Genomic DNA, 72089 nt, shown 5'->3' on the forward strand with positions numbered 1-72089 from the left:
AGTAAGTATGATGATGATGATCAAAGTTATGCCAAAGTTCACATTAAGATTGAATATTGATGAAAAGTTCAGACATAAAGGCAAAGTAAAGAAATCCCTCATGAGGTTTTGTATCATATCACCAAGAAACAAAAAAATTACCCCATAACAACGTATAAAGAAGCATAAAAAACAAAGAAAGCAACAATATTGATCATTGTACATGTAAAAGATAAAGCAAGTTCAAACTTTACTCCTAAAATCTTGAAGAATCTTAAGAATATTTTAGTGATAATTCTTGTTATTCGATGTTGTTGTGTGAAGCGAGAAGTCCATCGCGTTGACCCAGTTGTCTTACCTTTATAGTCTGCGTAACAGAACTCACACAATTATGTATTCCAAGTTACGTAAGTGCAACTTTCAGAAAGTACATGAGATTGGTTCCTACTGCGCCGATGTAATTCTCTGATCGTGTTGTCTGAGGTACAATTCTTTAAAAATCACAAAACTTTATGCACCATGTAAAATGAAATTACATAACTCATTCATTCCAACTAATATTAATAATAAATGTAATCCTTTGTATGATAAAATATCAAAGTACTTAAACCATACCTCCTCACCATATGGAAAATGCAAAACAAAAAGAACACATCAAAAGGGTAACACCAACAAGATTAAGCCTTAGCTTTTTTGTACTGTTTGATTTCATTAAGGATCCCTTCCGTAAGAGCATCAACGTCATTATTCTTCCCGAAAAATTTTACAAACTCCATGTTCGGATCCATCAAGTACCTGAGTAACATATGATGAACCTAGTAAGACTGACGATTTTAACTCATTAACTAAACAATGGGTCGGTTTGAGTTAGCGTTTATCTCTGATGGGTTGTATGGGCGAAATACAATTTTCGCTAAAAAGAAATTCGGTCAAAAGTTTCCTAAAAGTGCATATTTCCATCATAAACCATCAAGCCAGATACTAGAAATTAAAGGTACACTCACATAATTATCGAGTGATCAACGAGGTAATCCGAGCCTTCCTCCTCGGTTTTCATATAGTAAACTCGATAAGCACGAGCAGCCTTTTTTATCTCATCTGGATCACCAGTTAGTCCAATCAACTTCGGGTGGAACTCTGGAACATAAAAGAAAAACACAAAAAGTAAAAAAAAAAATGTACGGAACATATGAAGCGCAGGACTAAGTTCAAACATGCAACTCTTAGTAATCAAAAGTTCAAAACTAATCTTCATACCTTTGACATAATCATGAACTTGCTCTACCGTGTCCCTCTCAGGATCCACCGAGATAAAAACCGGTACTATCTGTAAACCTGCCTTCCCCTCTGCAAACATGCAAAATGTATTAAACAATCAGATGTTGTATATGATATTTTGATCAGTAAATACTATTAACGTACTTATTTTGTCGATTGCAGCAGCAAGCTTTTGTAGCTCATCTGGGCAGATATCCGGGCAGTGAGTAAAGCCAAAATATATCAAGGTCCATTTCCCCTTGAAGTCTTTTTCAGTAACAGATCTCCCATTATGATCAACAAGGTTGAATGGACCCCCAATGGCTGCTTTACCGGCAGAAGGTCCTTGCTTTACTGCGCTTGAAGAAGCATTTATATCTGCAGCAATACCCGTGCTTAAGGTTTAAAAAAACGGAAACGAGTTTCGAGGCGTTTTCCCAGGCGTAAGCCTCGAGGTGAACCGAGGCGTAAGCCCGAGGTGGAGTTGAAAAAATAAATATAAAATTGTATATCTTATAAAAATAATAATACTAACTAAATTCATCATCAAATTCATCAAAATCATCAAAAACACACATAACAAAGACATAAATTGCTTGAAATTGACATAAAAAGTCAAAAACATCAAAAACAAATATCAGAAACCCCCCGAGGCGCAGCCTTTTTAGCGCCTCAGCTTCTCTGAGGCGCACGTACACTAGAAACCCCCTGAGGCGTGCCTCAGAGTCGTTTTTTGGGCGTTTCACCTTGAGGCGCACGCCTCAGCCATTTTTTAAAACCATGCCCGTGCTAGTCGTAATAATAATCACAACTATATGATATTATGGCAAAAGCTCAAGAGACTAGGAGTAGACATAGGCTGAACAATCTAAGAAAACAAATCAGCAATGGTATGAAAGATTAATCGATAATAATTATAATCTACTTTGAAGATTACCTAGGCTAAAACCAACAATCAGATTTTCAAGAAGTGTCAAAAGACCAAATGCAAAACATGTAGACCGGAAATGGATAACACAATAATAGACTCGGGTCAGATAAGCATGTGAAACTGTATCCTAGTATGTTTCATCTTCATATCATTAGTATCCATGAAATCAAGTGATCAGAAGAAAGCTCCTAAAACTACAGAAATATCCTCCTACTCACCATAGCTATCTATCTACCTTCAATATGCCGCTTCTTTTCCTGATCATAGTAGAAGATAACCCCTGCTCCAGTCGCAATCAACAAAAGAAAGCTCAACCAAGAAATAGGCTGCACATCATCACAATATCAGTTTCAACCATCCTAAATTATTTAAAAAATCACAGATGCAGGTAAGGGTGTTCACAAACCACCAAAACCCTTCAAAACAAAGAAAGTCCGCCAGTTTGTAATAGGTAACTTCAGGCTCACTATTTGGTTGTAAAGGTTTGACGGTTTACTGTTTGGAACATAGAACTGGACGTGTAAACCAAACTGACGTGTAAAACTTAAACTTTTAATGTAGGGGCCGTTTGTTTAGCTCTTAACGGGGCTCTTAATGGTTCAGACCCCCTTAATGGTTCAGACATTTGTCTTTGAATGGTTAAGCATTATACTGAGCCTGAATGGTTAAGACCTCTAATCTGAATTGGTCAGACATTTGGCTCTGAACGATTAAGCATTATATTAGCTCTTAATGGTTCAGACCTCTTCCTGTGCCAAACTTAACGATTCAGAAGTTGCCAAACAGCCTTATTTACTTCCGTCTGTGTGTGTGTATATATATCTATATTAAATTTATGAAAAATCCTTAATATTTTAAAAGTTTAATATAAAGTTATGTTTTTTTAATTCTTTTTATCGCCACAAAACCGGCAAACCGACCGGTTCCGTCTGTATCGTCCCAACAACATATTTTTGTCAGCCGAACCAGAGCATGAACACCCCTATTCGCAGGTTTTAACAATTGTCACGACTATCAAATAAAACTTTTAAAAAACCCTAAATGACATAATTACCCCGCCTCTAACAGGTTTTCCTTGATCTGAACTCTGATTGGAATCACCGGACTGTTTCCCCTGAGCATCCGAGACCGTTTCGTTGGATGCTTGAGCCGCATTGGTGTTAGTAGATAAAAACCTAGGGAGATTTGTAAATGATCGTAAATCCTGAAAATGTAACAAATGTTAGCAACATGATTGTAATAGGGTTTCTTGAGGTATAAGAGGACGAACCGGTTGAGGGTTGAGAGGTGGTTTGGGGATTTTATTGGAGTGTGGTGTTACTAGACGAGACGCCGTGTAGGTGGAGAAGAGGCGGTATGCGCGACGGAGATGAGTGCTTTTTGATAATACTGCGACGGCGGCCATCACTGGTGACGGTGGTGGTGGTATTTCGAAGGTGTACCTGAGCAACTAAACATTTCATTATATACGTGTTCACGACTTTATTTTTTATTGAGAAAATTACCATTTTAGCCAAGAAAATAGTCAACTTACCAATTTAGCCAAGTAATGAGTCTTTGGAAGGACCGTCCCTAATCCCAAGGCGGCTGATGCCTCTTTTTGTTCCTTTTTTGTGTCAGCCACTCTCCAATCGACACGTGTAACAATGATTATTACTTCCAGAGTGACGCATGCGAAGCCTCTAATTAGAGGCAAGCTATCCGGCTTGCGTCTGGCTTCAAGAAAAGCTCATTTTTTAATGCGTCCGTACAAGACCCGTCGGATGATTCGGCGACGCAACAAATGTCAGTTTCCGCGACGCATCACGTGAGTCGGCGACGCATCGTTTGCGTTTTTGTCAGACCCATCACATCAGTCGCTGTCACGGAAGATGTTGAAGTATTTGCGACGCTTGCCATGCGTCGCTAACGCATCCAACTTCATTATTTTATTAAAATGTGCCATGCACTCAGACCCCATCACATCAGTCGCTGTCACAAATGTCAGTTAATGAATCCAAGTTAATTTTTATTAAGATGTTGAAGATCTTGAAGTATTTGCGACGCTTACTATGCGTCGCTAACGAATCCAAGTTAATTTTTTTTTAAATGTGCTTTGCCATACTTACCGGTTTATTAAATACCGGTTTATCTTAAAGTTTTACTACTGAGTGAATTTTACTTTACTTTGAACGGTTACCTTCGTTTAGTATAGCGGTTAGATTTGTGGTATATCTTATGTAGATTTCCATTTATTATTATTTATGTACCTTGATAATAAACGTTTATGTATGTCTTATCGTTTTTTGTAACGTTGGAAAACAAAAAAACATTAAAAAAGTACTTAGATTTATAGTTAAACAAACGTTCGGCAAAACAAATTTCACATTAAACAATATTTGGACGTGGTAAGCAACGCCAAAAATACAATTTATCTGCCATAAACCTTCTATATGTCATAAACATTTCCTTCATATCACTATTGAGACTGATAGGTTTATCCGTTAGCAGATGTTCCATTATCATACATAGATAAACTGCTTCGTTACCAGACAGGGAGCTGCGAGACACGACGTAGTCGTCATTCATCTCAAATGACATTATTTTTTCCGGTTTTCCAGATTTTTTCCAGTATTGCATGTCAACCAATACTGCTCCTAAATATACCGCAATTTTTGTAAGCTTGGGAATGACAACTTGTCGGTATTTCTCGCCTTCGCAAATGTCTGCACAGGGATACATTAACAGTTGTTGGGTCGCCAGGTCGAGTCGTAGCATTAGCCATTCCTTATTTTCTAGCGGGATAGGAAAAAAAACGTAATCAACGTCAAAAAAGGATGGGTACGGCTTGAACTTACCATTGCAATAAGTTGCCACGTTTTTTGGAACGGAGTCCAATAAACACTCATAAAACTTTGGTGGTAGAATTGTCCAACGAAGATTTAACATAGGCTCTTTCAAAATTTTTCTAGTTCTCCAAGACATCAGTCTACCAACCCAGCCTTCAATATGCTGTAAAAAAAAACTTTAATTCAGTTACAGATGCATTTAATAAAAACAATTTTTTTAACATAGTAGTTTATATAATTTACTGTTTCGTTGAGGTTGCCGTTAGAACGAAATCCCAATAAAGTTCCCCAAAATTTTTTGTCGAGCTGAACGTATCTAGTAAAAACTGCTGCATAACAAAACGGAACGTCTCCGCTACGATAGAATTCTACCACATCTTTAGACCAATTCTCGTTTTCGTCGTCTGGTATCGCCCACCTACCTCGGTTGTGCTGGTGTAAGCTATGTCTATTATGTATATGTCACCTTCATCAATATCATGTCGATTTTCAATTTCCTTAGTAGATGTCCCGCTTTCGTTTGCATTTGCCGGCCTTCTCCATCGACTTAGTATCCAACTTGATGCCTTTTTAGCGGGTTGAGAGCAGTATTCGTCACTCGCTAAATCTTTTCCTCTCCGATTCGACATAAATAAATAATTCCTCTAAAAATCTTTGCAAATGTGTTGATTTTTTTAGTGTACGTTATTTTTTTTTATCATTAATATGGCGATTTATATAAAACTTTTGCCAAAATAACAAAAAAAAATTGTACTTTTACTGTAGCGACGCATAAGAAATTGTGTCAAACTCATTAGATAGGTTTCAAACTCATCAAAACATGTGCCAAACTCATTAGATAGGTGCCAAACTCATTAGATAGGTTCCAAACTCATTAGATAGGTTTCAAACTCATCAAAACATGTGCAAACTCATTAGATGCGTTTCCAAACTCATCAAAACATGTGCAAACTCATTAGATGCGTTTGCAAGACGCTTTGGAAAATAAATATTCAAAGTCAACGTTCAGTGCTCACGTGGACGCATCACAACCGGGTTACTGTTTCCCACCTCTTGACGGAGATCCGACCCTTCAAGTTCCTATCCGGCGGTGGTGTGTCGGAGATCCGACCGTTGAAACTCCGATCAGTCATTCTTTTGAAGAAGATCCCACCCTTCTTACTCTGATCTGTCATACCGTGGTTCGATGTAGTGCTCATCTACACGCTTAGGGGTTCTGACCCGAAGAGGTGTGACCCGAACCGATGTAAATTTGTTGAAGACGATCCGACCCGACCCGTCAAACCTCCATCGTCGCTCTCACGGGGACCACAATGAACTGGAATGGTTGGGATGAGGGCCCTTTACCACCCATCAACAATGCAGATGAACTCATGCATTCTGCCACTGCATTCGTGGACAATGCCGCTCCCTCCGCCAAACCGGTAAGCAAACCATGTGTTCTTATCGATTTATTATTATTTTGGTTCTAATCTTGCCTTTATATTTTTCCTGCATTTCATTATCATTGTTTAGGTTAAGAATCCTAGAATTAGAGTTAGAGTTGTTTGGACAATCATCGATAGGATCAAGAAAACAGTCACGGCAAGGATACAACTTAGGTTGAGGGATAGTGTCTTCGGGCACTATTTGGATATTCAGTCTGTGATTTGTGAAAGCCCATTGTTGCTCTGTGTTGCACGACATCAGGCTTTCACTGAAAACCCTAGTTATGGAATATGTTACATGTTCGGCAATGATTCAGTCTTGTTTACCCCCTTACAGTTTTGTGTTATCACCGGGTTAAGATTTGGCGAGTACCCAACTGTCATATTCAACGAGTCAGCCAATTCGTTCAAATCTAGGATATTTCCAGGGAAAAGGGTGGTTAAACAACGCCACTTGAACGAGATATTCACTTCAGTCTGGTCAAACTATTCGGAGGATGATTGTCTCCGTATCTGCCTTTTGATGATAGTAGGGTTAGGTTTTAAAGGCACTCAAAGTCACGAAACCATAGATATGAAGTTGATGAATCTTGTTGATGACTTAGAAGCATGGAACCAGTTCCCGTGGGGTAGTTATCTTTGGGAGAGCACCTATTCACATGTCTACGATATGACTCGACGACACGTACCCAGTAACGCAGGTTTCAATTTGCCTGGATGCGTTTGGCCATTCAAGGTAATGATTTCTGTCTTGGATAAACAATCCTATCTTTCTAATTGGTTAATGATTACCATTTATATGTGTAGATGTGGATTTTAGAAATTTTTCCAGAGTTTAAACAGATGGAAAAATTTTATAGATCACCCAGAATTCATAGATTTCTAAGTTGGGGCCCGGGGACACGGCTTACGATTCCAACTGTCGAGCGAATTTTGGAAACAGCAAAGACGGTAATTACGATATATTTGTACTATTTTTGAGGTGTATATTCTTTTGCTTAATACTATCAATGATCTGATTTAACGACTTGCAGAATGATTTATACCGTCCAATACTAGATGTAAGCGCCACTAGTGATGAAAGGCAGTGTGAATGGTACAGAGATAGTGAACAGTATTTACGTGCTGTTGGGATATTGAATCAACCGGCGATTAACAGGCAGCCCAGTTTCGAGTCAATGCACACTATTGGTAATCAAAAACCAAAAGATTGTTTTGGTGATGGGTTTCAGTGTTTTGGATCGTCTTTCAACATGAATAGTCCCAAAGAATCAAAGAAAAGAAGATCTGTGACTATTTCGGGATTCGAATATTCAATTCCTGATGAAATACAGACATTCTTGGTGGAAGAATTTAAATCAATTCTGGACAATCGGCTTCATGCGAATAACGCGAGGCTTAGTCAGCTAATAAAGACCGATGTAGGGGTTCAATTTCAACTGTTTTATGTTTTTTTGATGTTTTTATATGTCAATAATGAATTTCATCTTATACAGCTCACTAGTCAGAAGGGTGAAAACCGTACTGGTCATGACGATGAAAAGGTAATGTTGTGGTTTACTGCTAGTTAGCATACCCATTAGTTCATTAATCATTGGTAGGGGTTTAATTTCAACTGTTTTATGTTTTTTTGATGTTTTTATATGTCAATAATGAATTTCATCTTATACAGCTCACTAGTCAGAAGGGTGAAAACCGTTCTGGTCATGACGATGAAAAGGTAATGTTGTGGTTTAATGCTAATTATCATATAGTTACTTACAGTTTATGTATTCAGGTGGAAGACGACCTATTCGAAAACTACAACGATGTTATTGTTTATCATGTGCCAACAGACAAAATGCAACCGTCTAATCCTCCTGTAAGCCAACTTGTTCGTTAATTGTTGATGAAGCCAACGGAGTGTGATTTTTTTTAAAAATATATTTTGTTAGGATGATGAAGCCGAGATTGCTTTATTGCGTCGGTCGGAAAGGTTATGGAAACCGTCTACATGTACGCTATCACCTTATGTTGTTATGAAGAGGGTGTTAAAGAAAAAGAAGAAAACGAAGAAAGAGATTGTCACACCCCGATCTCCATGTGTCACCGGTGGGCCCGGTGTGGGGTATGGTGACGTAGTTGGCATCATCATAGACAAACAACACAACATAATAATGCACAGCGGAAGCAGAAATAGATTCATTTCAACTTTAAACAAAATGTAATATTTAATATCATGAGTAGTTGAAACGGATCCACAGGCGGATCAAATAAAATAAGATAATTGTTCAACAGTTTTATTGTCGTCCGAGCTTGCGAGACTATTGTGGACGCTCTAGGAAACAGCCAGCCTAGTACGTGTAGTACCTGCACTTAACCTTTTGGGAAAATACGTCAGTTTACACTGGTAAATACAAATTAACTGACTCATTTTGAAAATGATTGAAAATTGATTTAAATGCACATGGCATAAAAATATTTTTATAACTTGGGCTAATTATGCAATATAATCTTGTGAACGAATTACATGTTACTCGTGCGTTCAGTAGCCCGGGATCTTGTCCGGGTTAAAGATTAATAGACACACCACATTAAAGAGTTATACACGACGGGTGTACGCCTACACCCCGTGCTCTGGTCGTGGCCATCTCGTAAGATAATGCCAAGGATATCCGGGACATGGTCATTAACCCCCCAAAGGCTTTAAGTAAAACAAGACTGTTTAAACTAGCCGATCAAAATTATTCAATTGAACACCCAAGGGTGCAAGATTTTGTACGCTCGATCAAGCGGTATTCTATATACCGTAACCCAAGCCCGTATAGGGAAAATAAGTTAAAAGTATTTACCTTAGTAAGTATGAATCACAATTGGCAAGTGAGGGTAGCTTTTACTGGGCCTCCTATTCTGGAACAAAGGTTTATAATAACCTATTAGATTCCTAACGGGTCTTTTATTTAAGCCTAAGCTTGACCGGTTAGTTTTAAGGACGATACGGTTCAAGCGCACGATTAAGCGAAGACCGGATAGAATGTGATTTAGACCCGACAAGTTTGAATACTTGCATATTATGGGTATACTAAATACATTCTGGATTTTGAGACAAAAATGATAACGTTTGACCCGTTTCGGTCAATTTATGCAAACTAGTTACATAAACCGAACCGAGCGCTAAAAGAGCGTTACGGGTAGCCAAAAGAGTCATATGCAAGTTCCCTGAGAAAATATGCTTTAAATATGATATGATATCAGCAAGTTATGTTCCATTATGCCCCGAATGAATTTAAACTCAATTTATGCCTTATAAGGGCATTTTGGTCATTTAAAAGATTATAAAAGGGTTAAATTGGAAATCTGAGTTACAGGTCTGACTTATACAGTAAATATACTTATTTTGATATATTATAACAGTAGGGTATGACCCATATACAAAACTTATCATTTAAAAACAAACTATGCACCTTAGGGGTATTTTGGTAATTTCACAAGGGCTAAAAATGTCAAAACTGGAAATCTGAGTTCAAAAACTTATACTTACTGTTATTTTATAAAAATATGCTAAATACATCAGTAGGTATAATCCTTATATGTTTAATATGGTTATAACGCATACTATGCGTTAAAAACGCTTAGAAGGGCGATTTAGAGCCGTTTCCGGGTTTTCAAAAGAAAGCTGAGATTTTTATATTTCCAGAATGCTCAAAATAATTTATTTAACAAATAAAATCAGTAGAAAAAGGTTTGGGGTCAAAAGGATTAATAAAACTCATTTTATGGCTTAAACGGTCAAAACCGGCATTAACCGAATCAACTTAGCGACCTATGATACGATCAGCCAAAAATTAAATAAAAATCTTCAAAAATCCCAAAATATTATATAACATCAGTGGGTAAAAAGTTTTATATCAAAAAGTGGCCTTAAATAGGTTATACGCTAAATGCGCCGTTTCTTTGACATAAAGCTATAGTTTTACGATATCGGCCATAACTCAAAATCTGGACCTCCAACTGATCTCAAATTTTCGGTGCAAGTTTATAAATAAGTAATAAAGATTTCTACTCTTTCACTTTTCCAAAAATCACGTTTTATAACAAAAAGGGCAAAATAGTCAACTTTAAGCATAAATCGGAAACATGCATATGAATCGGTTAAGCATAGACTCAAGTTGTAAAAATTCCAGAGAGTTAAACATAAATAAAAATGGTCAAAAATAAACTCTAATACATATCTCAAACATGCATGCATGGATCCGAATCGAGAGTCAACGAAAAAGTCGTTTTATAAGACTTTCGGTTCCGATCCGAGTTTATACTAAAGATTGTCGAATTGATCATGATAAAACATATTCTTATATTCATTATAAAGTTATTTTTGATGATCAAACTGATTGCATGTCATCTACATTACCATTTATGCTATATTTCGCAAAAACACTTCCTGTTGACTTTTTAAGAACATCTTTGACTCGACAATTAGCATGCTTAGAGTGGGAATCAGAGAATACCCTTTTGAGGGTTTGTTTCCCACATAAATACCAACATTTAGGTACTTTCAATTTGAGAAATGACTGAGCCAAATTCGTTTAATCAAAAAGTCAAACTATAACTATGACAGATTGACTTTTGGCTAATAATCTATGATAGAACGAATTAGAGGAAGTTATGGATGCTTACAAGAGTCCTAATGAAGCTTAGATAGCACTTGGAAGTAGCTTCGTCGATCAGAATGCCCCTGGAGTTGTCTTGTGAGTTTTGAAAGTTTGTGGTGTTCTTGTTTCTCTAACTCAAGACCCAAAAAGTGAAGCATTTGATCAGATTAAATGGTGTTTCTGATGTTACAAGAAGTCTCCAGGTGTCCTCTCATGCATGCAATTCGATTGGTGTAAATGGGAGGTGATGCAAGCTGTTAAACACTCACAAAAATGGACCCAAATACAAAATTCGTGAATTTCTGCATCTGGGCATACTATATGGACCGTAAGGTCCCTGTATACGGTCCGCAAGGACCTGTTCAGCATAAGCAATCTTTCATAAATTGGCAGATTTGGCCCCTGTTCTTCGCACGCGAGGTTTTGCCGTTTATCTTGACTCGTAAACCCCCAAACTTGGTTTTTAGGAACCTTGGGACATTTACCAACATGGTAATGTCCTTGGTTAACTTTGCGCTCACCCGAAAAGTCATGAAATTCGACGTTGACGCTTTTAACCCCTCAAGTACGGTTTTGGCCATAACTTTCTCATACGATAACGAAACTTCATGAAATTTTTACCACATATTCTAGTGAGTATATTCTAGCATTACAAAGCTCCGGGGCTGCCAAAAGATCACTCAGAGGTATAAATTCAACATGTTGACACTTTTAGCCCCTGTAGTTTGTAATTCCTCACTTTCGTGCATTTTCCGCTACGTATGATTCATGATCTATCCGTTTAGGGTTATAAACACCACGTGGGGTTATTATAGAGTCTATTTATCCATTGTTGACACTTTGGACCCTTACGTTCCATAGTTTTCACTGTTTGTCAACTTTAGTCCCCCTAAAGTATGTTTTCGCATATGCAAAGCCTATGACACGTGTCAATACATTATTGGACGTAAATTTTCGAGGTGTTACATCCTCACCCCCTTAAAAGAAATCTCGACCTCGAGATTTACTGAAACAAATGAGGGTATTTTTCCTTCATCATGGATTCCACTTCCCACGTGTATTCGGGACCTCTACGGGCATCCCATTTGACCTTGACAATAGGTATATACTTCCTTCGAAGCTTCTTCACCTGCTGATCCTCGATCGACAATGGTTTTTCCACGAACTTCAAACTCTCATCTATGTGTATATCTGTATGCGGTATAACCAGTGATTCGTCAGCGAAACACTTCTTCAGATTACAGATGTGGAACACATTATGTATAGCGCTAAGTTCTTCAGGCAAGTTTAACTTATAAGCAACTGACCCGACACGTTCGACAATCTCGAAAGGTCCTATGTATCTCGGGCTTAGCTTGCCTTTCTTACCAAATCGCATCACCCCCTTCCAGGGCGACACTTTAAGCAACACCTTATCACCTACATCGAAGTGAAAATCTTTGCGCTTAGGATCCGCATAACTCTTCTGCCTATCCCTGGCAGCTTTCAAACGATCGCGAATCTGAACGATCTTGTCCGTCGTCTCAAAAACAATTTCTGGTCCTGATAGTTGGACATCTCCAACTTCTGCCCAACAGATGGGCGATCTACACTTCCTGCCGTATAAGGCCTCAAAAGGCGCAGCTTTTATGCTGGAATGGTAGCTATTGTTGTAGGAGAATTCAATTAGTGGTAGGTTCTTATCCCAACTACCACCCAAGTCAATCGCACACGCACGAAGCATGTCTTCTAAAGTTTGAATAGTACGCTCACTCTGACCATCGGTCTGAGGATGGTAAACCGTACTAAAATTCAAACGAGTGCCCAATGATTGTTGGAAACTCTTCCAAAAATGTGACGTATACCTAGTATCTCTATCGGAGATAATAGATACAGGTATACCATGCAACGCTACAATCTTATCAACGTATAATTGAGCTAACATATCGGAGCTATACGTCTCCTTGATGGGTAGAAAATGAGCTGACTTCGTCAATCTATCTACTATGACCCATATGGTATCATTTCCTTTTCTCGTCTTTGGTAACTTGGTGATGAAATCCATTGTCACCATTTCCCATTTCCACTTGGGAATTTCAGGTTGTTGAAGCAAACCTGACGGCTTCTGGTGCTCAGCTTTGACTTGCGCACAAGTCAGACATTTAGCTACATGCTCAGCTACAGACTTCTTCAAACCAATCCACCAGTAGTTTGCCTTTAGATCCTGGTACATCTTATCAGCTCCAGGGTGAATGGAATATTTAGAGCTGTGGGCTTCCTGGAGGATAACATCCCGAAGTCCTCCATAAACTGGAACCCATATTCGTCCGTTCAGTCTTAGCATTCCATCTTTGTCGTAGGATAACTGCTCCTCAGTTACTCCTAACTTCTCTTCAGGATAGTTGGCTTCCAACACAGCTTCCTTCTGTGCAGCTAACACCCTTTCGTTCAAATTGTTCCTTATTTCAATGTGCTTGGCATTGATTCTGATTGGTTTCACTCTTTCTTTCCTGCTTAAGGCGTCGGCAACCACATTTGCCTTGCCTGGATAGTATCTTATCTCACAGTCATAATCATTTAGAGTTTCCATCCATCGCCTTTGTCGCATGTTCAATTCTTTCTGATTGAACAAGTGTTGAAGACTCTTGTGATCCGAATAAATTATACACTTGGTTCCGTACAAGTAGTGTCTCCACAGTTTTAATGCAAATACAACTGCACCCAATTCCAAGTCGTGGGTGGTGTAGTTCTTCTCGTGCACCTTTAATTGTCGAGAAGCGTAGGCAATGACCTTGCCTCTCTGCATGAGTACACAACCCATACCAGTGTGCGACGCATCGCAATATACCACGAATTATTCTATACCATCAGGCAATGTTAACACTGGCGCATTGCTCAACTTCTTTTTCAAAATGTCAAAGGATTCCTGCTGCTTAGGGCCCCAATCAAACTTAATCTTCTTACGAGTCAACGAAGTTAGGGGCGCAGCAATCCTCGAAAAGTTTTCAATGAATCGCCTATAGTATCCTGCTAATCCTAGGAAACTGCGAATCTCTGTAGGAGTCTTTGGCTCCTGCCAATTCATGACTGCTTCTACTTTAGCGGGGTCTACTTGGATACCACGCTCGCTTACCACATGTCCAAGGAATTGGACTTCTCGGAGCCAAAATTCACACTTCGTAAATTTGGCATAAAGTTTCTCATGATGTAGAAGTTTGAGAATACAACGAAGGTGTTTCTCGTGGTCAGCCTGGTTCTTTGAATAGATAAGGATGTCGTCAATAAAGACGATAACAAATTTATCCAAATAAGGCTTGCAGACGCGATTCATGAGATCCATGAATGCGGCTGGTGCGTTAGTGAGCCCAAAAGGCATCACTAGGAACTCATAATGTCCATATCGAGTCCTAAACGCTGTCTTGTGCACATCTTTATCCTTGACCTTCAACTGGTGATAGCCTGACCTCAAATCGATCTTTGAAAAGTAGCTTGCTCCTTGCAACTGATCGAACAAATCGTCGATCCTAGGTAAAGGATACCTATTCTTGATAGTGACCTTGTTAAGCTCACGGTAATCGATGCACAGACGCATCGATCCATCCTTCTTTTTAACGAACAAGATTGGCGCTCCCCAAGGAGACGAGCTAGGTCTAATAAAACCCTTAGCTAACAGATCATCCAATTGCGTCCTCAACTCCTTCATCTCCGTTGGTGCCAACCTATATGGTGCTCTCGCTACAGGCGCTGCACCTGGAATGATGTCTATTCGAAACTCCACTTGCCTATCCGGTGGCAAACCGGGGAGTTCTTCAGGAAATACTTCAGGGTATTCTGAGATGACAGGGATGTCTCCGATCTTTGGCTTTGGCTCATCAATAGTAACTTGTGCCATATAGATGACACATCCCTTCTGCAGGCATCTGGATGCCTTGAGCATGGACACTTGCTCCGGCAATCCATGCTGGGTATCTCCTTGGATAGTAAGTGACTCACCAGACGGAGTCTTAACTACCACTTGCTTTCTATTGCACATAATCTGAGCTTGGTTACGCGATAACCAATCCATGCCTATTACTATATCGAATCCGGCTAGCTTAAAGGGAAGCAAGGACAATGGGAAAGAATGATTCCTAATGGATATAACGCATCCATCTAAAACAGTTGAGGCGGTTTCTATGGTTCCATCGGCTAATTCCACCTCATACTTCACACTTAAGGTTTTAACAGGTAGGTTTAACAACTTACAGAACTTATCATCTACAAATGACTTATCTGCTCCTGAATCAAATAGAACTCTAGCAAAAACATCATTCACAAGAAAAGTACCTGTAATGACGTTGTCATCCTGAACTGCTTCCTTAGCGTCCATCTTGAAGACTCTCGCATTGGTCTTCTTTCCATCATCGGCCTTCTTAGCATTCTTTGGGCAATTAGGTCAGATGTGCCCTTTCTCATTGCAACCATAACAAGTTGCATCCTTAAGTTTCTTACAATCTAATGCCTTATGATCCGGGGACTTACAAATCCCACATAATTTCTGCTGAGATTGCGATCTAGACTCCTGCCTGCATCTCCCAAAATGATGCTTCCTACAAACCTTGCACCTGGGTTTCTCACCCGACTGATGATCTCCCTTCTTGAATCCCGACCCTTTCCTGTGGTCGTTGTTCCCTCGGTGTCTTTTCTCCAATCTCCGTGAGGTATCGTCCTCACGTTTCCTCTTGTTTTCCTCCGAGCTCTTAAGGGCTCTCAATCTGACCACATCCTGAGTGAGGGAGAGAGATAGATCAGCTACTGATCTGAACGTCGCAGGCCTCGATGCCTTAACGCTCGCCTTGATCTCTGGTGCCAAACCCCCAATAAAACGGGAAATCCTTCTCGGCTCTGGGGTTACCAGGTATGGCACTAATCGAGATAGAGTGTTGAAGGTGGTGAGATATGCCTGGCAGTCGAGGTTCTTCATCACTAGGGATACGAAATCTGATTCGATCCTTTCGACTTCGTGTTGTGGGCAGAAATTTTCTTTGATCAGGGCTACAAACTGATCCCATGTCATACTGTAAAGAGTGGCCTTACCGGCAACTTGTAGGAGAGATTTCCACCACGCTAGTGCATCCCCTTTGAACGACTGGGATACGTACTTCACTATGTCCCGCTCAGCACACCCGCTGATATCAACAACCGTATCCATCTCATCTAACCACGTCATGCAGTCGACTGCTCCCTTTTCCCCAGTGAAATCTCTGGGTTTGCATGAAACGAAATATTTATACGTACAGGACTTACTGTGTGTATCATGCTTCTGCTTGTTTCTTGTTTCGGTACACTGCTGTGGTTGGAGGAGTGATTATCCTCATCATCCTTCTTCGGCTCATTTTTCTTAGAAGGCGGCTTGCTATGAGCCTCCGAATGAGTCTTGGGCTTGGCGTGCGATACGGTTCGGGTCCTACTCCGAGTCCCGCTCGATTCCCTGAATTGCCTATCCATGGCCTTGGCAACAACATTTTCTACCAGTGCTTGTAGTTCCGCACCAGTTACATGAATCTTAGTGTTATCAGGGTGTTCCTCAGAACGACTGTTTGTTTCTTCCGATTTTGCCATGTAGCTTTAAGAGCTACAATAAAGTAAAGACAAGGTCTATTTAGAAACCTAACAGTATTATCGTTCTTTGACGATTTATTAACCATGGTAATAATAGCCATAATAGTTAATTTATTTAATTTCATTCAGCACTTTTAACAGCATTTATCATAGAATGAAATATATATATTGGCACAATAGGCCTAGTCACTTGGACAAATTTCTAAATTCTAAATTTAGATTTTTATAGGATTAAAATTTGTGTAATTAAACAAATAATCCTTTGCTTGGCAGGGAGTTTATAAACCACAGCTGCCTTTTTGTTTTATATGACATTAGTCATAACCCGTAGGCATCAAGTCATAATCAGACATGTATACAAATATAATCTTTGGATAATTTATTAAAAGGGTGGCTTGTGTGATTTTACAGATCACGCTAGCCAAGAATGTTAACATGTTTACAGATGTTAACAGAGATTTGAATCTTTTTAACCAGGTTTTACCATATTGGCCAGGCCTTTTAATAAGACATTCAAGCTAGGTTTTACCTTTTTAAGATTCTTATTAAAATGGTAAATCAAAATAATAATTGATATTTTTCATTTATTGGTATATTATGTTCACGCATATAGATAAAATGAAAAACTTAAATTAACCATTTAAATAAAATAGACTAGTACCAGTTTGCCCTAAACGGGACTTTTACTCAAATAACATGCCCACGCAGGGGCTAAACCAAATAAACAAAACAGACAATCAAACCCACGCAGGGGTTAAACAGAAACAACATACCCACGTAGGGGTAGAACAAGAGAAATATGCCCTCGCAGGAGCAGAGTACAGAAGATAAATGTCCTCGCAGGGATATGAGTAAATACGCTAACCAACAAAGGATTTAATAATCCTTCTTACCTTTACCCTTGATCAAGTCAACCATCTTCTTAAACATTCCGCGGTTGTGTCGGCGATCTTCCCGCATTTCCTGTCGCAACTCACGTCGCACGTCGTTTATCCCTTGCAGGATTTCTTGGACTTGCGGTGGCGACATCATCGGCGCCGGCGGCGGTGGCTGATACTGCGGTGGCTGAGGAGGCTGCGGCTGCTGGTATCCATGCGGTGGGTATCCAAAAGTTGATTGTCCCGTAGCCCAGGGACCTCCAAAAGCACTCTCCTGATTGAGAGGGTTGTAGCCCGAAGCTATCCAGTAGGGATCTCCCGTATAATCATAACCTGGAGGAAAAGTCGGCTCGAAAGGGTTGAACTGTGCTGCGCTAGCATACGCAGGGATTGGCTCTCCAAAGTTCTGCGGTGGCAGTGGCGCAATAGGCGCAGAAGTAACCTCTGAGACGGGATGCGGAGATTCTCCCATCTCTGACTCCTCGTGAAGCGGCGAGTAGCGGCTGCTACCTGAATATCGAGGGGTGCCAATGTGTATCCTTCCTCGCGTAGACATACGGGCGTTCCTCCTTCGCCTCTGAGGCGGAGGAGGCAAAACCGGAGGTGGTGGCGGCGGCGGAGTGACTACGTCGCGCCAGAAACCCTCTGAAGGATCCTGCTGCTGCTGAGGCTGCTGCTGAAGCTGCTGCTGGGAGTGATGCTGAGAGTGCACGGGAGAGCTGTGGTAGGACTGGTGCATGGGAGAGTTGGGGTAGCTAGGGGTATAAACCCAGTCATGCTGCTTAAATCTCTCCTCGTAGCTGTCAAGACCATTGTAAGGTGATCCCCTGAACGGTGACCCATCAGATATCTCAATGGGGTGGTTCGGAGTGCCGGACGGTGGCATGGAAGGATCGGTATCCTCATCGACCTCCATCTCATTGCCACCCGAGAAGTGGTCTTCAGGTCCAAGTGGGTTATGACCCACTGGTTCTTCCAAATAGGCATCAGGGTTGTACAGGCCCTGATAGATGGGTGCTGGGTAGTCATAAGGCGACTGGTGTAGAGGAATGTAGGATTGGTGGGAGTTGTGGGGCTCATTTTCAGAATGAGGCCCAAAAGAGTGTGGTAGGGAAGGTGAGGTACTCAGTGAGTGCCGGGCGGGTTCAGCGAACGATCTCCAAAGGTTACGGGCATCCGCGTTATGGGATCCTGATGGGGTTCGCCTATGCGAAGGCCCTGCTTCATGATCATGAGAGGTGGCGAATGCTCCTCGTCCCCTTCCTCGTACACGTGGCGGCATCTTGAACCTGTCAAAAAATCAAACAAGTGGCACAACAAAATATATAAGACAAAGTTAGAAAATAAAAGAAATTTGAACATTTCCTAAGTTCTTTGTCTAGACTCGAAAATCGAGGAATGTGCAATTGTGTAACTGAGATTAAACACAGCAGGCTAGTGTTTAATTCACTCAGAGTTGGCTCTGATACCAACCTGTCACACCCCGATCTCCACGTGTCACCGGTGGGCCCGGTGTGGGGTATGGTGACGTAGTTGGCATCATCATAGACAAACAACACAACATAATAATGCACAGCGGAAGCAGAAATAGATTCATTTCAACTTTAAACAAAATGTAATATTTAATATCACGAGTAGTTGAAACGGATCCACAGGCGGATCAAATAAAATAACATAATTGTTCAACAGTTTTATTGTCGTCCGAGCTTGCGAGACTATTGTGGACGCTCTAGGAAACAGCCAGCCTAGTACGTGTAGTACCTGCACTTAACCTTTTGGGAAAATACGTCAGTTTACACTGGTAAATACAAATTAACTGACTCATTTTGAAAATGATTGAAAATTGATTTAAATGCACATGGCATAAAAGTATTTTTATAACTTGGGCTAATTATGCAATATAATCTTGTGAACGAATTACATGTTACTCGTGCGTTCAGTAGCCCGGGATCTTGTCCGGGTTAAAGATTAATAGACACACCACATTAAAGAGTTATATACGACGGGTGTACGCCTACACCCCGTGCTCTGGTCGTGGCCATCTCGTAAGATAATGCCGAGGATATCCGGGACATGGTCATTAACCCCCCAAAGGCTTTAAGTAAAACAAGACTGTTTAAACGAGCCGATCAAAATTATTCAATTGAACACCCAAGGGTGCAAGATTTTGTACGCTCGATCAAGCGGTATTCTATATACCGTAACCCAAGCCCGTATAGGGAAAATAAGTTAAAAGTATTTACCTTAGTAAGTATGAATCACAATTGGCAAGTGAGGGTAGCTTTTACTGGGCCTCCTATTCTGGAACAAAGGTTTATAATAACCTATTAGATTCCTAACGGGTCTTTTATTTAAGCCTAAGCTTGACCGGTTAGTTTTAAGGACGATACGGTTCAAGCGCACGATTAAGCGAAGACCGGATAGAATGTGATTTAGACCCGACAAGTTTGAATACTTGCATATTATGGGTATACTAAATACATTCTGGATTTTGAGACAAAAATGATAACGTTTGACCCGTTTCGGTCAATTTATGCAAACTAGTTACATAAACCGAACCGAGCGCTAAAAGAGCGTTACGGGTAGCCAAAAGAGTCATATGCAAGTTCCCTGAGAAAATATGCTTTAAATATGATATGATATCAGCAAGTTATGTTCCATTATGCCCCGAATGAATTTAAACTCAATTTATGCCTTATAAGGGCATTTTGGTCATTTAAAAGATTATAAAAGGGTTAAATTGGAAATCTGAGTTACAGGTCTGACTTATACAGTAAATATACTTATTTTGATATATTATAACAGTAGGGTATGACCCATATACAAAACTTATCATTTAAAAACAAACTATGCACCTTAGGGGTATTTTGGTAATTTCACAAGGGCTAAAAATGTCAAAACTGGAAATCTGAGTTCAAAAACTTATACTTACTGTTATTTTATAAAAATATGCTAAATACATCAGTAGGTATAATCCTTATATGTTTAATATGGTTATAACGCATACTATGCGTTAAAAACGCTTATAAGGGCGATTTAGAGCCGTTTCCGGGTTTTCAAAAGAAAGCTGAGATTTTTATATTTCCAGAATGCTCAAAATAATTTATTTAACAAATAAAATCAGTAGAAAAAGGTTTGGGGTCAAAAGGATTAATAAAACTCATTTTATGGCTTAAACGGTCAAAACCGGCATTAACCGAATCAACTTAGCGACCTATGATACGATCAGCCAAAAATTAAATAAAAATCTTCAAAAATCCCAAAATATTATATAACATCAGTGGGTAAAAAGTTTTATATCAAAAAGTGGCCTTAAATAGGTTATACGCTAAATGCGCCGTTTCTTTAACATAAAGCTATAGTTTTACGATATCGGCCATAACTCAAAATCTGGACCTCCAACTGATCTCAAATTTTCGGTGCAAGTTTATAAATCAGTAATAAAGATTTCTACTCTTTCACTTTTCCAAAAATCACGTTTTATAACAAAAAGGGCAAAATAGTCAACTTTAAGCATAAATCGGAAACATGCATATGAATCGGTTAAGCATAGACTCAAGTTGTAAAAATTCCAGAGAGTTAAACATAAATAAAAATGGTCAAAAATAAACTCCAATACAGATCTCAAACATGCATGCATGGATCCGAATCGAGAGTCAACGAAAAAGTCGTTTTATAAGACTTTCGGTTCCGATCCGAGTTTATACTAAAGATTGTCGAATTGATCATGATAAAACATATTCTTATATTCATTATAAAGTTATTTTTGATGATCAAACTGATTGCATGTCATCTACATTACCATTTATGCTATATTTCGCAAAAACACTTCCTGTTGACTTTTTAAGAACATCTTTGACTCGACAATTAGCATGCTTAGAGTGGGAATCAGAGAATACCCTTTTGAGGGTTTGTTTCCCACATAAATACCAACATTTAGGTACTTTCAATTTGAGAAATGACTGAGCCAAATTCGTTTAATCAAAAAGTCAAACTATAACTATGACAGATTGACTTTTGGCTAATAATCTATGATAGAACGAATTAGAGGAAGTTATGGATGCTTACAAGAGTCCTAATGAAGCTTAGATAGCACTTGGAAGTAGCCTCGTCGATCAGAATGCCCCTGGAGTTGTCTTGTGAGTTTTGAAAGTTTGTGGTGTTCTTGTTTCTCTAACTCAAGACCCAAAAAGTGAAGCATTTGATCAGATTAAATGGTGTTTCTGATGTTACAAGAAGTCTCCAGGTGTCCTCTCATGCATGCAATTCGATTGGTGTAAATGGGAGGTGATGCAAGCTGTTAAACACTCACAAAAATGGACCCAAATACAAAATTCGTGAATTTCTGCATCTGGGCATACTATATGGACCGTAAGGTCCCTGTATACGGTCCGCAAGGACCTGTTCAGCATAAGCAATCTTTCATAAATTGGCAGATTTGGCCCCTGTTCTTCGCACGCGAGGTTTTGCCGTTTATCTTGACTCGTAAACCCCCAAACTTGGTTTTTAGGAACCTTGGGACATTTACCAACATGGTAATGTCCTTGGTTAACTTTGCGCTTACCCGAAAAGTCATGAAATTCGACGTTGACGCTTTTAACCCCTCAAGTACGGTTTTGGCCATAACTTTCTCATACGATAACGAAACTTCATGAAATTTTTACCACATATTCTAGTGAGTATATTCTAGCATTACAAAGCTCCGGGGCTGCCAAAAGATCACTCAGAGGTATAAATTCAACATGTTGACACTTTTAGCCCCTGTAGTTTGTAATTCCTCACTTTCGTGCATTTTCCGCTTCGTATGATTCATGATCTATCCGTTTAGGGTTATAAACACCACGTGGGGTTATTATAGAGTCTATTTATCCATTGTTGACACTTTGGACCCTTACGTTCCATAGTTTTCACTGTTTGTCAACTTTAGTCCCCCTAAAGTATGTTTTCGCATATGCAAAGCCTATGACACGTGTCAATACATTATTGGACGTAAATTTTCGAGGTGTTACAGAGATGCAAACAGAAGATAGTGCCGATGGACCCGAGAGTCTCGAAAGTACTCTTGAAGAAATCAAGAGTTGGTATGAAAGTGAATTTGCTAAAGTTTGCAAAACAGATTTAAGATTGCGGCGGCTTGGGGCGTTGATGGGCGGTGAAGTTGGCCCTGATTTTTGGATGTCATTGATGGGCGACAAAGGAAATGGTTGGTTATCCGATGATGTAAGATATTGTTTTGTTTCTTATGTTATTTATGTTTAAAAAAACTTAGTATTTAATCATCATAAAAAAACAGCATTTATACGCTTGGATGATTACGTTGTATGAGACGAGGAAACCAACCGACCGGTGGAGCATTCTACCGCCTTACTTTCAAATGACCTTATTTGAATGTGAGTCGAATCGGAAGGTGAGGTGTTATTTCGATGGCTCAATGGAGCCTGTGCCTCCAATCGCCGATGTCGACGAGGTAAGTGTTATGTTGTTATTGTAATCATCCAAGCGTATTAATGCTATAGCTTTTATGTCTTATTTCTATAGGTTTATGTACCGTTGAATATTCCAGATTTTCATTGGTTTTTGGGGGTATTCAACCTTCGAGATGAAACCTTTACAATATATGACAGGTAATTGGACAGGTTTTTGAATAAGCAGTTATTTGTACTTGTGCAATAGTTCAACAGCCCTTATAATTTTATAATAAAATTGTAACTTGTGCAGTCTTTCGGAGTGTGCAAGTATGGCCATGAGAAGAACAGAAGTTGTCTGTAAAATGAATGTTGCCTTCGACGTATGGCTACGCATCAACGGCTACTACGCGGACAAGCCATTGAAGATGTCTCTCCCGTTCAAGATGATCTACCCAGACAAAGTGCCCCAACAATCAGGCGGTCTTGGAGATTGCGGGGTTTGGGTTTGCATTTTCCTAGAAAAGTTAATCAAGAAACAAGCAATATTTCAAGACGAAGACACCGCTGTGGTTGCGAAGCAAATGAGGCAAAGGCTAACGCTGTTATTCTACGAAAGTCTCTTACCAGAAAATTTTGATATCGTGTCCACTAGCAACAAAATGCTGAACGACTCGGATCATGAGGGTTAATGTTGCTGCATTGCGTTTTGGATATTAATCGGGTATAAACACCCTATAAACAATTGATTTTTTGGGTTATGGAATGTGTCTCGCTTAAATTAATGTTTGTGGAATGAAACAGATCATGTTTTTTGGTTGTGGAATGTGTATGCTATTTGTGGAATTTTGTAGTTATATAGTTGAAGTTGGTGGGGAAAGTTAAGTACATCTGATCAAATATTTAGTTTTTTTTAGATTTTGGTATAGTTGGTTTTTTAGGCCATATGGAATAGACTCTTATATATATGACCCCATAGTGCCCATTTCTTCATACAACCATAGCAAATGTCAAGTGGCAGGCATCCCTCTTGCATTCCAAATTCGGTACAAAACACTGTTTGGATAAATAGAAATGAGCACTTCGATGATTGGTCGCCAAATGTTCTAGAGTTCTACTACGATGGAGATAGTCCCTTTTGTTTTTCTAACTACACGGGACAAATACCACTTGACAGAGATTGGTGGGGTGAACTGTTGGGTTATTGCGGCAACGGATATATACAAGAAAAGGTATAAAACTAAATAGAATATAAGAGATTAGTTATTTAGTTTTTTTATAAGAGATTAGTATTTAGTTTTTTATCTATATATATGCTATGTTACAGCATGTCCAGGCATGGTGTAACAAACTAATGGAATATAGAGAGAGTGTAAACCGTACTAGGACGTCTTCTTTAAACTATTGTCGTTGGACTATTTTGCCGCCCCGTTTTTTCAGCCTTATTATTGAACAAGATCACGAGGCTTACAGTTATGCGAACGGCTCTATAGGACCATACCCTGCCCTTTGGGAAGTGGATACGGTAGTAAATAAATTTAGTTATGATAATATTGTTTTACGTATAGTTATAACACAACACTTTTTTCAGGTTTACATACCGCTAACGCAGGACGAGATTAACTGGAACATTATAAAGATAGATTTGCAATCATTAAACGTTACAATTTATTACCCCAATAATTGTCACGTAAAAATCTGCCGTGGTTCGTTTTGTGTACACAAAAATATATACCAGCTTTTTGTGGAGTTTGAGAGTGCATTCATATGGTTTTTAGGGAGCATAAATTATTGGCGAAACGCGGGACAGTCCGAGACTGATGCACTGGATTTTATAGGTGATGTTGCATGGCCGAGCCACGTGGATAATGTGGGGAGAAATTCAGGGGTGATTGTGTGTATGTTGCTTAATAATCTTGTTCTTGACCGTTCAATGACTTGCATTGAAGGTAACATACAAGACACATGTATGCGATATAGACGATTTATGGCAGATGAACTTTACGCGGCACGTTCCACGCCTAATAATATGTAACTTCACATTATATATTAATTTAATAGCATTTGAAATTTGTTTTTGATTTTTATTTTAGCTTTTTTTCGAGATCATACATATGACTGGCTAAATTTAATGTTATTAAATGTTTTATAACTAGTTATAGGTTAGTTTGTAAGTATTTATTTTTCTCAATAAATAATGTTATTAAGAAATGTTATTAGTTTGTAACCGTTTATCCTTATTTTTCTCAATAAACATGTCATTATTTTCAGAAGTGGCCCATTATCTTATGTATTTCTCTTTCTCAATATTGCCATTCAATTTACCCAAAATATTGCCGTTCAAAAAAAAAAAAAATGCTTGTCAATAATATTGAGATCTCTATTTTATTTGCTTTATAATCCCATTCAATTCATTTCCTCCTCCCTCAAAGTACCAAATTCTTTCTCTATCTTGTCTCACAAAATCGATCACACCCACCAAACAAGATGTCTCAAAAATTGGCTTCCTCCTCCTCCAACAAATCTACTCAGTTCGTGGAACCTTCTAATTTCATATGTTCGTGTGGTGCGGCAACCTGCTACAAGCTTTCAAGGACGGAGGCTAATCCAAATCGGAGGTTCTTATGCTGTGTAAGTTACTTTTTAACTGTTACCTTGTCTCCAAATCGACGGTTCGTATGGTTGATTGAGCCGGATTTTATGGGTATTTCATAGTGGCTCTGTTTTTGTAACAGAAGCAAGAATGTGGTTTTATTAGGTGGGCCGATACACCTTCCTCTTCATCTGCACCTTCGTCCTCGTGCCATGGTTGTGACAAGGTAATATCGGTACTTTTAAGGAGCATGGAAAACAAGGATGATTTCGCGATTAAGAAAGCTAAGGAAGCAATGTTTTTGAAGATGTGTTTATTGTTTAGTTGGTTGATGATTGTGGTGGTTTATATGTATTTTTAAATTAAATTTTATAATGAATTTTAATTTTAAATTAAATTTTACTTTGAAGAAGCTATCGTTTATATTAATCTTCATGATGTCCGATGTGTAGAAAAACCAATTTGTTGAGGAAGTGGCAGACAACGAGTTAGACCTAGTGCGGTATCTGGTGCAGGATTGGTTTGATGACCATGACGCGGTGATTGAAGTGTTGAAACAAGAGTATGAGGCGTCTCTTCCAGATCCAGAGTTGGACTACGACCCAGAGGTGTTGGAATCTTTTAGGAATGACCTCCTTCAACCAGAATGGTCTTGTGATGATGTGTGCCATGATTTCTACCCGGGGGAGCATTCTTCCGACTCAGAATGGTCTTGTGATGGTGCTCATTGGAAGTAGATTGTTAGGCCTTTTTTTACTACCATGCTTAGTTAATCTCTGATCGGATGGAACTAGTATCTTTTAACTGTTTAATTTAGTATCTTTAAAATTAGAAAGATAATGCATCATAACAGTAGTAGTTTTGTTAAAAATATGAACATAAAAATATAAAATATGAACATAAAAATATAGTTTAACGGTTTAATTTAGTTTTAGAAACTAAATGCATCCTTTAACTGTTTAATTTGGTTTTGTTAAAAATATGAATATAAAAATATAAAATACATGATAACAGTAATAGTGCATGTCACATAAAGACGGTTTTCACATAAAACTCCCTAAAACTAATAACCTAATAGGCTATACATTTACCGGGTTTTAATTCTCTCCTAAATTGTACGTGGGGATTGTATGTTGCGATACGTAATCCCGGAAATCCTCTGGTTCGACTTGTACGCTTCGTACATGTGCCGTTGAGATACCCCGGGAGGTACTCTGGGAATAGGTGGGGTGTCTACAACTTTCCCGGTGATGGCCGTGACTTCGGCACCGACCACAGAATATGGGAGTGGGTTCCTCCCCTCGTGATAGGATTCGCTTGTTTTCCTTTGGCCGACCGGATTGACATTTGGTAATATTCGGTGGTTGCAGATTTAATAAACCGTCCGGTTTTTCCCACTCAGATTTATGCGGGAGAGGATTTATCTCTTCTGCATACGTTGCTTTATAAACTTCGTTACTGTAACATGACATGGAATAATGACCACAGTCGGTTTCACCTAAAAATCTTGATACAACAATAACGTGACCACATGGCAAACCCAGGATAATTGCCATACCCGACAAGTGCATGTGCCGTTAGCTAAATCAACGAACCCTCTTTTTTTACCATCTTCAACTTCAAAACTGTTAACACGAACGCCGGTAACCGTCCAAGTCCTAGAGTTATCAATTTTGTCTTGGATCTTATTTACAGCCCACTCTGTTAGCAAGTGTTCACCATGGATTCCCTGGTTGCGACGATCATAAAACCATTTTTGAACAGATTGCCGGAAAAATTCAATAAGTTGCGTCACCGGCAATTTTCGGGAATGTTTCGATAGAGCGTTCATCGACTCGGCACTATTAGAAGTCATATAATGGTATCTTTTAACAGGACAATGTGCTCTTGACCACTTCTCAAACCCAATTGTCGTAAGAGTGTTCCTTAGTCTCGGAACTGCGGCACATAACGCGTTGAAAGACTCCTCAAAATCGGATAGCCGGTAAGATTTGCAAGTCTGCCACCATAGAGACTCGTTTTCCATTTTTTTTTGGTAATTTAAGGTTAACCATTAAATGACGACAACAGAACCCGTGAAACGCTTGTCGAAACACGGCCCTTACGGCTAATTGTATAGAAGGTGCTCGGTCAGAAATGATTGCCAACTCTGGATGATCGCCAATACAATCTTTAAGTTTTGAAAGGAACCAAGTCCACGAATTACCGTCTTCGGATTTACCAATCCCGTAACCAACAGGCAAAATCTGATTGTTTCCGTCCATGCCCACAGCCAAAAACAATGTTCCTTTAAACTCACCTTTCAAATGGGCCGCGTCTATGATAATGACCGGTCTTAAGGTTCTCACAAAGGCACGAATCTAACATTAACATTAACAATTTGTTAGATAGATGAAAATTAACATTTTATTAGATAGATGAAAATAAACATCAATAAATATTAACATTAACAATTTGTTAGATAGATGAAAATTAACATTTTATTAACATGAACAATTTGTAACATAGAATAAAATTAACATTTTAGTTCGGTTATTACTAGAAAATTTAATGCTTCACTTACCGCAGCACCTAGGGCGACAAATACCATTTCAAAACGATCCTCCGAATCAGCCAATATGTGCGTCACTGTTCCTGGATTAGCCTTCTCCAAATTGTAGCAGTAAATAGGAAGTTCAGCAAAAGAACTTGCTGAATTTCCATGCAAAAGTTGTAATGCATTGTTTTTTCCTCGCCACGTTTGTATATAAGTTATATTGACTCCTTCTTTTATTCTAAGATCTTTGACTATTTCTGGGCAACGGTAAATTCGACCAGAGTTTTGAAATTGTTCTTTTAACATGCTACCCACAACCATTGGGTTAGCCTGACGCATGTGTGGATGTGTCTGCGTCTTAGAACACGTATGTTTGTTGTTAAAAGATTTAACGTAGAAAACATCACAAGATTGCCGACTAGCGGATTTGAAACTCCACTCACAAATTTCAACAACACATGATACTTCATAACGAGTCTTTGATGACCTGTCTACTTTATACGAAAAAGATTCGGATAAGCACATCTTTCCTAGTTCGATTTTCATTTCCTGCTTGTTACGAAAGGTGTAGCCTTCATAAAATCGACATTTATCTTTATTATCAATAAATTCTAGTTTATCGCTGGCATTAATTTCATCGTTTGAAAAAACACAATCATTTAAATCGGGGCATTTATATTCAAACGTAGGAGCACAAGAAGAAGAACCCACACCAACTTCTTGCACCACGTATAGTTTAAAAAGTTCTGTAGGATTATTTTCCCTCAGTTTGAAAAAAAATAAAAGATCTGAATCATCTATAATATATATAGGTTCAGAATAATCAGACATCTTGTAGGATAACCGTGTGATATTTCGAAAACCACAAAAGTCACACACACTTTTAAAAAAGGTATCATACGAAATTTTGGCTAAATTAGTTTCAAACCCACATATAAGAGAATCAGCTTTCATTACGTACTCACGCCTACCGTCAACGAATTCCCACTTGCCACCGGTGTAAACCACAAATCTAACCGCCATAATACACGAAAGTAACCATTCAAAGTAGAGTAAAATTCACCCAGTAGTAAAACTTTAAGATAAACCGGTATTTAATAAACCGGTAAGTATGGCATGGCATTTAAAAAAAAAATTAACAGCGACTGATGTGATATGCGTTAGCGACGCATAGTAAGCGTCGCAAATACTTAAATGATGTGTGACAGCGACTGATGTGAGGGGGTATGAGTGCGTCGCAAATACTTAAGTTGGATGCGTTTGCGACGCATGGCAAGCGTCGCAAATACTTCAAGATCTTCCACAAGATTTGTGACAGCGACTGATGTGATGGGTCTGACAAAAACGCAAACGATGCGTCGCCGACTCATGTGATGCGTCGCGGAAACTGACATTTTGTTGCATCGCCGACTCATCCGACGGGTCTTGTACGGACGCATTAAAAATGAGCTTTTCTTGAAGCCAGACGCAAGCCGGATAGCTTGCCTCTAATTAGAGGCTTCGCATGCGTCACTCTGGAAGTAATAATCATTGTTACACGTGTCGATTGGAGAGTGGCTGACACAAAAAAGGAACAAAAAGAGGCATCAGCCGCCTTGGGATTAGGGACGGTACTTCCAAAGACTCATCACTTGGCTAAATTGGTAAGTTGACTATTTTCTTGGCTAAAATGGTAATTTTCTCTTTTTTATTTGATGAAATAATTATATGAAAGATATTTATCTTTATAGTTTTTATATAAATAAATTTAGGGAAACTTTTTATAATGAACATATACCCCAAAATAACCATTGATCTTGGAGAAAAAACTCTTTGCGAAAATGCACTCCACGTGACACGCGAAACATTTTGTCTTTGCCGGGGAGTGTGGAAACACCGAAACATCATGTGGAGTGCATTTTTGTACAAAGAGTACACATATCACACACCTAATGTATCCACACGCAGCGCGTTTTATACAAAGATGGACTCATGGAGAGCGTTGCCACACAAAAAGCACTGATTGTTTTCAGGGTTCAGAAAAAATCAATATTTATTTTGAGATAACTTGTTGGTCATATTTATATTCTCGTATTTTCCCATAAATTTATGTTACAAGAGTTTGACGTATAAAGGAAAAGAGAAGGTTATATTAGAAGTTTTATTTAGTGAAATGATTAAATATAAATGTTTAAGTGTTTTAAATAAGTATTTTTATATTATTTTTTAATGAATTATTATTAATATTATTAATTATTAATATTATTAATATTATTATTATTATTATTATTAATATTATTAATATTAATTAATATTAATATTATTAATATTAATATTAATATTAATATTAATATTAATATTATTATTAATATCTGTTAATATTTGAACTGAATGAATAGTGGCTAACAGGTGAGTCACCTCATGGACTCACTTGCCTGCCTCACCTTTTTTACACCACGTCTGGAAAGGTGATATCTGTTAATATTTGAACTGAATGAATAGTGGCTAACAGGCGAGTCACCTCATGGACTCACTTGCCTGCCTCACCTTTTTTACACCACGTCTGGAAAGGTGATATCTGTTAATAGTTGAACTGAATAATATCTGTTAATATTTGAACTGAATGAATAGTGGCTAACAGGTGAGTCACCTCATGGACTCACTTGCCTGCCTCACCTTTTTTACACCACGTCTGAAAAGGTGATATCTGTTAATATTTGAACTGAATGAATAGTGGCTAACAGGTGAGTCACCTCATGGACTCACTTGCCTGCCTCACCTTTTTTACACCACGTCTGGAAAGGTGATGAGACGGTAGAGTTGTGCTTGACACGCGTCACATGTAAAGCCCAACATATAATACCCTTAACCAATTACGCCCCTCACACAGCGCCGATTACACGTCGAGAGAAAGATGAGAGAGATCAGAAAGAGGGAGAGACTGACGGTAACGGCCATGTTCACCCAACGGCTGGCCTACACCAACGATTAACAACTGCAGTCACGATAGAGAGGGAGTCGCGGGCCTGAATGGCGAATAAAAAAACGGGCGGTTTGAGAAGTATGGTACGGCGATTAGGGTTACCGGAATGTATACAAGATGCGGAGGTGTCACGATGGTATACGAGTGTGAGACCTGACGACAGTGGCGAAGGGGATTTGGTTCAACACAGCGGCGGGGAGAGGACAGTGGGGATTAGTGTTCCGATAACCCTGTTGGTACTCCGACGAGCACCCCCATGCTTGAATGTCAGTTTTTAAGTCAAAATAGAAACAACCATGGTTAGATACACACCTCCAGTGAGCCTGGGTTGCGACGGTCAACCCTCCGACGAAGCACATGCGAAGTTCAGGTCAGCCCTCTTTACCTAAATGTTCTGTTTGAGGTTCAGGTCGGGGATCCGAAGGTATTACGCATAACCCGACAACTTAGTAAATTTTTATTTCGCCTATAAATTTCGTGTGTGACATAAGTAACCAACTTAGAAAATTATTTATCACCGAGGCTTTTATTGTGATCTGTTTCTGTTATATCGTACACAAATTTGATATTCCACATGATTCACATGAACATAAATCATGGAAAATTGACATTGCGAGATATGTTTTGTCTACACAATTAATTGCATAAAATTCAAATGAGCATTTGGGTATTATGCTAGAGTGATCAATCTTGGGCAACTGCAACGGTTGTTCAGCAAAGAAATTTAGAAACTACAAGTATGATGCTTAGCTAGGACGGCTTGCGCTAACGGACTTGATTTGTTTTCAGAACTCATGTGATAATTCTATCATCTCTTTTGCAGCCATGCACATGCCGTCCTTGACCCTGAATCAATCTCTTGAATTAGACGAACACTAGATCGATATTCAGTATCGTCTTCATCACAACTCAGCGTTCAGTTCACCTTTGATGAAGGTAAACATCGTATTCCCTTTTGATAATCTTTATGCTGATATGCATACGTGTTTCTCATTTACTCAATTCAATCATGTTTATGCAGCTTATCATCTCTTTGAATCTCAAATTGCATTTAGGTAAAAAACGTTTCACATCTTCGTAACTTTTTTAATTGTAATTATGTGATTTTGCATATATGGTCCTCGACTTGCAGCCTGCGAAAATGGGTTCGGTATGTTGTCTACGGGTTGCCCTAAGCGGTCCTGAATTGTTTTTGGTTGGCTTTGGTTTTGATTGTTTGGCAATGTATATTTGACTGGAAAGTCGAACAGATGAAAGCTGTGAAAAATGTTTTGCCATATGTGACAAAGATTTCGGTGTCTCTTTTGGTTGGTAAAATTGTTTGGTTGTTTAAAACATTGCGGGTGAAAGTGTCATTCAAGAATCTTTGTTCAACTAGTATGTGATTGGGACACTTACGGGATCACCGTTTATTGAGCCATAACAAGAACGCGAAGAGGAGGATAGAGCGATTGAAGAGGTTCAAAAGCTACAGAACGCGGGGGGCAATTTCCAGCCCGATATGACGGCGAATATATTCAAGAAAAGTGGAAGGTTTATTTGTTGGTACTCCAAGAACCAACACCAGCACTCCCATGGCTGGTACAACTGGTAAATTTTCCAAATCTAAAGAAAGCCGATGAGGGGATAACTATTGATCACCTGCATAGGTTAATTAATCAGAAGAATATACTGGCTTGGAATATGAAACGGTTGATGAATATTGTTCGTACAGGTGTATTGTCGACTTTAGACGACCAATTGCAGGGTGCGAGGGGGATTGAAGATAAGTCTGCGGTACAGATCACAAACGAAAAGCAGGCAAAAGTTGCAACCAAGCAAATATTCTTGAATGTTGCTAAACATGGTTCCAAGTAAGTTCTCTTGATCTTAATTTAATGTTGCTTTAATCGATTTGTTTTTCAAACATTTTCGACCGGTTGATCATGTTTTGTGTTGTAAACATATGATAAATAGATTTGTAAACGAGCAGAGCTTTAATCGAGTTACGCAATCGAGTTACCTGAGATTGTTCTCGATTCCAACCGAGCTTAAACATGCCCGTGCATGAGCTTGAGCCTAGATCAACAAGGATTTTGTCATATTTTTTGAATACAAACATGTATGTAGGCAACCTTTAGTTGTTTGCCACGGCTGGAGTTATCTATATGGGTTGTTACAAAAATTTATTACAAATTCTTTTTTCAAAACTTGTCCCAGCTCTAACCTCTACTTCGAGGACACAAAAATACACATAAACTATCACATCTCTTGATGAAGGCTTTATAAATATCAGTGGTACATTAATCAAGTGGAAAGAGGCCATGGTAACATGTTTATTTTATGTTCATCAATGTCTTTTTTTAATAGTACGATGTTAGCATTTATTTTTGTTTTTGAAGGGACTCCCAAATGGGGTTTCACATGAAAAGACTTGAAAGAAATGGCCCCATGAGGATGACGGGTTAATAAATATGATTTATCTTTTTTTTTTTGTTGCCGCAATAAATTAGTTTGTTACACTGCAGCTTATGTTGAAGGTTTAACTGGGAATTGTTCTTGCAAGTACTGATAAGAAGATGAACATGAGGACCATGACAACTGAAATGCAGGGTTGTTTTGCTTAAGATGAAAATGACGACCACGAGGACTGAATGTGTGCAGAGCTGCGTATCGATTACCGATTTTTAAGCTATTTTATAAGAAGTTTTTGACTAAACTAATTAACTTGAGAAATGCTATGGCCTTCTCGGATTATACTGGAAAATTGCAAATGAAATATACATCAATTTTGTTTTTATATGTTATGTATGGATTGTTGATTGTATTCAGCTGTTTTGTGAAAGGTTCTTGATAGAATCTTTGGTTATTATTGTAGGTTATGATAATAACAACTCATGAAGGGGTGCTAGAAGAATTGGCCGATAAAGGTTAATTGCTCTCGGCGCATATTTCATTGATTACAAAAAACTTATCTTATGATTTAAATCTTAAATTTATAGTACCAACAACAACACGAACTAAATGGACACACTTTCTTTGCAAAACAGGTTCGTTCCCCGCCGCAACACGCGGGTGGTAACAACCTAGTTATATTATAATATTAATATAAGGTTTTAGAGGAATATATGAAATTCATATTTTTTTAGTGAATTACAAGTTTGTCTATCTTTATACCAAATTTCAGGCGATGTCATTTGTCTTTAAAATTGACGAACCGTTTACTTAATGTTTCAAAATCTTACATGGTTTATCCTTTGCCACTAACCCAGTTAATTTTAACTATTAAATCTGTTCATGTGTCTTACATCATATTCATGAACACATAATAAAAGCATGCAATGTTAACTGGGTTGAGAGGTAGATCTAAGTTCAATGTAAGTCTTATATGACTTCTAAACCAAAAGGTGTTAAAAAATCAACGATGACCAATCAACAACGGAAACTGTTATGCAAGTATAAGAGAGATCACCAAGGATGCACTCAACAAGATTTGGTGCAGTGGGTTGACAAACTCTCGATTTGAAAGTTAGTCAAGGAACAATATCAAACACTCTTAAGAGATCATCGGAGTTCCTATCGGCTAACTTTGACAAAGATGGATCTTCCAAGCGTCACAAAGTAGCCACGTATCGGACATGGAGAAAGTTTTACTAGACACTCCTAGAATTTTGGAATATTTTAGTAATTATTAATTTATAGTTTCGCTAGGAACAATATATTTACATTGAGATTTCAAAAAAACATTATCTTATTATTTTATCGATTGAGGTCCAATTTTGTACTGTTCCCAAGTTGAGACTGGACAAATTCTTAATTTTATCAAGGTTATTAATTTATCGGGTATTAAATTATAGAGGTTCTAGTGTAGTAAGAATAATTTGATAAAAAAATAATCAGTAAATGTGCCTTTAATAAAAAAAAATAAAATACATATTATCGTAATTTCTTCGATATTTTTCTTGTACATGTTGCGAGTCGTTTTATTTCTTCTTGGTCCAATCAATACAACCCATAAAACAGAATCCTTAATGAAAACAAATCAAATAATTCAAATCTGTTTCAAGAATGGTGAGTTTGCATGATCATCACTGCTGTACAGACAAGGGTGTTGCTCAAATCCTTGTTTCTGCAACACATTTCTAGCCATCAACACAACTTCTTTGTTACTCAGATCATTCGCGTTTTCTTTCAACACAATCTGAACTGCATTACTGAACGCGCCATAAGCTTTCCCTTCATCCCCATGAGGATTCATATCTGCAGAAGTCTCATTTGCTTGGCACCCACTTAACAGTATCCCATTATCTTCATGTAATGATGGAATCAAATCTTGTTCGTGTGACGGCAAAGAGAACCTGTCACTTGCAGCGGCCCCGAAAAGCTCGAGCAAATGTGTGCCAATGTCAGATGTGTTTATGTTTGTGATTGATGAGAGATGGTGTAGAATTGATTCAAAAGGGATGGTTTTTGATTTGGTTATGTTGATGGTGGAAGTTGAAGAAGGTGGGAGTGAAGAAGGCCCGATTTGTTCTTTTTCTTTGTCGATTAGTCCACCGCTGTGGCATGAATCCGAAAGAATGGTGAAAGTTGCTCCTTTTGGCACTCGATTCACTAGATTTCGGAAATCCACATCTATATAAGCATTCAAAATTAGTTGACCCGGGTTAAATTCGAGAAATGGGTCAAGTTAAATATATTATCAAAAGAGGAAACATGTCGAACGGGGAATATATATTTTTTTAATTTCTAGCTGGTCTAGAAAAATCATAAGCGTTTTTACGAGGTTTCTGAACTTGTTTTTGTTTCTAGAGAGTCCGCTAGTAGGTAGCAAACTCATTTTTTTATTTATTTTTGCCATGTCAGCATATTTTCGAAGAGTTCACTTGCCATGTGAATATCTGGTGTAAGATTTATTTAGAGTCCGCTACCCTGGGTAGTGAACTCACTTGAAACCAAAGTACTTTCAAAAACCTTCCAAAAACACTTTTCATTTTGCTAAAACACCTAGAAATAAATAAATAAAATTCGTCGAACTGCTTAGAGTATACCTGTGATGAGATTAAAATCGCAAGGTACTATGGCTTCGTCAAGATGAAAAGGGCGTGTGCGTCTGTTTGAAGGAATACGTGTGCCATGACCACTATAGTGAAAATAAAGGACATCACCAGGTTGAGCCTGATCAACCATATGGTTAAGTACCTCTTTTATCTTTGCACCTGTAGGCATGACGAGGGAGTCAGTTGCATCGGTTAGGAGTTGGATGTTGCATGGCTCGAACCCCAGTCGATCTATGAGCACTTGTCTCATGGCTAACACATCATTTATGCAACCATGCAACTCATTTGGTGTGTTTGCATAGTTGCACCCTACTAAGACTGCTAGTTTCTTGCTTCCAACTTTCTCCATTTTTACTGGTGACTTGTTTTAGTTAATTTTTTGGGATAGAAATCGTATGGTGGTCATATCTGGATTTATAGAACTTGAAGCTTGAAGGAATAAGGTAGCTTTTGATTGTTGGAATGTGATGTCTTAACTTTGAAGTCAACTTGGTTGAAATCTTCAAGTATATACAATGTATTCCTTTATGTATATCTTTTTGTTTTTTGTTGTTTTTTATATTAATGACTTAAACCCAAAATCTTAAAACGTATACGAATAATAAAGATGTAATCATATGAGTCGAAAAACATCATTTTAAAAGTTATAGTATGTGATTCTTACACCATAAAAAATAATAGCTATTAGTAACCACAATAGTCCTTTCATTTTGTAGGTTTGCCCTCAAATTATGATAAACGAATAAAAAGGGTAAAACTATAAACTTAATCTTATTTTTTGTGCTTGTCGTTCAAGTTGTTTGTGTAATATGTTTCATAAAGTGAGAGGCACATTGAGTCAACAAGTCTCGTACAATAGGCGAAGTCACAAGCATCACGTATGCCGTATGCGCGCCTATAAACTAATGAGCTTTTATAAAGCATGCTAGCTTAGAACACCGTATTATACACGAGTTGCATAAATTTAATTTTATATAATAAGCAATATGGTTATATCTTTAAAATACCTCATATATTGCATGAGTTAAATGAATATATAATGTAATCGATTAACACATACAGTTATCAAGATATGTATTTAAATGATAAATTTGATGTACTATTTACTTTTTAAAATTTTAATTTATTATTAGGTTAGAAACATGTTGATGAAACACTGGTTAACACTAGGTTATCCCAGCTGACCACTACTAGAAAAGTGGTCATTTTGCTACGGAAATTTCCTACGCAAACAAATGCGTCGCAAATTCTGACACATTTACTACGCATTTCCTACGGAAAAAAGACCTTGATTTTTTTGGCCAATTTGCGACACAATAATGACAAAAATACTAATTCTAAGTATTGTGTCGGAAATGCATAGCAACTTGCTACGCATTTACAACAGGTGAATTATATTTGTATTTGAATTATATTTAAACGTTTAATTATTATTATTATTATTATTATTATTATTATTATTATTATTAACTATTGCGTTGGAAATGCGTAGTAACTTGCTACGTCTTTCCGACGGAACTATTATTTATTTGTTGGAATTAGATTTATATGTTAAATTCATTTAAATGTTAATTGTTGCATCAGAAATGCGTGGCAACTTGCTACGCATTTATGACGATATATTTCTTATTATACTTAGAATATATTTTAATGTTTAATCAACATTATTATTAATTATTGCGTAGGAAATGCGTAGTAACTTGCTATGCATTTCCGACGGAACTATTATTTATTTGTTGGAATTAGATTTATATGTTAAATTCATTTAAATATTAATTGCAATGTCAGAAATGCGTAGCAACTTGCTACGCATTTATGACGAAATATTTCTTACTATACTTAGATTATATTTTAATGTTTAATCAACATTATTATTAATTATTGTGTAGGAAATGTGTAGCAACTTGCTACGCATTTGTGATGGAAAATTTATTACCATATTTAAATATTTAACTAGTTTTATTATTACCATATTTTAAATATTTAAATTTATACTGAATTATTTTCGGTACCCGCTATTTGATGTTTTTGGTACCGGTACTTTCAGTTCGGTATGGATCATATTTGGTCTTAAAGAATCACAATGGCCAATAGTAGATCATAATATATGTGTATTGAACCATATTGGGCCTCAGGGGCGGAACTGCAGGAGGGTCAGGGGGTCAGTTGACCCTCCGGCGAGCAAAATGGTCAATACTTGTTCGTAGATGTCCTAATATAAAATATTAATATAATATGTATTATTAAGTCTTAAAGTCCGGTATGGTTTTATACGATAGGAACTGTAAACCAAACTGTTCCTAATGATTTTAAATCGAACTGTGAACACCCCTACCCCACACTTGAGCTTACATCTTTTAATGGCCTTTCAATCATTACTATCCAATTCGATTATAGTTATAGACAACAAAACACACACATATGAGAACCATTTCATCTCTACAACTCATCTCACTCACCTCTTCACACACCCCAGCCCCCTTCTTCTCGGCTTCTCGGTAACCCACACCCGAGACGGCACCGATAACCGGTAACCGGCCGACAACACCAACATCAGAACTCTTCTCGACTTCAAACCAGCAACCACAAAGAGGAGCCGGCAAGGCGGCAGTGTGACAACCGGTAATTAACGACTTCTAATTACGCGATTAATAAGCGTTTAGACTATAATAAATAGTGTTTAAGACACGAATTAACTTAATTAGGCTTTTGGAATGCTTTTGGAATCTCTCTGACACCCCCTTCTTGCTCCGTTAAACACGCACACCCCGAGATCCCTGCCCCCACCCTTTTTGCTTCAGTTCAACCACCAGAATCACCCACATCTCCATCATCGGCGACCACTATAGGCGGCGGTGGCGTGGTGGATGTGACAACCGGTAATTAACGCCTCTTAATTACGCGATTAGCAAACGTTTAAGGCGATAATAAATAGTGCCTAAGGCACAAATTAACTTAATTAGGATTTTGGAATTCTTAAGAACGCCTATCTAACTTTATAGTACGCGAATGATAATATGCGGAGAAATTGCAAAACGATAAACGATAACGAACTGATGCTGTACAAAATACTGACCACGCCGAAAAGTACGAACTTTATACATATAATTTAAACTTATGGATCTCGTTTTGCGAAACTATCATACTTCCAAACGTCACAACACGCAAACGTGAATGAAAAACGCAACTGCAGGAACGCACTGACAACGAAACGGAAGCATCGGACGCGTATTATCTTTAAAAATTGAAATATTATGACGTACTTAGCTCCGTAATAGAATTTTACCAACCTTAGTTGAAAACGGATTGAAAAAAAATGGATTTAAAAGCGACAAACGGAACACTTCACGCGTTTTAACGCAACCGACAAAATACACGTCAAACCTCAATTTCCGACGTATTTTTTTAGCATTCTCGACTTAACGTTATATTTTACGACAAAACGACGACCGGGTTCGAGAAACGAGCTTTAGAAACGATTTGGGCCGCTCAAAATATGCTAACGGGCCTTGGGTCCAACTCACTTAATATAACTCTATGTATATATATGTAGAGCAAACTGTGACAACCCTCATATTATAGGTATTCGTACAATTAATTAATATTAAATTTGTGCTTAATGACTGTGCTTGATTACAACTGATGACATAAAATGCTTTATGATTTCTGCATCATACATACATGTGCATCACATTTCATGCTGTCACACTACTTATTACATACAAACTTTAGTGACATACTTGATGCACAAAGCACAGTTAGCACAGTGAACGGATAACTCAGAAATATACTGACAGTGCCAGTACATAGACAAACAATGTTTTGAGGCCAGTATGAGCCAGAGACAGGGTACTACACTAGTATGGAGTGTAGGGAAGTGAGGACCATAAAACTGCGTCACTAGGAGATAGTTTAAGTGCCGGAAAGTGCCTAAAACTCACTGATAATGTAGAATTCTGCATTATTTACCAAAATTCAGCATTTTAAACATGCTAGTAAGGTGCAAAAATATGGCAAAATGGTCCTGTATGCTTTCCTGAGTGTCGGGAATTAAAAGTGTCACAAAAGGTTACATAAAGGACACTATACGGAATAACTAAGCACTTTAACGGAACGGTATCTAACCGAACAACCGGACATTGCCCGGAACACCAAAATTTTGCCAAAAACATTGTTATTTATCTTTTGAACTAGTTGTGGTCCCCGAATACCCCAACACATTATATAAAGTGCCATACACATAATACACTAGATATTACACTTAACCTCCTAAATATTTACCAACTTACCATCAAATTTTACAATTAACCCCCCTCACCATTTACGGTCCAAGGGACCCACCAAGATCACCACCATACCTCCACACCATACCCACTAGATTTTATTTCATATTTTAGTTAGATCTTTGCTTGATTTACTTGACAAAATATTTAGAAGTAAGATTATAAGTATGGTGCCAAGATCATTCCAAATCATTTCATATCTTCACTCAATCTTCACACCATCTCCCTTCAACCTCTCTCTCTCCCTCTCGGCTCACCTTAGGGTCACCACCACCACCACCTTGTCACCACCACATCCATCCAATTCCAAGTCCATTCAAGTGTTAGAAGGTGTCTTGTGAAGCTTGAAGCTTGTGGATCATCAAGGAGCTCTCTTACTTGCTTTTACACACCATTTTCATCATCTTTTTCTCTTGAGTTCTTCACTAGCCTTTGAGCTAGTTATAAGTTCTTGGTTAACCCTTGTTTACTTCTACTTTAATGGTTAAAAGATGTAGTATGTTGATTATCACTAGAACCCTATAACTAGAACCCTAAAAGACATGAACATAAATCTTGAACATAAAGATGAAATATGATGAAATGTTGTTAGTATGATGTTGTTGTGAATATGTTGATGATTACTTGTTGATCTTGTAGGATCGTATGCTGACCTGAACGAGTCGTTCAGAGGTTATCTCTTGCGTTTCAGATGCGGAATAATAAGAAATACAAGTAGAAGTAGCTTGTTCTCCTTTCTAACTGCTTGTTTTATTGATATTAAACGTTTTACAGCTCGATCTTCACACCGGCAGAGCTTCGGCGTGGAATTCAACAAAGACTCTCTGAGGATCGCTCGAGTAACCCCTATATATAGTGGTTTGGGTCCGCTCATATGTCACATGTTCATATGAGCGGTCCAGACACGTACAGAAAAGCGATCCACACTTGACACATAAGCGATCCAAGACTTCTATGTCCCTATGAGCGACCCACACATATAAAACATATACAGACTCCTGTTTTCTCGTATTTCGTGCCCTATGCTATACAATACGATGTAAGACCTGATCCTAGACACCTAGACGCAATCAACAGATGTAGTGCACTAACAGACTCCCCCTCAGATGTTGATGGAGTCGCCAACACACCTTGACTATAAAACTGTGTCTTCACATCTGCAGTCTAGATCAGTCTCTGGGCTTTTCTCTTTCTCTCTATCTTCAGACTCCCCCTCTCGATTTACTGGCATTCTTTTGTTCTTCAGTAACATCTTCAGAATCTTTGTCTGATCTTCACAGGCTTTTAGAATCGAATAACCTGGCTCTAAAAACACTTTAATTCTCTTGATCAGATCTCTTGATTCCTTAAGTTCATCAGCATCAACAATAAACTTGATCTTAAGGATCAAAATCTGTCTCTACTCATTCTTTCAGGATTGATCAATCTGGTTCTAACAGATCTTCAGGACTCAAAACTTAGCTACCTGTACAATCTCAACCCCGAAATAAATTTCTTTCACAAATATTTCAAACAATTTTGTACCATCACATAACTCTCAAATGCATTAATCAAACATATAATTGCGTACCAACACAAACTCTCTCTCAACTATCTATGATGAACCACTTAAAGAAGGTTAGATTTAACGAAAATAGTTTGATTTACCCAAATGCTCCCCCTCAAATTCAGCTCATCATGTTTAGCACTCGGAATTTTGAAAATCAGTTTTCCAATGTCAGTTGTCGAAAATCTTTTTGACTTTTTCAAAATTTATGCTAAAACACACACAAAATCTTTTTGGATTTTCTGAGAGACATTTTCTGACACCACATGAAAATACAAACATACAGAAATGTAATATTTACAATCAATATTTTTGTGAGTTCGTGCAAGAGGATCATATCAGTTTATGAGACAAATCACCAACACCGTTAAGCTTGATTTCATTTTAAGCTTTAAACAATTTACCTAGATTGTCAGTATGTTTGTCCTCTTAAATTCTCAACACAAATTTCAATTGATTCGAGATACGTTATTAATGTTTTAGCGACTTGAACTTAATTGTGTATCACTCCACTTGAATATACTCCTGTATCCAGATCCCAAATATTCAGTCTTACAGATGAGTATACCACAGCTGATATCTGTAAAGGGGTTAAATGCGAAACCGTGAGAGCTCAGGTCAGAACTTCCGTTCAGCAGAGAGATGACGGCTCGACTTTTGGTGGGTCCCCTTTAGAGGATCTTTTGCATTTCAACAGCAGCGACTATCAATTTTATTGTTTCATCAGCATGCTGAGGGCGAAGCTTATGTTTCAAAGCTTTAGCAAAAAGTATTATCCGGGGACTAGGTCAGTACTTCCATACAGCAGAAGTCCCGGGATAATACCCCAGATATCACTGAGTATAAAGACCTAGTATCTCAGAATATGGGACCTTTCAAACAAGATTTCGGGGGTTACCCATATATTCAAGAATAGTTACCCACAAATCAAGCAAGTTTGAAATTAGGTTTATATCTCGTTTCAATTTACTAAATGTGCGAAAATCTACTGACACATCCGCAGTAAAATTGTTTAACACTTTTTAGACTTTTCAATTCTTTAGCGTGCCGTGATAGTCCACTGATGTACTATCATTTCCTCTTTTTCGCAACAAAACTCATTTTTGAATTTTATCATGTTTTTGGATTTTTCAAATTTTCAAATGTTTTTGGATTTTCTGAAATTTCCCTACTCCCCCTAAAATGCAAACACATTTTAAAGAAAATTTGAAAACTTCTAGATTCTTGACCCACTAGAAACATAAAAAGTAAAACAAACTATACAGAAACTTGACAACCGACACTGAATCACATCAAATCGCCATTCACTAGGCATAAACAATCTGAACTCCCCCTATCACAAACCATTTTCTCATTTAGATTTCAAAACACTTAAGTTTGTTTTAATCAAAATGACTTTTCCGGAAAATGAATTTGTGTTGATAACAACCATTTGTAGGTCTATCCTTTTTAAAACCGGGGATGTGGTTCATCATTTTGTCTATCTTTTGCCATGGATAGTAAATCAAGTACAATTTAATGTCCCTGATTTACCATTTTCATTTAAGAACCTTCTGTACCACTTGTAAATGTAACCTCTTCAAAGTATACAAACATCTCAAAATTTAACCACAAATACCACTTGTGGGATCAAGATTACCACTTGTAGGAATGTGACGTCTACATCATCATTTTACCAATCAAGATGCCGATTCCTGATCCACGATATAAACTTGGGATCTCCGGCGTAGTCCTTCCACTATCATGGAAAACAAACTTCCAACCAAGTCTTCTCAGACTTGATGGCTTTCAATTCTTGAGCTGTAGGGTTGTATGTTGCCTTTTTAGTAGCATAAAAATCTTTAACCCCTTTAGCTCTCCCACTCAACATCTTCCCAAATATCTTCTTAACATTCCCATTGAATGTTTTCTCGACATCAAATTCATTCTTTTCTTTATAAAACTGATTTGAAATCTCAGTTTTTCCCACTTTCTTCTTTACTTCCTCAAACTTCAATGATGGAAATTCCTCATCATTCACTGAGATCTTCTTCTCAACCTGTGGCTCTTCTGGCTTTGTGGAACCAGATTCACCGCCGACATTCACTTCACCTTTCTTCGCAACCCACACCTGGTTGTCTTTTCCTTTCTTTTTGTAAAAATTCTTTTCCGAGCACTCGCCAATCTCAAATTTTGAATTTTCAAAAATTTTAGATCCATTAGTTGGTGTGTCAACATCAGCAACTTTCTCTTTCAACTTCTGAGAAACTCCCTGTTTTGATTGAACATTTTTGAGCAATTCCATGCAATATGACCAGCTTCATTCTTCTTTTTCTATAACAGGTTCTAGTTTCTCTTAGATAACATATATCATCTCCATTCTTCTTTTTCTCAGCGAGAAACTCTTTATTAGACTGTCTCCAGAATGGTTTCTGCTGTTCCTCCTCAGCACTTCCACCTGACACAAATTCAGATTTTATTTTAGAATTTTTCATATTTTTATCATTTTCTGGTGGAATAAAACCAAGACCTTTCTTTTTGTAGCTACAATTCTGACTAGGTTTCTTTGGAAAACCAGGACCAGAGTTGTAACCTTTTTTCTTGTTTAAACGTTGCTGAACTCTAGAAGTATATTTTTTAGATTTTTCAAAACTTTTCAAAACTTTTAATTCTGGAATATTCACCTCTATAAGTTTGAAAGTTTTGTTTATTAGTTCCGTTTTAATACTCATTATTGGGAACTCCTTATTGTAATATAATTTGTCCGAACCATTCAAAGTATACACAACTTCGAATGTTTCATCATTCAAATCTGCCTTTGACAGTAAAAATTCTTTACTATAAGACCGTTTTTTCCGACGAATTTTGACTGTTGAATGACGACTTTGACTCTCCAGACCCAAATTTCAACTCAGACTCCTCATCAGTATCCAACACCTGATCGACCACCTTTTTGATTAGAACAGACTCATGATCAGTATCGGATGAGGTAAACGTGACATCAATGTTGTCTGGTAAAACGTCAGTTGTGTCGGTTTTTAACTTTAGATTGACTGCTTTCTCAAGTTGCTCCTCATTTGGTTTCCTAGGAGAATACCCATCCCAAATTGGAGGCGGACACTTGTTACAGTTAACAATCGGTTTCTTACCACAGTCTTTCTTCTTCTTTGGCTTCTCGTCTTGAAAAGCTTCCAAACCTGCAACAGTTGGGTAAACACGATCAATGAGATAATCAGAAGTAGTATAGCTTAACAATAATCGCCTAATTCTCTCATTTTCGATCTTTTCAGTTTCCAACTCTTGCTTCCATTTGGCACTCTCTTCAATGTAGAAATTTATAGCTTTTTGCTTTGACATCAAAGTTGCATTCATCATTGTCAGTGCCTGTTCTCTTTCTGAGTTTGTCGTTTGGAGACCGGTTACTGTTTTGTTCAACACGTCGTACGATTCCTTCACATAATTGAGGTTGAACAATAACTGCTCCTTCTTTTCCTCGTACTCAGCTATGATGTCATCTTTTGATGCACAATTCTTACAAGCTTCCAAGCACTTCTCACACGGCTTGACGACTTCAACAATCTTCTCAACTTCGATTGTTTTGACAACTTCAACCACCTTTTCAATTTCAATCACCTTTTCTTCTTCTTTCACAACCCCAGTAATCTTTTCAGCAACATTCTCAGTGTTTAGAATATCACCTTCAGATTCAGCTTGTTGTTCCCTAGCAGCTCGTTTCTCTTTCAGTTTCTCCATTTGTTCTGCAACATAGAAATGAAAACTTTTAGGAGAAAGATGAGATTTAGCAACATTCATATGTTTTTCTTCCTCAACATCACTGCTACTATCAACTAGTGACTGATCAAACTGTACAGATTTTTCAGAATCATCATCAGAAACACCAGAATCACTGATACCAGAATCAGACGGTGTTTTATCAAATACAACTGCTTTTTCTGAAACAATTTCATTCTGTACACTCTCATCAGAACTCGATAAACTCTCATCTAAACCCTGTAAAACTTCATCTGAACTTTCAGAAACATCCCCAGAATGTTCTGAAAGTTTATCAATACTGTCTGAACTTTCAGATGACATAGACTTTTCATCTTCACTAGACACATTCACACCAATCGATTTCATCCAAGTAGCAAACAAATCTGGATCTCGGACGATTTTGGCAATGAAAGCTTTAAACTCTCCCTTCTTATCCACAAACATATCCCAACTGAAACCTTCTGGTAGTTTCTCATCATCTTGATCGATAATACGTGCTGCTGTGGCTTCAGATGATATGTAATCACTCCAGCTGAAATCTACCAAACATGCTCTCTTGGGATCTTCAATCTTTCTCCCATGAGCTGTCTGAGGTTCTTGGGATTGGCCGACTTGCTGATAGATAGCTTTGCGGTAGTAATCATCTTTCCCAAATGGATTCTGTGCTCCGCTAGCTTCTCTTCCTTTGCACTCCCGCTTGAAATGGCCTTTCTCCCTGCAACGAAAACAAGTAACTTTAGATTTATCAAAACCTAAAGTAGATACATGAGCATCAAGAAAGTCATTTCTCCCGGTAATGGTTTTGAATTTCTCAGCTCGTCGAAGAACACTAGCAAGACACCATTTAATATCCATGAGTTCCATTTCTTCGGCGTCTATCTGATCATAATCCTCTTTGGTAAGCATAGGATTTCCGATCCGACCAGCAACAAGACCTTCATAAGATAACAGAACAGAACCCAGAAGTGCCATGTGGTCTTTCGCAGTGTCTTCAGAGAAGCTTTGACCTTCTGGAAGGTTGAGAGCTATGTTGCACTGAATTATGTATCCATTTCCTGTTTTTGTACTCTGAGACTGAAAACTAGTGTTAGTCTCTTTCGGATTCACACTTGGAAACGATGAAAACCCGCTGCTGCTCTTGTTTGAACCCTGATCAACTTTATCTGATGAATCTCCAGCACTGAAAGCGGTTTGAATCTTTGGACTTCTTTCGGCTTCAGAAACTGGAATACTACCTTTATAGTACATTTTAACATCCTGTTGACCACTCGGATTATTCATCCTCACGATCTTTTGCTGCTCAAGACCCTGACCCTCAATTTTCTCAATAAACTAACCAATTGTTAGTTTGTCATAAACACCTGTGTTTTTCAGTATCATCAAATACCTTCCCCACTCTTTCTGAGGTAACGCATCAGCCAACTTATCAACCCATTCCTCACGACCTTTTTCAACTCCCAACATCGATAACGATCGCACTAAGTGACAGTATCTCTCGATTAGCTTTTTAGTATCCTCTCCCGGCAAACTGCTAAACAAATCAAATTCCTTTTTAAGCAATGCCTTCTTGCTTTTGATCATACTTTCACTACCCTCAAATTTTACTTTAAGAGCATCCCAAATTGATTTAGCAGTTTTGTCGTGCTGTAGCAAAATGAATATTGATTTAGCAGTTTTGTCGTGCTGTAGCAAAATGAATATGTCTTCTTTAATCGCCTGCTGTAACAGACTGATCATCATTTTCTCTGCTTTGTACATTGCACGTTCTTGTTCTGAGAATTCGGATATTTGTTTAATAACTTGCAATTCTGTTCGAGGCAATGTGTACTTTTCTAATATGCATTCCCACGATCTGAGATGATTTGCCTGAACCCAGTTTTCAAAACGATCCTTCCACCCGTAGTATTCTTCAATACTCATCAGTTTCGGGGGTTTCTGGGTGGTTCCTGTCTCGTTTTCAAGATTCATGGCTTGAGCAATCGCGGCTGGTGATGACGGTGTTGCAAACGCATTGTAGAACTCAGAATCCATACTGACTTATATGCAGACAAACAGATGACAGAAAAGCGATCCAACAATGAACAAATAACCGGTTCAGATAAGTGTTCGTTCGAGCGAACCAGCTTCACTCGACCGAATAAGCGGATCAGAGAGCAAGGTGACAAATAAGCGGTCCAAGTACTGTCCGTTCGAGCGGTTCAAGCAATGTTCGTTCGAGCGGTTCAAGCAATGTTCGTTCGAGCGATTCAAGCAATGTTCGTTCGAGTGGTTCACAATTGTCCGAAAAAGCGATCCAAATTACTAATTTGGAGCGAACCAGAACCAAAAATGTACGAATAAGCGGTCCAAAACGTGACCTAGGAGCGGTTCACGATGACGTCACTACGAGCGGTCCACATATCGAACATGTTTTGACTTGTTAAAACTTCGAATTTTGACTTTAAACTTTCCAGGATTTATCTCGATACTATTGCGCACAAGCTGTGAAAAATTGAGCGAATTCCGACCGTGAAATCTTCCCGAATCAATAAAAGAAGGTGTAGAAGTAAGAAGAAATGATGATAAACAGCTACAATCTGCAGAAAACCTCCTCCTAAGCTCTGATACCACTTGTAGGATCGTATGCTGACCCGAACGAGTCGTTCAGAGGTTATCTCTTGCGTTTCAGATGCGGAATAATAAGAAATACAAGTAGAAGTAGCTTGTTCTCCTTTCTAACTGCTTGTTTTATTGATATTAAACGTTTTACAGCTCGATCTTCACAACGGCAGAGCTTCGGCGTGGAATTCAACAAAGACTCTCTGAGGATCGCTCGAGTAACCCCTATATATAGTGGTTTGGGTCCGCTCATATGTCACATGTTCATATGAGCGGTCCAGACACGTACAGAAAAGCGATCCACACTTGACACATAAGCGATCCAAGACTTCTATGTCCCTATGAGCGACCCACACATATAAAACATATACAGACTCTTGTTTTCTCGTATTTCGTGCCCTATGCTATACAATACGATGTAAGACCTGATCCTAGACACCTAGACACAATCAACAGATGTAGTGCACTAACAGACTCCCCCTCAGATGTTGATGGAGTCGCCAACACACCTTGACTATAAAACTGTGTCTTCACATCTGCAGTCTAGATCAGTCTCTGGGCTTTTCTCTTTCTCTCTATCTTCAGACTCCCCCTCTCGATTTACTGGCATTCTTTTGTTCTTCAGTAACATCTTCAGAATCTTTGTCTGATCTTCACAGGCTTTTAGAATCGAATAACCTGGCTCTAAAAACACTTTAATTCTCTTGATCAGATCTCTTGATTCCTTAAGTTCATCAGCATCAACAATAAACTTGATCTTAAGGATCAAAATCTGTCTCTACTCATTCTTTCAGGATTGATCAATCTGGTTCTAACAGATCTTCAGGACTCAAAACTTAGCTACCTGTACAATCTCAACCCCGAAATAAATTTCTTTCACAAATATTTCAAACAATTTTGTACCATCACATAACTCTCAAATGCATTAATCAAACATATAATTGCGTACCAACACAAACTCTCTCTCAACTATCTATGATGAACCACTTAAAGAAGGTTAGATTTAACGAAAATAGTTTGATTTACCCAAATGCTCCCCCTCAAATTCAGCTCATCATGTTTAGCACTCGGAATTTTGAAAATCAGTTTTCCAATGTCAGTTGTCGAAAATCTTTTTGACTTTTTCAAAATTTATGCTAAAACACACACAAAATCTTTTTGGATTTTCTGAGAGACATTTTCTGACACCACATGAAAATACAAACATACAGAAATGTAATATTTACAATCAATATTTTTGTGAGTTCGTGCAAGAGGATCATATCAGTTTATGAGACAAATCACCAACACCGTTAAGCTTGATTTCATTTTAAGCTTTAAACAATTTACCTAGATTGTCAGTATGTTTGTCCTCTTAAATTCTCAACACAAATTTCAATTGATTCGAGATACGTTATTAATGTTTTAGCGACTTGAACTTAATTGTGTATCACTCCACTTGAATATACTCCTGTATCCAGATCCCAAATATTCAGTCTTACAGATGAGTATACCACAGCTGATATCTGTAAAGGGGTTAAATGCGAAACCGTGAGAGCTCAGGTCAGAACTTCCGTTCAGCAGAGAGATGACGGCTCGACTTTTGGTGGGTCCCCTTTAGAGGATCTTTTGCATTTCAACAGCAGCGACTATCAATTTTATTGTTTCATCAGCATGCTGAGGGCGAAGCTTATGTTTCAAAGCTTTAGCAAAAAGTATTATCCGGGGACTAGGTCAGTACTTCCATACAGCAGAAGTCCCGGGATAATACCCCAGATATCACTGAGTATAAAGACCTAGTATCTCAGAATATGGGACCTTTCAAACAAGATTTCGGGGGTTACCCATATATTCAAGAATAGTTACCCACAAATCAAGCAAGTTTGAAATTAGGTTTATATCTCGTTTCAATTTACTAAATGTGCGAAAATCTACTGACACATCCGCAGTAAAATTGTTTAACACTTTTTAGACTTTTCAATTCTTTAGCGTGCCGTGATAGTCCACTGATGTACTATCATTTCCTCTTTTTCGCAACAAAACTCATTTTTGAATTTTATCATGTTTTTGGATTTTTCAAATTTTCAAATGTTTTTGGATTTTCTGAAATTTCCCTACTCCCCCTAAAATGCAAACACATTTTAAAGAAAATTTGAAAACTTCTAGATTCTTGACCCACTAGAAACATAAAAAGTAAAACAAACTATACAGAAACTTGACAACCGACACTGAATCACATCAAATCGCCATTCACTAGGCATAAACAATCTGAACTCCCCCTATCACAAACCATTTTCTCATTTAGATTTCAAAACACTTAAGTTTGTTTTAATCAAAATGACTTTTCCGGAAAATGAATTTGTGTTGATAACAACCATTTGTAGGTCTATCCTTTTTAAAACCGGGGATGTGGTTCATCATTTTGTCTATCTTTTGCCATGGATAGTAAATCAAGTACAATTTAATGTCCCTGATTTACCATTTTCATTTAAGAACCTTCTGTACCACTTGTAAATGTAACCTCTTCAAAGTATACAAACATCTCAAAATTTAACCACAAATACCACTTGTGGGATCAAGATTACCACTTGTAGGAATGTGACGTCTACATCATCATTTTACCAATCAAGATGCCGATTCCTAATCCACGATATAAACTTGGGATCTCCGGCGTAGTCCTTCCACTATCATGGAAAACAAACTTCCAACCAAGTCTTCTCAGACTTGATGGCTTTTAATTCTTGAGCTGTAGGGTTGTATGTTGCCTTTTTAGTAGCATAAAAATCTTTAACCCCTTTAGCTCTCCCACTCAACATCTTCCCAAATATCTTCTTAACATTCCCATTGAATGTTTTCTCGACATCAAATTCATTCTTTTCTTTATAAAACTGATTTGAAATCTCAGTTTTTCCCACTTTCTTCTTTACTTCCTCAAACTTCAATGATGGAAATTCCTCATCATTCACTGAGATCTTCTTCTCAACCTGTGGCTCTTCTGGCTTTGTGGAACCAGATTCACCGCCGACATTCACTTCACCTTTCTTCGCAACCCACACCTGGTTGTCTTTTCCTTTCTTTTTGTAAAAATTCTTTTCCGAGCACTCGCCAATCTCAAATTTTGAATTTTCAAAAATTTTAGATCCATTAGTTGGTGTGTCAACATCAGCAACTTTCTCTTTCAACTTCTGAGAAACTCCCTGTTTTGATTGAACATTTTTGAGCAATTCCATGCAATATGACCAGCTTCATTCTTCTTTTTCTATAACAGGTTCTAGTTTCTCTTAGATAACATATATCATCTCCATTCTTCTTTTTCTCAGCGAGAAACTCTTTATTAGACTGTCTCCAGAATGGTTTCTGCTGTTCCTCCTCAGCACTTCCACCTGACACAAATTCAGATTTTATTTTAGAATTTTTCATATTTTTATCATTTTCTGGTGGAATAAAACCAAGACCTTTCTTTTTGTAGCTACAATTCTGACTAGGTTTCTTTGGAAAACCAGGACCAGAGTTGTAACCTTTTTTCTTGTTTAAACGTTGCTGAACTCTAGAAGTATATTTTTTAGATTTTTCAAAACTTTTCAAAACTTTTAATTCTGGAATATTCACCTCTATAAGTTTGAAAGTTTTGTTTATTAGTTCCGTTTTAATACTCATTATTGGGAACTCCTTATTGTAATATAATTTGTCCGAACCATTCAAAGTATACACAACTTCGAATGTTTCATCATTCAAATCTGCCTTTGACAGTAAAAATTCTTTACTATAAGACCGTTTTTCCGACGAATTTTGACTGTTGAATGACGACTTTGACTCTCCAGACCCAAATTTCAACTCAGACTCCTCATCAGTATCCAACACCTGATCGACCACCTTTTTGATTAGAACAGACTCATGATCAGTATCGGATGAGGTAAACGTGACATCAATGTTGTCTGGTAAAACGTCAGTTGTGTCGGTTTTTAACTTTAGATTGACTGCTTTCTCAAGTTGCTCCTCATTTGGTTTCCTAGGAGAATACCCATCCCAAATTGGAGGCGGACACTTGTTACAGTTAACAATCGGTTTCTTACCACAGTCTTTCTTCTTCTTTGGCTTCTCGTCTTGAAAAGCTTCCAAACCTGCAACAGTTGGGTAAACACGATCAATGAGATAATCAGAAGTAGTATAGCTTAACAATAATCGCCTAATTCTCTCATTTTCGATCTTTTCAGTTTCCAACTCTTGCTTCCATTTGGCACTCTCTTCAATGTAGAAATTTATAGCTTTTTGCTTTGACATCAAAGTTGCATTCATCATTGTCAGTGCCTGTTCTCTTTCTGAGTTTGTCGTTTGGAGACCGGTTACTGTTTTGTTCAACACGTCGTACGATTCCTTCACATAATTGAGGTTGAACAATAACTGCTCCTTCTTTTCCTCGTACTCAGCTATGATGTCATCTATTGATGCACAATTCTTACAAGCTTCCAAGCACTTCTCACACGGCTTGACGACTTCAACAATCTTCTCAACTTCGATTGTTTTAACAACTTCAACCACCTTTTCAATTTCAATCACCTTTTCTTCTTCTTTCACAACCCCAGTAATCTTTTCAGCAACATTCTCAGTGTTTAGAATATCACCTTCAGATTCAGCTTGTTGTTCCCTAGCAGCTCGTTTCTCTTTCAGTTTCTCCATTTGTTCTGCAACATAGAAATGAAAACTTTTAGGAGAAAGATGAGATTTAGCAACATTCATATGTTTTTCTTCCTCAACATCACTGCTACTATCAACTAGTGACTGATCAAACTGTACAGATTTTTCAGAATCATCATCAGAAACACCAGAATCACTGATACCAGAATCAGACGGTGTTTTATCAAATACAACTGCTTTTTCTGAAACAATTTCATTCTGTACACTCTCATCAGAACTCGATAAACTCTCATCTAAACCCTGTAAAACTTCATCTGAACTTTCAGAAACATCCCCAGAATGTTCTGAAAGTTTATCAATACTGTCTGAACTTTCAGATGACACAGACTTTTCATCTTCACTAGACACATTCACACCAATCGATTTCATCCAAGTAGCAAACAAATCTGGCTCTCGGACGATTTTGGCAATGAAAGCTTTAAACTCTCCCTTCTTATCCACAAACATATCCCAACTGAAACCTTCTGGTAGTTTCTCATCATCTTGATCGATAATACGTGCTGCTGTGGCTTCAGATGATATGTAATCACTCCAGCTGAAATCTACCAAACATGCTCTCTTGGGATCTTCAATCTTTCTCCCATGAGCTGTCTGAGGTTCTTGGGATTGGCCGACTTGCTGATAGATAGCTTTGCGGTAGTAATCATCTTTCCCAAATGGATTCTGTGCTCCGCTAGCTTCTCTTCCTTTGCACTCCCGCTTGAAATGGCCTTTCTCCCTGCAACGAAAACAAGTAACTTTAGATTTATCAAAACCTAAATGGATAGATATATATTTAGAATATATATTCTATACTAAAATGCTTGTGTGAATATTTGTTTACTATATGGAATAGTTATATTATTTTAGGGTAAAATAATATAACTTACAAATTACCATGGAAATTACAACTCCAAAATAATACCAGAAATATCACAAGGAATAAAATATTTAAGTTACACATTTGGTATTGTGAAACCGAACGCAAAAACGTAACTTATGTAATCTTCCGGAAAATACTTTTACGAATATATTTTTGGTAAACATTATTTTGGAAGTAATAGAAGTGAAAATATATTATTTTTGGGAAAAATACATATATTTTGGAATACGTTAATTTTGAAATAAGTCGTATCTATATTTTCTAAGTGGGACTTAAAAATATATTATTTCGGAACTACAATATACATGTATAAATACCCCCATCCTTGGGAAGGAAATACGGAGTTAAAATACTTGTGAAGTATTAATACAAAATGTTGGTTAAACAATTATTGCAAAATTTAATATAATTCAAGGTTAAAATAATAATTATTTTAGCAAATAATTATACTTGGAATAATATTGGGAAACATAAGAAAACATAACTCAAAAACCTTCATACTAAGCAAAGGCACGGCCCGTTCGTCTAATAGACATTAGTACATTGTAGGTCGTCGTGTAGCTGACAGAGCTTGAGTTACGAGCAGGAGACGCACTACTGTGAGTTCATGTCCCCCTTTTCTTTAAACTGTTTTGTTTATTAACTTCGGGGGTGAAATACATGTTACAAAGGGATACTTACAAGACTATTGGTATGATTAGCCTAGGAAAGAACCATAGATCATGTGATAGGGTAGGCGGATACTTGGGACCATCAATCCTCTTGTAGGACCGAGGGGCATGAGTGATAGATCTATTTGGGTGTAGCGAGCCCACACCCCCGTGGCCAGGGTGGCCCGTTGTGGTGACTATGTCTTCCAGCCGGGAGCCCGGTACAACTTTGCTAGGTTTGAGTCTTTCTACACCGTCACACATATCAGTGGCCTTGCAAACCATTGGTGATCTTTTCCTTGTTTGCAATCATACCGGGACATACATATATACATACATTCACTGTTTACAAAGGTTTAGACATACTCACATACACATGAACTCGCTCAACTTTTGTTGATTTTTCAAACTACATGTATTTCAGGAAACTAGTGGATCTGGAAGGGTATGCATGTGTTTCAAGCTGCGTTTGAATAAAGATGTCATCCGGGGTTGTAGGGTTTGAGAGGTGTAACCTATTCCTGGACGGGTTACATGTCTCTAAACCTCGTTTTATTTAAAGTCATTTGTTAAGTCTTTTGAACAAGTTTTTAAACAAGTTTTTAAACAAGTTATGGGTTGTAACTTATTTTGGGTCGATGTTTCAAGACAAGCATGTTATGGTACTTTCTAAACTATATTAATGGATGAACATCTCGTATTTTTATCATATAGCATTGTTATGATTGTCGCTATGGTATTAAGAGGTCACACCAAATTAACCACGCTTCCGCAAAAGTCAGGGTGTGACACAAACCCTAGTTCCTTTTCTTTTGATGAGATCTGCGCACACAACACGCACACCAGACCCTCTCATCTTCTCTGCATATACTTCTTCTTTGTGAAACCCTAGACAAACACACATAACAACACCCCCTTCTCAGTCCCTCTGTGCTCCGATTAACCGGCCGGCTCCGGCTTGATCTCCGGCCACACATCCACCTGCAAGTACCACCGTTCCCTTCAACCTCTCTCTCACTCTCCTTCTCGACTAAACTCAGACCATCGGAGCCGCAAATCCGACGAGTTCGCTGGCCGTTCGATCTCTGCCGCTGTGGTTAATGATGATGATGTTTATAATGATGATGGTGGACGGTTAGTGGTGACCTGGGGTCCGACGGCGGTGGCAGTGACAGCCAGAGTCACTGTTGGGTGATTTGTACCGGTAAGTGTCATATCTTTTTAAGCTTCGGTAAGCTCTGTTTGTTTTATATAATACTGATATTTTGGGGTGTGACAGTGGAGGTTGTCGGGTCGTTGTTCGAGCGAGCGAGAGAGAGGGGCAGAGAACGGGAGTGAAAGAGGAAGCCGATGGAGCCGGCTGTTGATATTCCCGGTGGCCGGAAAGGAACGAGCACCGGCAATTGCTACCGGATTCGAAACTACGGGTAACAAGGGTGGTCGTTCTGGAATCTGGCAGCCGGAACTCGAGACTACTCCGGTAAGAACTATCTGGCAGCCTCAACCCAAACCTACTTAGCAATTGCTACCGGATTCGAAATGTTCACATACGCTGAGATAGTGAAGGCATCGCATAAATTTAGAGAAGCGATAACAAGCTTCCGATGAATATGTAATTTTATTTTCTTTATGTTCGTAGATTTTATATATTTTTTGTTGGTAAATTTGTATAAATTTATGATTAATGTTATTAAATTTGTATAGTTTTTAGTTTTATTTGCTTTTGTATCAGATCTTTCGGATGATTTATAAATAGAATAAAACAAGAAAAAATATTTTCTTTAAACAAAACATATTTTTACTGACGGGTTTGTGACAAAAAATCCATCGCCAAAAACCTTTTCTTTTTTCATTTTATTTATTACAAATTCGTCAGAAATGCGTAGCAACCAGGTAGTCGGAAATTCGTCATAAACTATGAAAAAATATAAAAATTAAATTTCGTGACAATTGTGTAGCAAAAATTAAAAATTAACTTCCGTTAAATGGGTAGGAAAATGTGTAAGAAACCAGTTTCCTACAAGTGGTTTTCCTACATATGCACTTTGTCACAAATTCGTAGAAAATCACGATTTGTGACGCATTTCCTATGGAAAATGGTGTCAGAAATTTTATTTTTTCTAGTAGTGGACTGTCTCGTGGATTAGGGGTTCAATTTCTTCCTTCACTCGCCGTTAGCTGAATATCCTGCAAAACAGAACACCGGTGACTCGCCACAAGGAGGGGAAAGGGGGTTCTCCTTGTGACCACCCTCCGGCGTGAGAATAAGTACTGTTATGAGGAGAATAGTGTGTGTTGAGAGTAAAGAGTGAGAGAGAGGATTCCTTAAACCTGGAGGTGGAGTCCTCTATTTATAGCCGAAGGATGAAGAAGGAGGGGAGACCTGCCAGCTAGCCAGTGGGTGCCAGCTGTCCGACCAAGGGGAATATTCTTTCTGTCCCCTCTGTTGCCGCCAGTCTATGGTTGAATTTGGGATCATGGATTCTTCTAATCAAGTTCATTCAGAATGGATAAATTCCCACAGGAGAGAATCCTAGAGCCTTCAGGGCCAAGGTATCTCAGTTTATTATATTACATGACACTTTATATAAAAGGTCTCTAGGAGGTCCCTATTTATGGTTCATTGAGGATCCTGATATTCAAGAAGTGTTAAAGGATTTCCATGAAGGGGATTGTGGAAATCATACAGGGGGCAGAGCACTATTCTCTAGAATACTTAGGGCAGGTTACTTCTGGCCCACAATGAAGAGATATGCAGTTGACTATTCAAGGAAATGTGATGCTTGTCAAAGGCACAGCGATATCCTACCCCAGCCAGCGGAGCCTCTATATCCCATAATTTCCCTTTGGCCGTTTATTAAATGGGGAATGAATATAGTAGGCAAATTACAAAAGGCACCAAGTAGAAAAGTCTTTATATTTGCTATGACCGACTACTTCTCCAAATGGATTGAGGCAGAAGCTTTTGTTCAAGTTAGGGAGAAGGAAGTTATATCCCTTATCAAAAGAAACATCATTACTAGATTTGTCATTCCCTCTGAAATTATATGCGGTAATGGATCCTAGTTTATTGGGAAAAGAACAACTAATTTTTGTGATAGTTGGGGGGGGGGGATCAAGATGATCACATCTACACCAGTTCATCTACAAGCTAATGGCCAAGCAGAATCAAGTAACAAGATTATTATCAACAACCTGAAGAAGAAACTAGGATAAAAAAGAGAAGTGGGCTGAAGAGGTTCCATATGTCCTATAGGCCGACATAATAACTCCAAAGAATGCCACTGGTCAAACACCATTCTCTTTAGTCTTTGGAACTAAAGCGGTGATCCCTACAGAGATGGTGGTTCCTACAGCTGGAACAAGCATCTATGTTCCATAGACAAATAGTGAAAATCTGACTCAAGACCTAGATACTATGGATGAGCTTAGAAACCTAGCAAGAATAAGAATGGCCAGTTATCAGCAATGATGGCTGGGGCATACAATAAAAATGTCAGAATCAGAAGATTTCAAGTTGGAGACTTGGTGTTAAGGAAGGCGTTCCAGAATACCACTAACCCGGTTGATGGCAAATTAGCACCTAAGTGGAAAGGCCCCTACCTGATAGAATCCGAGGCTGGAAAAGGGGCATATTGTCTAGTAACCATGAAAGGTGATCTATTACCAAGAGTCTGGAATGTTATCCATCTTAAGAAATATTTTATGTAATGAGGATCAAGGATCCTTAAAGGATCTTGGATCCTAATATTGGTAACATTTCACTTTACTATTTGCTTTAATTTATACTTACTATAAGAAAAGGGTGTTAAGATATTTAACATCCACTGTCACCAAATTTTAAGTTTTTACAGAAATCATTGGCATTGTTTGCATCAACAGAGGTCTAAGGGGTTGGCCACCTCTCTCCTACGTATAAGGTATCTAATACCTTCTAAGGTTTAAAGGTTTTTACTTTTCACACGAATTGAGTTTTGACACCCCACCAGTAGCGCACATTATCCAAGTATGGTTCGAGGCAATGAGATCAGTACACGCTTAGTGGCTGAGAGTTTCATTGTTGTTGGCAATATAGAGTGGCTGAGAATTTCATTTCAGGATTAAATGAGCTCAAATGAACAAAAGAAGCAAAAAGGCAACTAAATCTAACATAAATACAAGAAAAGGGATAAACGTGGCATGCCCGACCCCTCGAAAACATCTTCCCAAGCAAAAACAAGAGAACAGAAGGCTGAACACGCCCCGTACTCAATGAGCACGAGGGCGTGCCCAAGTGTCTGCAGAAAAGACAAAGTTGTAGAAGCTTCTATCACCCACCACGGGGGTGTGTCCAGCGGACACGGGGCCGCGGTCAACTCTAAGATTCGCAGAATCTAGGAAAATCTTGATAGTACAGATACGCTTCTGCACACGGGGTCATGCCCAGCGGACACGGGGGCGTGGTCAACTAATGCAGAAAAACTGCAATTAATGAAGAAAGAGAAGATGGGTGGACATGGGGCCGTGTCCGGGCTTCTGTGCAGGCTATAAATAAGGGTGCTTAGCTCATTTGCAAACCATCCCTTGGCAAACCACCTCTCTCACACTTCACCCACCCACCACCACCTTCACAACCCACATCCACCACCATCATCCATCATCCATGTAACACCTCGAAATTTTGTGTCCAATAACGTGTTAACACGTGTCATGGGCTTACACGTGGCATTAGATATTATATAAAGGACTAAAGTTGGCAAACCTTGAAAGTAAGTAAATTCGAGGGTTATAAATGTCAACAAAGGGTAAATATACTGTATAGTAACCATAAGCGATGCTCGTACCTTCAAACGAATAAATCATGGATCGTACGGAAGCGAAACGCGGAAGAAAGTGAGAGATTACAAGCTGCAGGGGTTAACTGTGTCAACATGTTTAATTATACCTCTGAGTGACCCTTTGACGTACCCGAGGCTTTGTAACAGTAAAATACGCTCACTAGAATGTACTATATAAATTCCGCGAAGTTCCGTTTTAAAACGAGAAAGTTATGATCAAATTCGCACGAGAAGGGTTAAAAGCGTCAACAATGAGAGTTAAGGCTTTCCGGATAATTAACAAATTAACCGGGGACTTAACAATGCGGGTAAATGGCACGAGGCCCTTAATTGTAATTAACCGAGGGCCATATCGCAAAGTTACCCCTTCAAACCCGAAAGGTCAGGTTATTAATTACCGAAGATTTCGTTAATCATTACAAAAGATTTAGAAATCTTGAAAAATAGACCTAATGCGGGCCGCGTAAACGTTTAGAGTAAGTTAACGCGGGCCGCGAGCCTTCTGCAAATATACGTTCTAACATGAAGATCCAGGCGGCCCGCGTACAAGCCTGCCTGATCTTTCATGCGGGCCGCGTGAAGGTCCCAGGTGCAGAAAAATGCTTAACTTGGCTGTTCAGCCTTCTAAACGCCATGAGATGCATTTAAATCCTTCCAATTGACCCCTAAACAACCCCTAAGCATTAGGAACACATGTTGGAAGGTTGTGGTCAGTTGGTAGACTTGTGTGTCAAGGAGTTGTGGTGGAATTTTCACTATAAAAGGCCATTCTTAGTTCACAAATGAAACACACCTCTAAACACATCTTCTAATCATTCCTGGAGCTCTCAAGTGTTCTTCTATCATCCTAAGTCGTGCACAAGCTTCTGTAAGATTGTCTAACCCTTTTGTGGTTTAGTTTTTGCTTAGTTTAGCCTAAAAGTCAATCTGTCGTAACTAACGATTGACTTTGCGATAAATCATGAACGGTCCAGTGAATTGTCGAATCAAAAGTAGTAATGTGTTGGTATTTATGTGGATAATAAACCCTTAAAAAGGTTCCCCCTGATTACCACTCTAACTAGTTCAAATGTCGAGTCAAACGTGCACTTAAAAAGTCAACAGAAAGCTATTTTGCGATTTTATACATAATCTGTAATGTAGGTGATGTGTAACCTGTTTTGATGTTTATAAAACATGATAATAAGTATATAAACTAGTCTAAGCTCGTTTGATCTGACCATTTATTGTCTTGACCCGGTTCGGAACCGAAAGTCGCAAAAGTTTGACTTTTGCATTGACTCCAGTTTTGACCCGTTAAAGTTTGATTTAGATATGCCTTAGGACTCTCTTAGGACCAGGTTACATGATGGTATAACCCTCTGTGACCGGTTCGTTGTTCGTCCGAGTCTTTTACGCATTTCCGTTAATTGCTTAAAAGTTGACCGTAACGCCCTTTTTAATTTAAAACGAGAATTTCGGACATGTGAAAGGATCATGACCTTGGGTACTGATTTCTAGGCACGTCCCTAAAATTTCACGTCAATCCGAGGTCCAGAATATGAGTTATGCTAAATAGCGCAAATTACGAAACTTTAGTAATTTAATAGCGCAATTAGCATAACGCCTATCTAAACCCAGATTTCAACACCAAATCTTTTACACACTGATGTAAAATAATATTTCGGGATTTTTAAGGATTTTTAATTATTTTTAACCTGCTCATAACCTGCGGTTATGGCAACGGTTCGGTAAATACCGAATATACCCTTTTCGGCCATAACTTGAGTTCTACAAGGTCTTTTGACCCGATTCCAGTTGCTACTGATTTTAAATAATAAATAAAGTATTTTGAACTTTATAAACTGATCGGGAAACTCAGATTTTCTGTAGAACTCAGAAACCCTTTTTATAATATTTAAAAAGACCAAAATACCCCTACGGGGCATATTATTAACTTAAACTCGTTACGGGCATTATGGAAGGTATCCTACTGATACCACAACCTCTTTAAAGTATTTTAACTTAGGAAAACAGTGTAGGACTCTATCGGATACCCGTTGCGCCTTTTGCGCGCACGGTTCGGCTTATGTAACTAATTTACGTAATTTAGCCGAAACGGGTCAAACTATATTGCTTGGACCCCAAAATCCAGAGTATGATTATTATACCCATATAAAGCAAGTCTTCAACCTTGTTGGGTCAAAATCACACTCCATTCACGGTCTTCGCCTTTCACGCGATTAAACCGTAACAATTCTTTAAGACTAACCGGTCTAAGCTTAGGCTTAATTAAAGACCCGTTAGCATTCAAATTGGTTATTTATACCATCGTTCCAGACTAGAGCCTTCCGGTAAATTGTACCTACGCTTACTTAAGTGAATACGGCTGAGTTATTATTCTTGCTATTTAAGACAGGAGCTAGCTCAGGTAAATACTCTTAACTTATTTTCCCTATACGGGCTTGGGATACGGTATAATGATACCGCTTGGTCGGGTATTGAATATTTAATCGGATTGTGATTAAATTATTGAGGTAACCCGGTTTGATCTGTATTGTTTGAAATAAAAGCCTTTAGGGGTTAATGACCATGTCCCGGATATCCTCGACATCATTGTATTATAAAATGGTCACGTCTTATGCACGGGGTGTAGGCATACACCTGACAGTTGCATAAGGGAAACGGTATCTCACGCTCAGTGGGCCTATACTTGTGACGTGTCTGTTAATCTTGACTCGGTTTCTACATCGGGCCCTGAACGTACAACGAACATGTAAATCTGTATACAAGATCATAATTATGATTGTCTCAAGTTATAAAAGATTAATTTTGCCTCTGTGCATTTTAATCAAAGTGTCAAAATAATTTGTGCCTGGTGCATCTAAATCAATTTTCCTAAACTCTTTTCAAATGAGTCAGTTGAGTGTATTTACCAGTGAAAACTGACGTATTTTCAAAAGTCTAAGTGACAGGTACAAGTACGTAATAGGCTGGAAGCTGCTCAGGACATTAATAAGGAATCTTGCAAGTTCTAGGCGTCTAAAGTCTGTAAAATAATGTTTATAGATCTGCCTGTGGATCCCTTACTTTCCATTGTAATACTTGGATATTACTTTTATTCGGAATATAATATATTTATCTTTTGCTTCCACTGTGCATTCATATATATTGTGTGGTTTGACAATATTGTTGCCAACTACGTCACGGTAATCCCCCACCGGGCCCACCGGTGAGACACGTGGAAATCGGGGTGTGACAGGTTGGTATCAGAGCCAACATTGAGTGAATTAAACACTATCCTTTTGTGTTTAATCTCATTGACACAACTGCACATATTCGAGTCTAGACTTAACTTAGGAATATTCTCAATCCTAATCTAGAAATTTTTACTTCCAAATATATTGGATACGTCGCCGAGCGAAGAAGCCGTAATAAGAATTCTCCACATCTGGAGCCCTGAAATGCTGAGCTTCGTACCACGACCAGGATGAAACGTGCAACCAAGGAGAAAGCATTCAGGAAATGAATGAAGAAGAAACTCCTATTGCTGAAGATCGTTTCCTTAATAAGTCCTTATAGGGAAATAATTATCTTTCAGTCCCTACGAGGACAACCTTATTCCTTTCAAGTCCCGCTTAGGGCAACCTTATACTTTGATTTTCATAAAGTGGAATGATTAAATTTAAACTTTCATTCTAAACAAGAATATTAAATAAATGGAAGAATAATATTTCCTTTTGTAAGATCTACCATTATAATAAAATGGAAAAATCTAAAAAGGGCAAGACCTAGCCACATGTCATTTTAAGATCGGGCCAAGAGGGTAGTTCCATAATTAGATTCAGATCCATATTTAACACCTCAATTTAAAATTGTTCTGCGATAATTATAAATTAAGAATCTTAAGTGTGAAACCTAGCCTTCGGGTCAATTATAAGACCGGGCCAAGATGGTAAGACCTGTTAAAAAGATTCAAATCATTAATTAAGAATCTTAAGAGTGAAACCTAGCCAGGTGTCACTATAAGACCCGGCCAAGATGGTAAGACCTGATTAAAAGATTCATACTCCCCGTTAACCTCTGTGAACATGTTAACGTCCTTGACAGATGTGATTCGTTAAAATCGCACGCGTCATTCTTATATAAGAATCCTTCTAAGGATTCCAAAGCCCAAATTAATGATTGGAAAATCATGGGTTAAATCGTCAATAAAGATGATCATTATTAAACATCCATTAGTGATGTAGTGCCTACGGGCCAAACTTGTTAAACATCCATTAGCAATGTAGTGCCTACGGGCCATGCTAATTGTCATATAAAACAAAAGGCAGTGATGGTCTATGACTCCCTGTCAGAAAAAGGTAATGAACTAGGTTCAAACCTCAAATGCTTTGATTCTCTGAAATCATAGCATATAATTTATATATGTCCTTGCGACTAAGCCTGTTGTGCTAATATATTTAAAGGCCTTGATTCTCTGAAATCATGGCTTATGATTTAAAATTTGTCCTTGTGACTAGGCCCTCTGCGCCACCTTAATATCCTTGATGTTTTATAACTAGGATAAATTATAATGAAAATGATAATTAAATATAACTAACAAATTAACCAATATGGTTTATATTACCATGGTTAATAAATCATTTAAGACGATAAAACTGTAAGAGCTTCCGTATAAACCTTGCCCTTGTTTTATTTTATGTAGCATATAAAACTACATGGCTAAGTCAAAGGAAGAGAACAGTCACCCTCTGGAAAACCACGATGATGAAAGGATTAATATAACCAGAGGAGAGCTTCGTACATTGATTGATTCAGCGGTATCTAAAGCTGTAGAGGAGCGATTTAGGGAGTATAGTGAGACTAATAGTAAAGCCTCATCTATACCTCACTCTAAATCTGTCCCTAAAACTCATTCAGAGCCTCATAACAAGCCGCCCTCTAAGAATGAAGGACCAAAGAAGAATGACGATCGTCATTCATCAAATGAACACAGTGTTCCATCCAAGAAGCAAGTGTTCGATAATGAACCACGTACCAAGTCCTGTACCTATAAATACTTTGTTTCCTGCAAACCTCGGGATTTCACTGGGGAGAAAGGAGCAGTAGATTGTATGGTCTGGTTGGACGAAATGGACGCGGTGGTTGACATCAGCGGTTGTGCTGAAAGGGATGTAGTGAAGTATGTATCCCAGTCGTTCAAAGGAGAGGCACTAGCATGGTGGAAAGCTCTCATTCAAGCCGCTGGGAAGAGCCCACTTTACAGTATGTCATGGGAACAGTTTGTTGCTCTCATTGTGGAGAACTACTGCCCGCAACACGAGGTGGAGAGGATCGAGTCAGATTTCTTATCATTGGTTATGACAAACTTAGATTGTCAAGCTTACCTTACCAATTTCAATACCCTGTCCAGACTAGTTCCTTACCTAGTAACACCAGAACCCAAGAGGATTGCTCGCTTCATTGGGGGTTTAGCCCCAGAAATCAAGGCCAGTGTTAAGGCCTCAAGGCCTGCTACGTTCAGGTCAGCGGCAGACCTGTCGCTATCTCTTACACTTGATGTAGTCAGAAACATGGCTGCCAAGGCCCATGAAGATGGAAAGAGAAAAAGGGAGGGTGAGTATTCTCATCGCTCCGATAGGAAGAGTACCGGGTTTAAAAGAGACAGCCAGTAGTCGGTTGAGAAGACCAAGTGCGAAACCTGTAGGAAATACCACCTCGGGAAATGCAGATTTGAATCTCAGCCTCTACCATGTGGAATTTGAAAGTCTCAGGAACATAAAACCCTGGATTGCAAGGAGCTAAAAGATGCAACATGTTATGGTTGTAACGAGAAGGGGCATATCAAGACCAACTGCCCTAGGAATCAGAAGAAGCCCGAAGAAGCCAAGAGAACAAACGCATGAGTCTTCAGGATGAACGCCCAGGAGACGGTGCAGTATGATAAATATATAGCAGGACTCCGATCATTTAATACGAGATGGAAAATGGGTCGTTGATACTTAAGAAAACGCTCCAACAAATCCTAGATTGATGTTTGTATCTATTCGGAATCACTCTTTTTTGATATCCTTATGGCAAGCTTTCAAGCTATCCAAAATTCATCAATATAATAAAGACAGATGTGACGTTTTGATCCCCTGTCAAAAAGATGATGAATTAGGCCCGAACCTTAAACGCCATTGATGGTCTTTCGTGACCTAGGCTAAACATAATGAATATATATATTAAATAACATTCATTGAGAATGTTAATACTATATTAGCCTATATGGTCTATAAATACCATGGTTAGTATATGTTAAGACCATCAGGATAAAGAATAGCAGTTGTTGGATTGTAACTAAGAAATTATTTTATTGGCGTTAGGGACCAATAACGAAAATGGCAAACTCAAATGAGACAGCCGGCGATCGTATTATGAATGATGTAACACATGCCGATGAAGCTACAATTGAGAGCCTTAGAATTTCCGAAGGCGTTCTCCAAACTATGATAGACGCAACTGTTGGAAAGGCTGTGAAGAAAGCTATGAAAAAGTTCAAGGAGCCCCAGGCTACTCGCTCCCAATTTTATCTGGGACCACATTTCCTTACTCATAAGGAGGACCTTGTTCATACCTCAAATGCCAAAGATAAGCTAAAAAGAAAAGGGAGGAAAATAACTCCCAGAGCTCTATAAAGAAGAACAAATGAAAGTCCAACCAGAAACCGGTATGCAAGACCTGCAAGAAGTGCCACTATGGGAAGTGCAGGTTCGAACCAAAATCCCGATCACAACCAAGGGTATGTGGGATCTGCAAATCGGGGGAACATACAACATTGGACTGCGGGGACATGGGGAATGCAGTCTGCTTCGGCTGTAATGAGAAGGGCCACATCAAGACCACGTGCCCTAAATATGTCAAAGGAAATGCGGCTAAAGAAGGAAAGCCTAAGAATGAAAGCACCTAAATACCTGAGCTAGTTCATAAATAATGGCCTCAGGTACTTTCCCTATCTTTTTATCAGAAATTTAAATGCTAAGAGTTTTATTTTGGATTGGATACCAATAAACCTTTCATAAACCATAAGCTTAGCAAACTTTTATATTATTCGCAAGGTATAACTTACCAAGGAAACCAAATTAACCGATTCTTCTAGTATTGGCAAGGAATCCTTCCGAAAAATCTAGGAGTACTCTCTCTTCGCATAGAGTACGACAACATATGTTATTTTAACTATTTTCTCATTGTTTTTTTTCTATCGCCTGCGAATGCCAAACTGTGTTTGATAAACGTACCGTATGAGGATTGGCGTATCCTAGTGTGTCCCATAGACTATTTCCATGCCTGATCAGTATGGAGGTTTAATACATGGAACCCCTGAGATATCCCAATGGTCATATTGTACTAATGTCGACTAGTAGTATTCAAAGAAGATATCCAGAAGGGAATTGTTCAAATAAAGGTTCCCGATTAAGGAATTCGTGTACTTATAACATAAATGTGTCACTTAATTGACACGAGCAATGGTGGATGAACTAGAGCCTGAATTATGGAAAATCTCTGTAACTCCTTACATCTTGATTATTTCCACAATAAATTTCCCTGCTTACCTCCTGGGAGGCAGGTGTAATTAAGATTTAGCATCCCGCTGTGGGCAGGAGTATTGTGAAAACTCCATATTGATTATGGAAAAATCGAAACCTTGATTAAGTAGGTTTTAAGACATAGGCTCATATAGCCTGACTCAATCTTCTAAAGGTTTATATTATTAAATAAGAAAGACGGTTCATATTGCTTATATAGTAATTGCCGCAACCCTAATTAGGCAACAATTAAGAATTTTCCATCAGCTACCCAGGATCTAAAGGCAAATTATTGGTGGATAAGCTTGAAAAAGTCTATAGCCACCTATGTAGCTAAATGCTTGACATGTGCGTAAGTCAAAGCCGAGCATCAGAAACCGTCAGGTTTGCTACGACAGCCTGAGAATGGAAGTGGGAATGTGTAACTATGGATTTTATTACCAAGTTACCCAAGACGAGTAAAGGAAAGGACACGATATGGGTTATAGCCGATAGACTGACTAAGTCAGCTCATTTCTTACCCATCAAGGAGACTTATAGCTCCGACATGTTAGCCCAGTTATACGTTGATAAGATTGTAGCCTTGCATGGTATACCTGTGTCTATTATCTCTGATCGGGATACTAGATACACGTCGCATTTCTGGAAGAGTTTTCCAGCAATCTTTGGGCACACGTTTGAATTTTAGTACGGATTACCACCCTCAAACAGACGGTCAGAGTGAACGTACTATTCAAACGTTAAAAGACATGCTACGTGCATGTGCTATCGATTTGAGTGGTAGTTGGGATAAGAACCTACCACTAATCGAATTCTCCTACAACAATAGCTACCATACCAGCATTAAGGCTGCGCCTTTCGAGGCATTATACGGTGGAAAGTGTAGATCGCCTGTTTGTTGGGCGGAAGTTGGAAATGTCCAATTGTCTGGACCAGAGATAGTCTTCGAAACGACGGACAAGATTGTCCAGATTCGAGACCGTCTCAAAGTTGCCCGAGATAGGCAGAAAAGTTACGCAGATCCGAAGCGTAAAGATTTTCACTTCGAAGTAGGTGAAAAAGTTTTACTTAAAGTATCACCCTGGAAGAGGGTGATGTGTTTCGGTAAGAAAGGCAAGCTAAGCCCGAGATACATAGGACCTTTCGGGGTTATCGAACGTGTCGGGTCAGTTGCCTATAAGCTGAACTTACCTGAAGAGCTCAGTGGAATTCACAATGTGTTCCACATCTGCAATCTGAAGAAGTGCTTCGCTGATGAATCATTGGTGATCCCACACACAGATGTGCATATAGATGAGAGCTTAAAATTTGTGGAGAAGCCTTTGTCGATTGAAGATCGACAGGTAAAGAAGGTTCGAAGGAAGCATGTACCTATAGTAAAGGTCAAATGGGATGCCCGTAGAGGTCCCGAATTCACGTGGGAGGTTGAAGTCACGATGAAAGAAAATACCCTTATTTGTTGAGTAAATCTCGGGTCGAGATTTATTTTAAGGGGGTGAGGATGTAACACCTCGAAATTTTGTGTCCAATAACGTGTTAACACGTGTCATGGGCTTACACGTGGCATTAGATATTAAATAAAGGACTAAAGTTGGCAAACCTTGAAAGTAAGTAAATTCGATGGTTATAAATGTCAACAAAGGGTAAATATACTGTATAGTAACCATAAGCGATGCTCGTACCTTCAAACGAATAAATCATGGATCGTACGGAAGCGAAACGCGGAAGAAAGTGAGAGATTACAAGCTGCAGGGGTTAACTGTGTCAACATGTTTAATTATACCTCTGAGTGACCCTTTGACGTACCCGAGGCGTTGTAACAGTAAAATACGCTCACTAGAATGTACTATATAAGTTCCGCGAAGTTCCGTTTTAAAACGAGATAGTTATGATCAAATTCGCACGAGAAGGGTTAAAAGCGTCAACAATGAGAGTTAAGGCTTTCCGGATAATTAACAAATTAACCGGGGACTTAACAATGCTGGTAAATGGCACGAGGCCCTTAATTGTAATTAACCGAGGGCCATATCGCAAAGTTACCCCTTCAAACCCGAAAGGTCAGGTTATTAATTACCGAAGATTTCGTTAATCATTACAAAAGATTTAGAAATCTTGAAAAAATAGACCTAATGCGGGCCGCGTAAACGTTTAGAGTAAGTTAACGCGGGCCGCGAGCCTTCTGCAAATATACGTTCTAACATGAAGATCCAGGCGGCCCGCGTACAAGCCTGCCTGATCTTTCATGCGGGCCGCGTGAAGGTCCCAGGTGCAGAAAAATACTTAACTTGGATGTTCAGCCTTCTAAACGCCATGAGATGCATTTAAATCCTTCCAATTGACCCCTAAACAACCCCTAAGCATCAGGAACACATGTTGGAAGGTTGTGGTCAGTTGGTAGACTTGTGTGTCAAGGAGTTGTGGTGGAATTTTCACTATAAAAGGCCATTCTTAGTTCACAAATGAAACACACCTCTAAACACATCTTCTAATCATTCCTGGAGCTCTCAAGTGTTCTTCTATCATCCTAAGTCGTGCACAAGCTTCTGTAAGATTGTCTAACCCTTTTGTGGTTTAGTTTTTGCTTAGTTTAGCCTAAAAGTCAATCTGTCGTAACTAACGATTGACTTTGCGATAAATCACGAACGGTCCAGTGAATTGTCGAATCAAAAGTAGTAATGTGTTGGTATTTATGTGGATAATAAACCCTTAAAAAGGTTCCCCCTGATTACCACTCTAACTAGTTCAAATGTCGAGTCAAACGTGCACTTAAAAAGTCAACAGAAAGCTATTTTGCGATTTTATACATAATCTGTAATGTAGGTGATGTGTAACCTGTTTTGATGTTTATAAAACATGATAATAAGTATATATCCTAGTCTAAGCTCATTTGATCCGACCATTTATTGTCTTGACCCGGTTCGGAACCGAAAGTCGCAAAAGTTTGACTTTTGCATTGACTCCAGTTTTGACCCGTTAAAGTTTGATTTAGATATGCCTTAGGACTCTCTTAGGACCAGGTTACATGATGGTATAACCCTCTGTGACCGGTTCGTTGTTCGTCCGAGTCTTTTACGCATTTCCGTTAATTGCTTAAAAGTTGACCGTAACGCCCTTTTTAATTTAAAACGAGAATTTCGGACATGTGAAAGGATCATGACCTTGGGTACTGATTTCTAGGCACGTCCCTAAAATTTCACGTCAATCCGAGGTCCAGAATATGAGTTATGCTAAATAGCGCAAATTACGAAACTTTAGTAATTTAATAGCGCAATTAGCATAACGCCTATCTAAACCCAGATTTCAACACCAAATCTTTTACACACTGATGTAAAATAATATTTCGGGATTTTTAAGGATTTTTAATTATTTTTAACCTGCTCATAACCTGCGGTTATGGCAACGGTTCGGTAAATACCGAATATACCCTTTTCGGCCATAACTTGAGTTCTACAAGGTCTTTTGACCCGATTCCAGTTGCTACTGATTTTAAATAATAAATAAAGTATTTTGAACTTTATAAACTGATCGGGAAACTCAGATTTTCTGTAGAACTCAGAAACCCTTTTTATAATATTTAAAAAGACCAAAATACCCCTACGGGGCATATTATTAACTTAAACTCGTTACGGGCATTATGGAAGGTATCCTACTGATACCACAACCTCTTTAAAGTATTTTAACTTAGGAAAACAGTGTAGGACTCTATCGGATACCCGTTGCGCCTTTTGCGCGCACGGTTCGGCTTATGTAACTAATTTACGTAATTTAGCCGAAACGGGTCAAACTATATTGCTTGGACCCCAAAATCCAGAGTATGATTATTATACCCATATAAAGCAAGTCTTCAACCTTGTTGGGTCAAAATCACACTCCATTCACGGTCTTCGCCTTTCACGCGATTAAACCGTAACAATTCTTTAAGACTAACCGGTCTAAGCTTAGGCTTAATTAAAGACCCGTTAGCATTCTAATTGGTTATTTATACTATCGTTCCAGACTAGAGCCTTCCGGTAAATTGTACCTACGCTTACTTAAGTGAATACGGCTGAGTTATTATTCTTGCTATTTAAGACAGGAGCTAGCTCAGGTAAATACTCTTAACTTATTTTCCCTATACGGGCTTGGGATACGGTATAATGATACCGCTTGGTCGGGTATTGAATATTTAATCGGATTGTGATTAAATTATTGAGGTAACCCGGTTTGATCTGTATTGTTTGAAATAAAAGCCTTTAGGGGTTAATGACCATGTCCCGGATATCCTCGACATCATTGTATTATAAAATGGTCACGTCTTATGCACGGGGTGTAGGCATACACCTGACAGTTGCATAAGGGAAACGGTATCTCACGCTCAGTGGGCCTATACTTGTGACGTGTCTGTTAATCTTGACTCGGTTTCTACATCGGGCCCTGAACGTACAACGAACATGTAAATCTGTATACAAGATCATAATTATGATTGTCTCAAGCTATAAAAGATTAATTTTGCCTCTGTGCATTTTAATCAAAGTGTCAAAATAATTTGTGCCTGGTGCATCTAAATCAATTTTCCTAAACTCTTTTCAAATGAGTCAGTTGAGTGTATTTACCAGTGAAAACTGACGTATTTTCAAAAGTCTAAGTGACAGGTACAAGTACGTAATAGGCTGGAAGCTGCTCAGGACATTAATAAGGAATCTTGCAAGTTCTAGGCGTCTAAAGTCTGTAGAACAATGTTTATAGATCTGCCTGTGGATCCCTTACTTTCCGTTGTAATACTTGGATATTACTTTTATTCGGAATATAATATATTTATCTTTTGCTTCCGCTGTGCATTCATATATATTGTGTGGTTTGACTATATTGTTGCCAACTACGTCACCGTAATCCCCCACCGGGCCCACCGGTGAGACACGTGGAAATCGGGGTGTGACAATCCATCATAGGGTGTGTGAGTAGTCTCAGGAACCAAGATTGATCGTAAGAGTTCTTGACAATCAAAGGCCATGTTTGCCTAAGTCTCTTACATCACTTGGTGAAGACAAGTGTCTAATGTAATACTTTTTATTTTTTTAATCTTTTCGCACTTTTTATTTGGTTATGTATTAATGACTTTAATAACTAGTTTCTTATGTTGAAGGTGAATCTTCCTTATCATTTGTCCGTGGTGTCTTGGCATTATTTTACTGTCTATATAAAATAAAAGATTTTCACCATTCATATCTCCACGGTCTATATGGAGATATGTTTGCTACCTGGTCGGGGGTTAAGGGAATGGTTTGGTATGAGTCTTGCCTTGTTCAGTGTATAGATCCTACAAGGACCTGG

At 38.4% G+C, this 72089-nt stretch overlaps 3 protein-coding genes and 1 long non-coding RNA gene across 7 annotated transcripts; 1 reads left to right on the plus strand and 3 right to left on the minus strand.

Moving 5' to 3' along the window:
• Window positions 1-501: 501 nt before the first annotated feature.
• On the minus strand, window positions 502-3615 carry LOC110865765 (protein SCO1 homolog 1, mitochondrial). Its single transcript, XM_022115077.2, has 7 exons — window positions 3438-3615; window positions 3222-3371; window positions 2403-2493; window positions 1402-1614; window positions 1237-1326; window positions 984-1116; window positions 502-774 (listed from the first exon to the last, which is right to left on the minus strand). Exons 1-7 carry the CDS (start codon window positions 3570-3572, stop codon window positions 657-659), a joined length of 930 nt encoding a protein of 309 aa, XP_021970769.1. The 5' UTR covers window positions 3573-3615; the 3' UTR covers window positions 502-656.
• Window positions 3616-26929: 23314 nt separating this feature from the next.
• On the minus strand, window positions 26930-29068 carry LOC110944939. Its single transcript, XM_022186582.1, has 4 exons — window positions 28073-29068; window positions 27615-27869; window positions 27068-27508; window positions 26930-27007 (listed from the first exon to the last, which is right to left on the minus strand). The coding sequence occupies exons 1-4, from the start codon at window positions 29066-29068 to the stop codon at window positions 26930-26932; spliced, it is 1770 nt and encodes a 589-aa protein (XP_022042274.1).
• Window positions 29069-30822: 1754 nt separating this feature from the next.
• Window positions 30823-33813, plus strand: LOC110865764. 4 transcript variants are annotated; one of them, XR_002550949.2, is made up of 6 exons: window positions 30827-31377; window positions 31831-31943; window positions 32029-32062; window positions 32140-32597; window positions 32722-32860; window positions 33515-33813. It is a non-coding gene; the product is annotated as an uncharacterized LOC110865764 (long non-coding RNA). The 4 variants fall into 4 exon arrangements; XR_004861062.1 differs by having other exon boundaries at window positions 30825-31377; window positions 32029-32597; XR_004861061.1 differs by having other exon boundaries at window positions 30823-31377; window positions 32029-32860.
• Window positions 33814-34879: 1066 nt separating this feature from the next.
• On the minus strand, window positions 34880-36442 carry LOC110865763 (metacaspase-9). The gene is made up of 2 exons (XM_022115076.2): window positions 36038-36442; window positions 34880-35621 (listed from the first exon to the last, which is right to left on the minus strand). Exons 1-2 carry the CDS (start codon window positions 36393-36395, stop codon window positions 35038-35040), a joined length of 942 nt encoding a protein of 313 aa, XP_021970768.1. The 5' UTR covers window positions 36396-36442; the 3' UTR covers window positions 34880-35037.
• Between the last annotated feature and the right edge of the window lie 35647 nt (window positions 36443-72089).

The sequence above is a fragment of the Helianthus annuus genome, chromosome 6 (genome assembly GCF_002127325.2).
Source record: "Helianthus annuus cultivar XRQ/B chromosome 6, HanXRQr2.0-SUNRISE, whole genome shotgun sequence".
NCBI lineage: Eukaryota > Viridiplantae > Streptophyta > Magnoliopsida > Asterales > Asteraceae > Helianthus > Helianthus annuus.

Bases quoted from the DNA above. Each gene is read 5' to 3' on its own strand.
- LOC110865765 (XM_022115077.2), bottom strand. From the start codon at position 3,572: ATGGCCGCCGTCGCAGTATTATCAAAAAGCACTCATCTCCGTCGCGCA. The intron at 3,372-3,437 runs GTTCGTCCTCTT...TTACATTTTCAG, and splicing joins CACCTCTCAACCCTCAACCG to GATTTACGATCATTTACAAA. The intron at 2,494-3,221 runs GTAATTATGTCA...GATGATGTGCAG, and splicing joins GAAAACCTGTTAGAGGCGGG to CCTATTTCTTGGTTGAGCTT.
- LOC110944939 (XM_022186582.1), bottom strand. From the start codon at position 29,068: ATGGCGGTTAGATTTGTGGTTTACACCGGTGGCAAGTGGGAATTCGTT. The intron at 27,509-27,614 runs GTAAGGGCCGTG...CTATGGTGGCAG, and splicing joins CACCTTCTATACAATTAGCC to ACTTGCAAATCTTACCGGCT. The intron at 27,008-27,067 runs GTATGGCAATTA...CAAGATTTTTAG, and splicing joins ACGGCACATGCACTTGTCGG to GTGAAACCGACTGTGGTCAT.
- LOC110865763 (XM_022115076.2), bottom strand. From the start codon at position 36,395: ATGGAGAAAGTTGGAAGCAAGAAACTAGCAGTCTTAGTAGGGTGCAAC. The intron at 35,622-36,037 runs GTATACTCTAAG...ATGCTTATATAG, and splicing joins CGATTTTAATCTCATCACAG to ATGTGGATTTCCGAAATCTA.